We start from the raw sequence: 72089 nt of genomic DNA, 5'->3' as shown, positions 1-72089 counted from the left end.
ATTTGACACTTCCAATTATGCTCCCAATGACCCAAAGGATCTCTATTCCGATCAAAACAGGAAGGTGACAGGCAAGATGAAGGATGAAGCAGGTGGAAACATCATACTTGAATTCTGTGGACTAAAAAGTAAAATGTATTCCTTCTTGATGAAAACGGATAAGGAACTTATTGAGAAAAAGACAGCCAAAGGTATTAAAAAAACAGTGATCAAGAAATTTCTCAGACATAAGATGTTTAAAGAGTGTCTTTTTGACAAAACAGCTGTGTCATGTTCTTTTCATCTCATTCGCTCTTTCAATAACGTCTTGTACACACAGAAACAAAACAAAGTGGCTCTGACCTCCATAGACAACAAGCGTTATGTACTAGAGGATGGCATTCATAGTGTACCTTATGGTTATTCATCAACTGAATAGTTACAACATCTGCAAGAAAATCTTCAAAACAAAGTGGCTTTGACCTCTATAGACAACAAGCGTTATGTGCTAGAGGATGGCATTCATAGTGTACCTTATGGTTATTCATCAACTGAATAGTTACAACATCTGCACGAAATATGGAATTTTACAAGTCCAAACAGGTAAGCTATATGATTATTATGAAATTTTTTTTTTTTTTAATTGAAATTTAGAATCGTATTGAAATTTAGAATGTATAGTCATGTCATTATGTTTGTATTTTATAATACTAGACGTGTTTGATTTATTTATTTTCTATTTATTTTACAGGATGAGCAAACCAGCCTACATGTGTACAAGCTGCGATGGTTTTCTACCTGTTGACGCAAATGGTGAAGACCGATCGGGTCTCTTTACCTGCGTCTACTGTGGTACCAAATTAAAATATACGTATCATAGGTTCCTGAACCCTACTGGCAAATGTGTGGTCAGGAAGGCAAAACTGAACACAGCTCATGCCTGCACTTGTCGGAAGATTCATCATAATGACTACCAGAAGTCAAACTTGCTCTGGCTGAATGTATCCTATGTTTCACTGCAAGAGCAAAACATGAACACTATGAGAGGCTACTTCAAGACTACAAAGTGAACACTATGTGTGACTGCTTCAAGACTACAAAGTGAACACTATGTGTGACTACTTCAAGACCACAAGGAGAACAAACGTAACAATCACAATTGTGCTCACATTGTTTATTGTCACAAACTATACATAGAGTGTGTGGTTTCAATAAAACGATTCTAGTGTTCCTGATGACCTGAACCCAGGAACACCTTTGGCTGCTTTACGTTTAACAAATAAAACATTTCTATGTATCTGTGTTTTGTCTTTCTTTTTTTCTTCCAATACGTTTCATGAAATGTTTGGGCAAATGTAAACGCTTTAATAGTTTAAGAAACTGTTTATAGCCCACTGGTGAACGCCTACTTCGCGGTGACAGGATAAAAAAACGAATCAAGTTGACAATGTTTGAGTTTTGCAGCACATTATTTTTGTTTCCTACAAGTTGTAAATGCTCATCTACACGTAATTGTCCTTTTTTAATGTTGTTTTTCACAAATAACCACATTGACATCAATTTCCCAATGGTTTTGGTAGAAGTAATGTCCTTGATTAACTGGTCGGGAACTTGAAACAGGAGTTCAGTCTTCTTGTTGCATACAGGATTATCAGCGGGTTGTTCCGAGTTAGCTATCCCTTGTGAATCACCATCAACTATCTCATTCACTTTCTGTGGCTGAGCTGTCTGATGAGCTGCCTGATGAGCTGCCTGATGAGCTGTCTGTTCTTCTTCTTGTTTGGACATCAATCTCTGATAATTCTCTCTCGTCAGAAGAATCATGGGCTTGCTCATTTTGTACTGAGGACAAGTAGGCTTGGTAGTTCCTTATGCAAATAGGTAAAATTGAATGGCAGGCAGCGATGTGCTCACGTTTCCTGTGTCTGCTCACACTCTTACTGGCCAAGATTCGAATGACAGACTTATGACGAGACAGACGGTTTTTTATCACCTTCTGTTAGTGGTATCTTTCCAACAAGGATATTATACACTAGTGTAATCACTGACTTAAACTGTTCAGATGAAGCATGCGTCAGCATAGCTTTTCTCTGTGCAGAATTAGCTTGTTCTAACATCATAAGAAAAGCCCAATGCTTTTGCAGCAGACCACTCATGTTGATGTTGTAGGGTAGCTGTTCCACGTTCAAAGACAGCTGACTGTAGAGTGAGTGAAGTGAAGTGAAGTGAACTGACTGTTATATAGATGGTTGTCAGGTTTGAAAAACTATGGTGATTAATATATTCAAAGTTGTATGTGTTCTAACCTTCCTTGTTGGTTTTGGGTTCAGACACCATGTGGATATAAGCACAATGTGGAGATAGTCTAAAATGCTCTGCTAATGGATCATCTTCGGCTATCCATGAATGTACTCTCAGTGCGCATTGGAAACAGTAGACTTTGTCAGATTGACCCGTATAGATAAATCCTGCTTCTGCCATGAGCTTTGGGGGTTGCTTCATTTGTACAGGCCAACTGTTGAAAGACTTCAGTCTGTCACTAAACTTTTGCCCAAACGTAATATTATTGCATGGTATTTCAATACAGTCTGCCACGAGGTTATCAAATGGTCCACACACATCCATGGCTCTGTTCAATATGAAAGTGAAAAGGATGAGACGTGGTTGTATATTACCTTAGTTATGTCAAAACGCTCTCGTGTCTCTATATCCGTGACAGATACACTGTGCACACCTCATCAGAGAATATACCTGTACGCAAACGTCCATACTGTTCATCCCGCATAGGTGAGGTATCCATGACCAGATAACCGTATTTCTTTCTACTTACAGCATCTTGAAAAGATTCGGTGAAATATTTAGCCTGTCCTGGAAATATTTGCGATGCTAAAATTTTATACTCATGTGCCGAACGAGGGTTAGACAATAACACAAAATAATGTGTGTTCAGTGACATAGTTCTGTTACATTCTCCCTTTGGATACGCTGATTGTAGGATGTTGATAACAGAAATTCCTAGATGGTGGGATAATGTGGTATATAGGTGTAAAAACAGCTGACTTTTGCACACTTGTTGCATGAAGTCATCTACTACCAGCAGACAATGTTTATCTGATTCTAGAGAATATGAATTTAACTCCTGTTCTGTGGGGAGGACATCTTGAAAACGAATATTGGGAATGATTGTCTTGAGCTCACTATAGACATCTTGCCACACAGCATAGCAGTAAATAATCAATTTGGGTGCAGGATCAAACATGATATTGGCTTGTCTTAACAGACGTGAAACCCAAAAGGTTTTACCACTTGATGATCCGCCTATCACGGATATGGTTGTAGGCGTTTTAAAAGGTAACAGACAAGCACTTTCATCCATGATGTATCTTGGTCTGCTGTTCAGTATGAAACTGAACTTACTCACAAGCATGGAGGGTATTTATACATAACAAAACATCATTTTGAACTAAATCTATTTTTATTTTTTATTTTTTATACACATGGTAAAACATTGTACATCATTGTCAATTAAAAACAAGAAGGGGTACAGTATTTGAAATAGTTGCATATATACTGAGATACAAAAGTATCATTCCATAGGAAGTTCCTTATGTCAAACTGATGAACAATACGATGAAAACTCCAGTGAGGTTTCAATGTACATAACAGATAATACAAACAATAGAACCCACACACATTTGAATCTAAAGATTGTATCCGTTTACTGTTGTGCAAGTATGATTGAACATAGGATTTTAGGTAACTATCAAATACAGCATCAATGGGTTCTGATAGGCTGTCAAACAATTCTGCTCTCTTTCCTTTGAAATACATAGCAACCCAGTGACGTCCTTTCTTTTTGACTACAGTCTGTATTTACAATAAGTCCAACCCCTCTTCTTATCATAGAAGATGTGAGTACAGGCAAAGTATCTTTAGCATACACTCCCAGGACATGACTCTGTAAGACAGGATCACACTGAATGGTACACTTCAATTCAGAAGCTTTCATGTTTACTTGATGTACACATTCCCGCGCTTTATCAATTTCTATGATGGAATTTCTTTCACTCATGATAACACAACTCAATGTCTTAGTCAAAGCAGATTTGAATTCAATTTCAAGTCTCACATTTCCTGATTTCACAAGATTGAGGTAATCAGTATCTACTTCATCCAGTTGGTAAACAAAAAGAGCGCTGCCAAGCAAAAAGTCGTTTCTTGAAATACCATTTCCCTGGTTTTGACACCAAAGTTTCTTGCTATCAAACAGGTTGAGATAGGTGTCTACATCGTCTACACTTGTAGCTCTTCCTGGGACACTGACACCATTCACATACAGGTTGATCGTTTTAATCATGCTCGATTGAAAATTGAAAGGATTCCCATCATATTTCCCATTAAAGCTGCTACTATCTACAAAGCCTATGATATAACGATTAGCAATGGGATTGGAGACATTGTCAATGGTATGTGTTAACTGAGAGACAGGAATGCTAGTGACCTTCACCTCAGATTTGATGAAAGGATAGAGAGCATTAGAGTTGTTCTCAAACAAGGTATTGTGAGCTATAATCAGGGCTGGGTTGACATTCAGTCTGCAGACTTTGAGATAAGCATCCAATAGTGTTATAGTGAATTTTTTGTTGGCAACACCACTCATGAGACAGAAGGTAGGAGAGGATCTGTACAATTTCATAGTCATAGGTACACCATTAATCATGTATCTATCCATCTCAAACACATCTTCAAATAAGTTTCCAGACATAGTCATCTCTTGACTCAATGCAATGAACTGTCCTCGTCTCATCAAGCCTGTGTTGCTTCCCGTTTCTGTATCTGTTGATTCTATATCACTGTTCGATTCTCCTACATCTTTGTAGAACAACTGAGAGGTTAACTGTGTAGTCTTTGCATCAGCTCCAAAATTCAGTAAGGCTTTCATCATGCTCTTGTAAGCATAATGATTGTTTGTGGAAGAGACCAGCGTGTCATTCAAATAAACGGATAGTTGACTAAAAAGCGACTGAAGAAACAGGTTGACTGGGGCGACATGTTCTTTGGGAAGCAAGGTGCTCCCATCATTGTGAGTGACCTTGAGTTTCACGTGCAATCTTGTCCTCTTCAAATCAAGGTAGTCACTACCTGTGTTAGAAATACTGAATTCCAAAGGCGCCTCGTCGTTGATTTGACTCACTGGACGTACATTTTCATAGTAATGTTGTTGAATACATGTCTGAAATGGGGGGTAGTGTGAATAAATTTAAAGACTCGGGAACAATCTCTTGAAAATTTTTACTGGTGAGCAGCGACATGGTGTTAACTAAAGATATCCTTTTCTTTCACTGGAGTGTACTTGAGCACACGAGCTGTCTTGGAGGGGATGTTGCTTGTTGGACGTATCCTCTTGGTTGTGACCACCTGTTCACCTGCAGCTCTTTTTAATGATTTCTGTCTCTTCTCTTTAGCATCTGCTCTTTCCACCACACTTTGAGGTTCAGAAGTCACCTGCAGTTTGACTTGAACTTCTTTTGATGCTTCCTCAGGTTGATGAGATGTAATGAGCTTAGGTCGCGGGTTTCCATTCACCAATTGAGAACTACCTGTCATGTGTTTCTTGAAAAAAAATTCTGCCATTTGTTGTAATCGGGCACATACAGAGGTAAAGACTCCATATTAACCAGCAAAAGGGTAACGTCTGAAGTGAAGTGTTAGGTGAGTCTCTTCTTTCAAGAATGATAGTGGAGTTCCATCACTTGCTTTTATACTAATTTCAATGTCTGGAGATTCTTTCACCATCACATGGATATTGTATTCATTAGCAAATTTAAAGTTAGGCCCCTCCCTCAGGTCTAAACGTCTCAACAATGGTAATTGAGTGTGTCCTACCAATGAACTATCACATAAGTTACACAACACATCTACATAAGGGTCATTCATATGAGTGAGATCTACCTTTCCAAAGTTTAATTCTGTCAAGCTGACTATCCAGAAGCCATCAAACATCAATCTTTGATTCAGTTTCACACGAAAATGGTATGGGGTGTTCCCTTTGAAGTAATCTTTCTTTGAGTCTGTACACTTCAGAAACACATATTTCTCCATTACAAATTTTTCAATTGACTTTCCTCCACATAAGAATCAAAGGATTTGGGCCAACCTAACCATCGAACCAAAGCATAAGTCTTTCCATTCATACGTTTCTTCTTTAAGATCTTTTCCACCTGCCACTCAATATCCTCTCCTTTATTGACCTTCTGCAATTCACCAGTATAAAAAGTACCTTTGATCATTTCATCATGAAAATCTTTGAGTTTGTACAGTGGAATTTCCTGTCTTTTAAAACGATGAGCTATTTTGAACAGTTCTTGTGTCCACTTCAAGTCAAGTTCTGTGTTGAAAGGTCTCTTCAGATATGGAATGCGAACAAGATCTCCTACTTTATATCTGAATTTCTTCCTAGGGTGCAGACTTTTGAGATGTTTCAACAAAGGTTTGACATACAGATGCTGCCAAACTTTCAATTCATTGTCCTTACTCACTTGTGCAGGTGATAAATTCGGTAGGGAGGAATGCAATGTATGATTGTAGTTGTGCACTAGTTTAGGTAAAACATCGATGTAATGTTTGGTATTGTTGTGAGTCATGTAACGCGTAATCAGTGATTTTAGCGTTCTGTTGAAGCGTTCTACGTAATTACTTTTAATGTTTTCATTCCGTGTAATGGTGTGAGTGATGTTTTTCTTTTTTCAAATATGACTCAAAGCCTGCTCGAAATTCTGATCCAGCATCTGTGCGAACCTTCTTTGGTTGTCTAGTTTTCAGTATTTCTTTGAAGGCTTTCAACACCGATTCAGGTTTCTTGTTTTCTAAAGGTAGCACAAAAGCATATCTGCTCAAGATATCAATAGCCACCAGCAAATATCTGATACCATCATTCTCTTTGCTATAACGAGAGAGGTCGGCCAGATCCACATCAAACATTTCATTCATAAAATTCACCCTTACTTTTAACCTTTTAAATCTATGCTTGACTGGTCTATGTAAACTATAGGCATCTTGATTCTTCACAAATCGTTTCACATTCCTCAACCTGATATGATGTTGTCTGTTTTTCTTCAATTCATCACGTAGTTTTGTTGGACCAAAATAAGCTCCAGGATTTTCAGCATTGAAATAATACTTTTCTATGGCTTTTTCTTGCTTTAACATGCTGCTCTTCTTTTCCGAACTCATGTTGCACTGTGGAAACTGTGACTGACTAAGCAATATATAACATGAAACAGCATGGGTTTATTCATTTTATTTGAACATTCACTAAAGTTTGTTACGATGCATAATGATAACCGCCATGTTACAGAGCATGATGAAAGCACTTCTGTATTTACACTGATAGGATATGACCTTCAAAGTCCTGCGATACCATGTCTTTCATCATGCCGCCTTCATCATAGTAGCACATACAGTTCATGAGATCCATACAACACACATGACACTGAATTTGTCCACTATTACAACTGATGTAACGCAACTTATTGTTGTGACGACATACACTGCAACTTTTCTGAAGAGGAGTAAGTTTCTCTTCCTGATAGAGATCTTCCATGATTCCACTGGATGAATCAACAGCTGTTATGTCTGTGGTTTGTTTCTCTTGCTGTTCTATGTCCTCCATGAGATGAGTGTAATCCAACCACCAGTCGTCTATAGTAGGTTCTGTGGTAGGTGTTATGGGTCGGGTTGTGAGGGATGGAGTTGACACTGCTTCAGTATCTTCTCCCAGGTTCCTGAAAATGACAAATAAGATTGAGAATGTAGAACTGCAAACACAGTAACATGTACGTAAATGAAAAGCTATTCCAAATGATAAACTATTTGCTTACTTTGGTTGTATAGGAGGAGTGGATTTCTTCTTTGAGACTTCTGCTTCTGGCCACTTTTCTGTTCCTTCACTTTCCTTGGCTTCTTAGCTTTAGCAACACGCTTGTTGGGTGACTGACGTTTTCTGTTACTTGAATTACTATCCTGAGTGGTGGCAGAGATTTTGAATAATCCAACATCAAGCTCATGAGAGCTGGCGATAGCGAGGGGAATTTCTGTTCTAGAGTCTTCATTCTCTCTGAACATCTCTGTGTATGTGGTTTTATACAACTCACTTGTTCGCATCATCGTTTCGTGCAAATGAAGCTGAGTGTTAAGAATATCCTTCATTTCTTGAAACGTACTCGAGAGCAGCTGGTCTGTTGAAAAGTCCACATGTTGAAGGTGAAACATCTTCTGTGCCATATGAATTGCAAGCAGAGGTGTGTTTCTGAAACTTGTTCACTGATAATGACGATGAAACTGATTTGAAATGTCTAATACTAAAAGGTATATGGTGGGATTGTGTAGAGCATGTAAGCACTGATTGGATGTAGAGTGGTACACATGCAGTTTGGTTGGTTAATACTCTACATCAGTGGAATATTTTATTCTAACTGAGGAATGTTCGTTCGCCAGGGTTGAAATGATTTTCAGAGAGCTATGGAATGTTTAATGTATTCTGTGGAATGCTTTATTCTACTCGTGGAATGTTTGTTCACCCGTGACATCAATAGATTGAATGCTTAAGAAGCTTTAATGCCCTGTGGAATGCTTATTCATGTCTTCTGGAATGTTATTGTATTCTATTGAATGCTTTGACTCTCCTCTGAATGTTTATTCGTTACAACGTCAATAGATTGAATGCTTTGAGTATGAATACTCTGGAATGTCTATTGTTGTGCTCAGGAATGCTATTGTGCTCATAGGGAGGTGTGCTCAGGAATGCTATTGTGCTCTGGAATGCATTGTGCTCATAGGGAGGATTAATCCTCAATCGATTGAGGATTACTGCTCTGGAATGCTATTGTTATGCTCTGGAATGCTATTGTTATGCTCTGGAATGCTTTTGTTCTCTTAGGAATGCTATTGTCTGTGCTGAACGGATTACTTTTATACTACTAGTGAACTTAGTTGTTTAAACCACTGTTAGCACGGCACTATTCCAGCAATATCACGGCGAGGGACACCAGAAATGGGCTTCACACGTTGTACCCATGTGGGGAGTCAAACCCGGAGGCGATGGGGTAGCCTAGTGGTTAAAGCGTTCGCTCGTCACGCTGTAGACCTGGGTTCGATTCCCTACATGGGTACTATGTATGAAGCCCATTTCTGGTGTCCCCCACCGTGATATTGGTGGAATATTGCTAAAAGCGTCGTAAAACTAAACTCACTCACTTACTTCGGCGTGACGAGCGAGCGGTTCAGTCACTAGTCTACACCACCGCCCCTAATGAAATACCAACTCAAGGGCACATCACATATATGACTAGGTCACCAGGTCTAGTGACAACTGTACTGTCAGCAGGGCATCGTTGGACAAAGAATCGCCGTCGTCCAAACGGGTCAACAGCTTCAGCGCCAGTGACCACCGAAACATCAAGTTGTGTGGCAACATCATCTATGGGAATGTGAACATCAACATCACGCCAGGCTCACTACGACAGGGGCGGTGGGGTAGCCTAGTGGTTAAAGCGTTCGCTCGTCACGCCGAAGGCCCGGGTTCGATTCCCCACATGGGTAAAATGTTTGAAGCCCATTTCCGGTGTCCCCCGCCGTGATACAGCTGGAATATTGCTAAAAGCGGCGTAAAATCAAACTCACTCACTCACTCACTACGACAGCGTTGTCAAAGTCAAAGTTTCCAAACTCCAAATAACACACTTTTGTACCATTATCCGTTCGTCGAAGTAATTTACTGACCTCATCATGTCTTGTCTCTTTTCTTTCGTCATGTATTTTGACAAATGTATCATGGCGTGACACGACATTCTGCATATCTCAGTAAGTGAGTGAGTGAGTTTAGTTATACGCCGCACTCAGCAATATTCCAGCTATATTGTGGTTGTCTATAGTGTGAGTGTGTTTAGTTTTACGCCGCACCCAGCAATATTACCCCTATATGGCGGCGGTCTGTAAATAATCGAGTCTGGACCAGACAATCCAGTGATCAACATCATGAGCATTGATTTACGCAATTGGGATACATGACATGTGTCAACCAAGTCAGCGAACCTGACCACCCGATCCCGTTAGTCACCTCTTACGACAAGCACGGGTTACTGAAGATCAATTCTAACCCGGATCTTCATGGGTCTCAGTAGGTTCAGAGTGTAAATGGAGACTGACATTAAAGTTACGCTCATGTAGTGAAGAGAATTCATTTCATAGTGTTAGTGGGATATTTGACATATTTCCGGAAACCGCTTACAGCATGCTCATATCAGTTCGACCATGTCTATTCTCTCAACAATTTTAGAAATACAGGCAGCTTCTGAAGTTCCTCGTGAACATACGTTTTGATTCTTAAACCTTCATGATATAATGAGAGCAGGGATTGCTTTAATTGTTAGCGTTAACAGTTCAGCTTGATTTAATAAAATCTACATGAACCCATCTTAAAAACTTCAGCGTTTCATCCTCATGTGTACAGCTTGTACTGACTTGTTGTGGAACAAAATATCTCTCACCTCAAATGTTGCTGGAATATTGCTTGTCATAGAGGAAAAGTTGGCCTTTGGAAAGTTGGTAAATCAGTGGAAGTGAATTGACTATTTAGCCGTCATGAAATGGTCGATGTACCCTTCCCGTTCACCTTCTTCAAGTGCTTTAAGGTCTAAATATGAAACAGACGAGGCGATTCCACTAGTCCTTTATATTCACAACAGAAAAGGACCACCCCAATTTTCAATATAAAAGTATTTAATAGTTCATATTATAATCCATATAATACTAGTATATTGAATATTGGGGTGGTCCTTAACTTTTTTTGCTGAGTATATATCTAAAGGAGAAAGCCAAAGGAGACTGACTTTTTAGCTGCAATATTGCTATACTTGTTGGGGGAGGTGGGGTAGCCTAATGGTTAAAGCGTTGGCTCTTCATGCCGAAGACCCGGGTTCGATTCCCCACATGGGCACAATGCGTGAAGCCCATTTCTGGTGTCCCCCGCCGTGATGTTGCTGGAATATTGCTAAAAGCGGCGTAAAACCAAACTCAGTCAGTCAGTGCTATACTTGTTGTGTTGGAATTGTGCCATAACTAAAATTACTTGCACTTAATACCAATTCAAATACACTATGCACTGTATGAAAGTTGGCTATTCACACAAGTCAAATTTCAATCTAAAGCGTGTAATAGCCCTTCATCTTCGTTCCCATTGTTCGCAAATGCCACACGTCCATCTATTGTAAACTCTATTAAATTTATTATTGTATTGTGCATTGGGTTATTAAGAGCCATGTATAGTAATTGATTATATCGAACATATTTGAAGGTAGCACATACAGTAAATACTGATTATCATAAGCACATATGTTACACATAACTCCATGTGACAAGGTAGGTATGAACAACACATAAAGTCAATGAAGCATTTAAACCAATATGCATTAGAGTAATATTTATAATAATCATATATTATTCTATATTTACCATGTTTTTAAAAACAAGTGAATATGTTTGATCATGTTAATCGGGAGAATGTGTTTATGCCACATATTACATAATTGTGTTCATGCTTATAGTGGCGTCACGTTCGTTTGTTCATTCTGATGCATTTATGTGTGGCATATTAATCTAAATATATTTTGTGTCAGTTTTAAGTGGTGTTTGTTGCCAGTCGTGTATCGATAGAGCCATCTATTTATCGGTAGTTTATATAACGGGATTTACGGATCATGCTAAGATTTTATTACCTGTATATTTCAGAACACGATGGTTCGGCAAATGCTGTTGATGCTATTCCTTCTGAGTGTGGTACACTCCTTGGGTAGGTATATGAGCTGTGTACGTCTTTTGCGATAGATAAACAACAACAATTCTGATTAATTCTAACTTATTTTATTTAAATGTAATTCTAGTACATTTTATGTCGTTCCTTCTCTGTGAGTGAATGTCTGAACTTTTGTGAGTATTTCATCGGCGACATTTCAGCGATGTGACAGAATCCAGTTAAACGAGGAAACTCCTTCCATAACAAAAAGAAACCTCCATTGTGCGAGTCCGATTATTTGGTGTACATGTATTCAGGAATCAGTATCAAACAGTGATGGCACCAAATGTTCGCGAAAATGTGAGACTGTTTTGCCTAAACGCTGGCACCTCTCATAAACACATGACAAGGCAAGTCAACTCGGAACATATGTTGGGCGCGGAGAGTCCTTTGATGGGTGACCGTGTTTGGCAGCTTGACTCCTGAGAGTTTCTAGGACTTCAGTCCTGCCCCACAATGAAGTACATGTGATACATGTGGTCTCACCTTAGGCAAGTGAGTTTGTTCCGACTTGCCTCTGTTCACCCAGCAGAAAATGAGTACCCGGTGGGATAAGTCATGAGGCTATAACCTTCTAGCGCCTAACAAGCTTGGGTTATCTGGGGTAACAATGTGCTGTGCTATTCATTGTTAGGGCTATAAGCATACCTATTGTACTGTCGGAAATAGAAAAAAAACTGTTTTTAGGCTGTTACTATGTATCCCGAAAATTTACACAATTGCAAATAGCATATGTCGAAATAACCCACTTCGGCCTAACTGGGCGTTCAGTGGGATGCGTAATACGATATCCAGAAAAGCATGTTTACTCGTAAAATCGGGCAAAACTAAGAAAAAACCCGAATAGCTGCTGAAAACAAAAGATCACACTATAGATGGCAATTAGGTCGCTCAGCCAGGTATGACGACGGACCGTCGACTCACCTGGCATGAAATGCACGTGCTGCCTACAGGCACAAGGGGTCATCTCAAAGATATTTTGTGCTTTCTCATGTGTGTTGACTAACGTGTCTTTCTTTCATATAGTTTCATATAGTTTATGTTGAGATATGTAAAAGAGTATGATACCCGAAGTCCATAGAAACGCATCGTAGTATATGGGTGGCATGACCACCCGAAGATCGACAGGACTGGATATTATTTGTAAATTGTTATGACGTGTCGTGTACCTCCCCAGTATAATTGCCCTAAATGATTATCTTATCTTAGCTGATATCTCTATCCCCAAGCCCGACCCCATGTTTTGTTTTTTGAGACGACCCCTCCTATCTGTTTCTTTTTATAGTGACAGTGAGACTGCATGGTAGCTACATCCTTAATAGTTTCGGCATAAAAGTTATTATTTTTTACGTCAGCTATCGTTTATAATGAATCTACGTCTAATTTCAAATTGGGCATTTTTAAAAGTGTCCTTTGTAATACAATATCGTCGCACACTAATTTGCATAAAGCCATGGTCTGTTCCAAATAAGTCTTTTTGGACTTAGAAAAAAACCGCATTGCTCATTTCTGCACTAATTTCCCCTCAGTAAAGTCCTTTTCTCCGTTTCCTATCTCTCTACCACTGAGACTGTCGTTAGGCCGAACTTAGATTAACAGATATTTCACACTTTCACATATCAACTACATAAATTGTAGAGATAAATGAGAAAATACAGTTTTTTTCTATTTCCGACAGTACTTATAGTGTGGAGTTTGGCGCTTTTTGAATTATTATTTTGCTGTCTCGTAGTTGACCATGCATTTTTATGCCAAAGTTAACGATAACATATACACATACATTTATGTTTCCTGACATCAACTCGATACCTGTGGCGACGCTGACGGTGAATTTTAAGTCTATAGTATAACGGGGTGGAACAGGGTAGTCCTGTGGTCTATGCGTTTGATCTTCACGCCTAATCACTAGGTTCCATTCCCACATGATATAGTGTATGAAGCTTATATCTGCTGTTCTTGGGGTTAATTGGAAAATCGTTAGAATAGTTAAACGTACATTCACCTACGTATAGAATGTATGCATAAAATGCTGTGGCCAACTTGGATTTTTGTATGAGTCTGATCTTTTTGTATTTGTTTCGCAGATCGACCTTGTAAAACCGAATGTAGCTCCGGTACATGTCTTGATATTGGTCCATTCGACATCTGTGGTAAGTGTCACACTGCTCCTGGGTACGTGTATGAGCGCCCGTTTTATCTACACTTTGAACATGCATGCGTGGTTGCACAGAAACGCCATTAGGGAAATAACTGAAATCATATTATAAGCTGTTATAACTACAGACTTCAACATTGGATTTGGCCATACGTCACTAACGTTATCCAAACGTTACTACGTTGAATGTAGACGTCGAATATCTGGAAAATACGGCCGAAACACCCGTATCAAATACATCCCCCATTGGATCAGCATCTCTTGTTTGTTGTAATGTACCCACTATCAAACAAAGATGTATAAATGTACTTTCTTTTGCGTAGAAGTATATGATGACCTGTACCAGGTTAGTGTTTTGCTAACGAAACTAACTGATTAGTAAACTCATTGGACAAGGGTTTGGGCGCCAAACAGCAATTTCTAATGACAAATAGCCGACAACGTCACAAGGCACGGGCCAGTTACGTTGTGACCTTAATTCTCTAACAATAGAGAATATACGCTTAGAGTGAACGGAGCGGTAGGGTAGTCTAGTGGTTAAAGTGTTTGCTCATTACTCCGAAAACCGGGGTTCGATTCCCCACATGGGTACAATATGTGGAGCTCGTTGCTGGAATATTGCTAAAAGCGGCGTAAATATATTCAAAAACTTTGTTAAGTTGGATGAAGAATGACCAGCCTCATGGCCACGGATGGGTTCGTGCAAGCAACGTGACGTTATTCGCTTTTTAGAGTTTCGTTCCTTGTGCGTGCAGGATCCTGTGATCGTGTGGTCGAATCCCGGATTCAACCTGTTGATTCTTGGTTTGTCGGCACCGTGCCTATACTCGCGGCCTTCACGAAATCAGTTAGTTACCTGTTTGGTACTGTTAAAGAGATAAAGGCTGGGTGACATTATTGGCATCGATATGTAACGGCTGCACCACACGGTTTGTCGGCACCGTGCCTATACTCGAGGCCGTCACGAAATCAATTAGTTACCTGTTTGGTACTGTTAAATAGATAAAGGCTGGGTGACATTATGGGCATCGGTATGTAACGGCTGCACCACACGTAAATGTTGAGATTTGTTTGTTTGAACGTAATATATATTCAGAAGGTCGTCTCTGTTGTGCATTCTATATTGGGGCATGGGTGGGCCAGTTGTCCGCTATGCAGTGTCACGTTCAATGGTAGTGCCAGAAACCTGTGGTCGTGGTTCGAATCCCGATTCGAAAGATTATATTTCTTCTCTTTTGTTGCACCATACCCCTACTCGTTAGTTCCACTCACGCACTCACTCACTCAGTGAAAGAGTTAACTCATATGTTCCCTCACTCCATTGCAGTGGCGAGTCTGCCTGGGGCTGGAAATAATGGTGGACCCCAACCTGTTACAGAGACCGAAGACCCGGAATAACCCATTTCATTGCCTGGTGTACTGAAATAAACCTCATTAAGAGATGAGGCCAACTTTGTTGTTCTTTCACAGTTTCGTGATGTTAAGAATGTTTGTACCGTATTTCCTCTAATAAGCGCCCGGGCGCTTATTTTATTCAATGGACTTCCTGACCCGGCGCTTATTGGAGACCCGGCGCTTATTGGAGACCTGGCGCTTATTGGAGACCTGGCGCTTATTGGAGACCAGGCGCTTATTGGAGACCCGGCGCTTATTGGAGACCCGGCGCTTATTGGAGACCAGGCGCTTATTGGAGACCTGGCGCTTATTGGAGACCAGGCGCTTATTGGAAACCTGGCGCTTATTGGAGACCCGGCGCTTATTGGAGACCTGGCGCTTATTGGAGACCAGGCGCTAATTGGAGACCTGGCGCTAATTGGAGACCTGGCGCTTATTGGAGACCCGGCGCTTATTGTAGACCTGGCGCTTATTGGAGACCAGGCGCTTATTGGAGACCAGGCGCTTATTGGAGACCAGGCGCTTATTACATAATATCCATCAACCCGTGCCATGTCGAGGACAGGAAGTTATGACTAAATTGACCATTCCTAAATAAATCTATTTTGAGATCAAGGGAGAATACATTTATAACAAAAACGTAATCGGCACTGACACACTGACACCATTGTCAAGCAAAAAACGACAATAGAGAAGTGGACATTCATGGCACTGATTCTCACATCCTTTGACGCTAAAGCTTATAGTGATTGCGTACAAAATATTGCTATTTTGGGGACGTGTTTCTTGTATATTTATTAAACCAAAGTAGATTGAACGAAGTAGTGAAATAGATGTCCAAGTAAGCCACATCGATCTATATTAATGCACAATTACGACAGACTGAGCTCAAGTATACAAATTGAGTCTCTAAATTATATAATTCAAAAGACACATTCCAAAAATATCGATATAGTCTCCTTGAAATAGACCAATCATCTTAATTAAATTAAGTGTATGCTTGTTACATGAAAGAAAATGTGACAAGCGTATTGAACGTATCCAGTTGACATTGTGTAACAGCTGACGAAGCATATTAATGCCATTGTGAATGTATCAGGGAAAATTAAAATGGTACTAAACGTTAGCATGCCTTCGATAACTATTCCCCATACGGGCACAATGTGTGAAGCCCTTTTCTGGTGTCCCCGTCGTAATATTCCCCATATGGGCACAATGTGTGAAGCCCTTTCTGTTGTCCCCCGTCGTAATATTGCATGAATATTGCTAAAAGCGGCGTTAAACTATACTTACTCACTCACTCACTCGATAACTATTGTTGTTATTTCGAAGATGCTGCAGAAATGATTATAGACTGTTTTACTTGATATGACCCTTGTATGTGATCATTATTTACTTTGAAGTAAAGTACTGCTCCAAAGGTTTCTCCTGTCCACTGTTCATATGTGAAAAGACACTTGCATGACACAAGACATTAGAAGAATAATGCATTGTACTGTGTACAATATGGATAATTGAACCCGGGCTGTCTTCTTGACGAAAACACAAGACTACTGTGGTTGTCACGCATTTCAGATTGTATAAGGAAGTGATAGGGTGGTCGAGTGGTTACAGCATTACCTCGTCACGCAGAAAGTTCGGGTTGGATTTCCTTTTTATTAAAAGTCATTGCTTTAAACACGCTTTTTATCTTCCGACATAATATGATTTGGATAATGTTACAAGTGACATACATCTGTCCTCACTCACTAAGATCCGATGAGGGGCGGTGGGGTAGCCTAAGGGTTAAAGCGTTAGCTCGTCACACCGAAGACCCGGGTTCGATTCCCCACATGGGTACAATGTGTGAAGCCCATTTCTGGTGTCCCCCGCCATGATATTGCTGAAATATCTAAAAAAAATAAAATCACTCACTGTGATGAAACAATCAGCTGAACGATATCAGTGCTGAACAATCTGCCCTCACTCATCGAAACATGTTCCGTATGCTCATCGTCATAAATGACGCATCGTCACATCGGATATGGACATCGGATTCTCTCGGAAACTTCCGTGAAGCTTAAAAGTTTTATTGTTTTGCCGATAAACGTCCAACACGAGCCTGTCGTCTAATAGCTACTTAAGCCTCCCCATTAAACACGTCATAAAACCGACAATGTGCGTAGGTGTTGGAGTGATTAGCAACAATAAATGGTAATTGATTATAAGAGCCATGTGGCTGTAGTTTGCATGTTCAGCGGAATATATGGGCCACACAGGACTGAATGGTTGCTGGGGTAAGGCTGTATTTGTTTGGCTCTCACGATGTTGAATATTAACGTTAAAGGAAATTTAATTAATTATTTAATTTTAAACCGATTTTATCACATGATCAGGATTTTCATATTAGGATGAGAATGTTATTACAAACTGTAACCGTCCTCTCACATTTATTTTCACAAACGCTGGTTTACATATTGATTTTTTTTTTACAAAAAGAAAGACCACAAGAAAATCGTACATTTTACAATTTTACAAGCACTAGCTTTCTTGATTTCTTACAATATACTTACAGGTTTTGATGAACAGATGTTTCAACTGACATTTGAGAACTGTTCAGCATTTTATGTACATAATCATCATTATAACAATAGTGTGTACACAGGCTTGTCGGGGCGGTGGGGTAGCCTACTGGTTATTTTGTTCGCTCGTCACGACGATGATCCGGGTTCGATTCCCCACATGAGTACAATGTGTGAAGCCCATTTCTGCTGTCCCCCGCCGTGATATTGCTGGAATCTTTCTAAGAGTGGCGTAAACTCACTCACTCAGTCACACAGGCTTGTCTGTGGCTGATTAAAACATGTCGTTGAACATTACATTTCGGGATGCATAATTACCTCTACCAAATTGAAATTCATAGAAAAAAATCAATGAAACATGTTGCTTTTCATCTTCGCCAGTCAGGGGAGGTAACTGGCCGCACTGGAAAGTGGAATTGATCAATTAACTCCCTTGTCTCGAGAAGATGTTGTTTTCAGGCGCAGTTAGGGACATTATGCTAAACAGAAGAACATTTGCATACAAAAGGATCGTGTTTTCAGTTTTGATACATAAATGAATTATTTGGTGTTGCTAGGAAACATTACATGTCGTTTAGAGCTTGGCGTTGTGATTTCAGTGGGTCATGACCCGGAAGTTGTTGATTCTCCTACTGTGTGTCACCTTGGCAACATGCGATACAAGTGAGTAGGGGAGGATCGATACCAATGGTCATAGTGTAAACTTCATCAGAGAAGACCGCCTCGGTGATCTAAGAATGAAGTACTAGTACAATTCCATCGATTTCCCGGTTTGTGTTTAACGATAAATGTGCACCGACATGCCAAAAGAATATTGTTAGACATATAAATATATATAACTAAATACAGCCAAAGTATTAAAGTAATTGGACAGGCAAACTCTAACGCTATCCACTCACTGTCTGCACGAGGAACCGTCTACTCAGTGAACACGTAGGATGACTGGTCAAGGCGTTTTAGTACGTCATGGTCAAGGTCAACGTTATAGACGTTATTGGCTCGAAACAAATGAATGTATGTAACGGCGTGCGTGCGTGCGTGCGTGCGTGCGTGCATGCGTATGTATGTATGCATGCTTCTGTGTTTGTGAAATTGTCTATTTACTCTGTCTATTACTCGTGTCTTCTGATATCATAACAACTATATGTTTCAGGGAAATGTAAAAAAGAGTGTAAAAACGGCCAGAAATGTACACGGATTGGTTCCCTTGAGTTGTGTGGTGAGTTCTATTTTGTACTTATCTGTTGAGGTTCATAGAGTGTATTTAGAAGCGATGGTAGCGCTTGTACGAATCGTAACGACAAACATTCGGATCCATAAAGCCATGAAATGAAATCAGTGTGGGAAAGGATAACAACATATCATTTGCTTGATAACGTTGTTAGGATCAACACCGAAAAGCTGCATCTATTGCGATAAAGAAGTTGTATATCCATGAAATGTGTTCCTCTTCAATATATGGATGAACAACGTCTTTGTTACAGTGTGAGCGACATTTCAGTATGGTTCCAACACCGTTGTCAGCAAGCAAGTGATATACAGAATAGTGAATGAGTTTAGTTTTACGCCGCACTCAGCAATATTCCAGCTATATGGCGGCGGTCTGTAAATAATCGAGTCTGGACCAGACAATCTAGTGATCAACAGCATAAGCATCGACCTGCGCAAAATGGAGAACCGATGACATGTGTCAACCAAGTAAGCGAGCTTGACCACCCGATCCCGGATAAACAGAATAAGGATAGAGAGGCATATATACAAGTGCGAGAGGATGTTTATACATTACTATGGGGATAGGACTGCAATAGCCATTTAGCATAAATTTATTAACAACACATAGCCTGAGATAGATATATAAATAGATAGAAGCGTTAACACATGACAGTCCACAGTATAAACAAAACGATAGTGAAGCCAGTGGTAAAAACAAAGGGAGTAGCACTGGTGGGGATCTTGATGGGTTGTAGTATGCAGGAAACATGTAATAGCCTTGGTCACGGTTGATTGGTGGTTGGGGTCTTTCTATGTAGATAGCTTCTTGGAGTTTCCTGATTTTAAAGTCTTTGGCCGTTAGGGTTTTGACTCTGTCCCACTGGATGCTGTGGTCGGGGTTGTCTTGGAAGTGGTCTGATCGGGATGATTTAGAGTCAAGCTTAAATACCGAAGTCTGATGCTCTTTGATTCGGTTTGTCAGCGGTCTAGATGTTTCACCTTCATAATCCTGTCCACAATTGCATGGGGCGTGGTAGACTGGTTGCCATGGTTGTTGTTTCTGGCTTGCAGGTGGTTTGCCAGTTGCTTTGATCGTGTTTAGGATGATGTTTTCCCTCTTGAATAATTCATCTATATTTACCTGGGTTTTTTGCAAGAGTCTCTGGACTTTGTGGCTGGCGATTCCGTAGTAGGTGAGGCTGATGATAAAGGGCGCAGTTTGTTGACGGGTGGATTTTTCGGGGTTTTGTTGTTAAAGCTCTGTATGGTTTGTTGCATAAGCTGTTCGGGGTAGTTGTTGTACTGTGTGAAGACTTGTCTCAGGTGATGGAGTTCAGTGGTAAGGTGTTGCTTGGTGGAGCAGATGTTGTGGGTTAATGGTACTGGGGTGGAGATGGTTCCTCTCTTGACTGGAGGTGGGTGGTTGGAGCCGTAGTGAAGGTACTGGTCTGTGTGTTGGTTTGCGATATACTGAGGTCCTAGCTTGTTGCTGGTGTGCATCAGTACCAGTACATCAATGAAGGGCAGTTGCTTACTTGACTGTTGGGCTCCTCTTCCATGGTGAAAGGGATGGAAGAAGATTCCAGCTACGAATTGCCCTTCCTTGACTGACTGACTGAGTTTGGTTTTACGCCGCTTTTAGCAATATTCCAGCAATATCACGGCGGGGGACACCAGAAATGGGCTTCACACATTGTACCCATCCGGGGATTCGAACCCGGGTCTTCGGCGTGACGAGCCAACGCCTTAACCACTAGGCTACCCCACCGCCCCCCCTTCCTTGATGTACTGGTACTGAAGGACAAACATCTCTTCCCACATGTATAATTGGTCCATATAGGGTTTGCATTTTGCATCATTAAACCACCTGTAGCTAGCTATATTTAGTACGTACCTGCTTGTATCAGTTGTATACTCACAATGAGTTACATGCAGCCAGAAGTAGCATTGTGGTAGCGATGTTTGTTGTGAAACACAGCCCATTTGATATCGCTGTGATACCAGCCACTTTGAATAATTAGAGTCCTCTTTCAATTCCACGACCGCCTCCGTGGTATAGTGGAGCGTCCGCCCGGAGAGCGGAAGGTCGCGGGTTCGATCCCCGACCGCGTCATACCAAAAGACGTTAAAATATGGTACTTGTTGGTCCCTGCCTGGCGCTCGGCATTAATGGGTACAACAAGGACTGGTCGGCTCGGAGTCAATATAATGTGTCTTAGTGGGGTATTCATGCTTCACTGCGACATGGTATCTCATTGGGCTAGCACTATAAAACCAGTCTGGGCTAGTACAAGCAGCCGCACATACACACACACGCGCGTGCACGTCGTCATATGAGCGAAATATTCTCAAGCACGACGTTAAATCCAATTTCACCTCACCTCACATTTCAATTCCACTGTGATGAGATGGGGCGTTGGAGTAGTTTGGTGGTTGAAACGTCCGCCTTCATGCTGAAGACCCGAGTTCGATTCTCCACATGGTAACAATGTCTGAGGCCCGTTTTCCCTCCTGATATTGCTGGAATATTACCAAAAGCGGCTTAAAATCATACCCACTCACACCCTTTCTGCGTGAATGGTTAAGGCCTCTGAGTTCCGGGATGCCGAAAGTGTTACCATGGTGAATTGTCTTTCTTAAGACCAGTCAATAAACGGGGCCTGTTATGCTGCACTTTTGGAGTAATTCTAGCATGAAAAAAAGAGAAAGAGTCACGGGGAACTAGGAAAAGGTGTAATATTCTTCTAGGACAATGTCCCAGCGCACAACGTAAGGTGTTGCGGTGGATATTATTCAGGTAAGAAACTTTTAACACCCTTAGCATCCAATGAATTCTAATGATCTCAGACCGGATCTCGCGATGTCCATTTGCTGCCAAACATGAAGCATATGCTCCAACTGGATCCTATACCAAAGTTGATGCCATGGTAACTCTGGATACATTTTGGGACTGACAAGAGAAATACTTCAGCAACACCGGAATACAATCCATCCAGCATCCTAGACGAAAGTGTGTCCATTCGGAAGGGATTATGATGAAAAATAATATTTGAATAAATTTTTTTTATTCCTCCAAAGGGCGACACGCGACATAGCGATAATTTTCAAGGTCAAAATTTGTCGCGTTGTCGCACCATGTAAGATGTGTAAAAACAGCCTAAAAATTTACTAAAACGCGACACGCGACAATGCGACAACGCGACAATGTCCCTTCTCGGATTCCATAGTTTCCACATGAAGCTCATCTCTCCACTCTCGTTAATATAGACACCCCGTTATCCCGGAAACCTCGTCTTCAGGGGGTACTGTTTGTTTATGACTGTCTCACATTGTTTTTGTGGATGTTAGGCCAAATGTGATAAACGAACATATGTGACATCAGAAATATGGTGTATACAGTTATGGTTTCAAGTTTTAAATCAATCTAAATAAGTCCAAAGGTGACAGTATAGGTAAAAGAGGAACTAAACTGTTTCGAGTCAAAAGATAACCATACCGCCTGTGTTTACTAGCACACTGCAGCGACAGGAGTATGACTGAAAGTTGCAGGAAAAATGACGAATATTTTCACGTAAATATTTTTCAGGTGTAGACTTATTCGTCAGCGTCTTTGGCAACCTTGGAGGACCCCCGCCACCACCACCACCACCGCCACCAACGCCCCCACAAGGATGAACGCCAAGAAGGTCTCCTGTACACCTCAGAGAACATATCTTAAATAAAATTTGGAACAATTAACTTTACCTCTCCTCCTTCCTCTCCTCCTGAGGCCGGTCGGGCAGCCAATTGGTTAAAGCGTTAGCTCGTCACACTGAAGACCCGGGTTCGATTCCCCGTATTGGTACAATGTGTGAAGTCCATTTCTAGTGTCCCCCCGCCGTGATATTGCTGGAATATTGCTAAAAGCGGCGTAAAGCTAAGCTAAGTCAGTCAGTCGATACAATGCGTGAAGTCCATTTGTGGTGTCCCCCGCCGTGATATTGCTGGATAATGTCCTTTTGTTAAAGTGGAGTTTTACAAGGAGTTCATACCAACTGCTAGATAAAGTCCATGCATGTAAATCACAAACGTTTTCGTAAATATTACCAACCCGAAAACAGTTAACAAAACACTGCAAACATAAGGTCCACGGGTGAATATTGTACATTGTATTCATACAACTATGCTTTTAGAGGCCGTTTGGGTCTGACCTAGGTTCATGTATTAATTACAACAATGAATCATATTCCATTCGAATACCCTTCTCAGAACCGCCTCCGTGGTGTAGTGGTTAGAGCGTCCGCCCGGAGAGAGGAAGGTCGCGGGTTCGATCCCCGACCGCGTCATACCAAAAGACGTTAAAATATGGTACTTGTTGGTCCCTGCCTGGCGCTCGGCATTAATGGGTACAACAAGGACTGGTCGGCTCGGAGTCAGTATAATGTGTCTGAGTGGGGTATTCATGCTTCACTGCGGCATGGTATCTCATTGGGCTAACACTATAAAACCATCTGTGTTGTTCTTTCACAGTTTCGTGATGTTAAAAATGTTTGTACCGTATTTCCTCTAATAAGAGCCCGGGCGCTTAATTTATCAATGGACTTCCTGACCCGGCTCTTATTGGAGACCAGGCGCTTATTGGAGACCTGGCGCTTATTGGAGACCCGGCACATATTGGAGACCCGGCGCTTATTGGAGACCTGGCGCTTATTGGAGACCAGGCGCTTATTACATAATATCCATCAACCCGTGCCATGTCGAGGACAGGAAGTTATGACTAAATTGACCATTCCTAAATAAATCTATTTTGAGATCAAGGGAGAATACATTTATAACAAAAACGTAATCGGCGCTGACACACTGACACCATTGTCAAGCAAAAAACAACAATAGAGAAGTGGACATTCATGGCACTGATTCTCACATCCTTTGACGCTAAAGCTTATAGTGATTGCGTACAAAATATTGCTATTTTGGGGACGTGTTTCTTGTATATTTATTAAACTAAAGTAGATTGAACGAAGTAGTGAAATAGATGTCCAAGTAAGCCACATCGATCTATATTAATGCACAATTACGACAGACTGAGCTCAAGTATACAAATTGAGTCTCTAAATTATATAATTCAAAAGACACATTCCAAAAATATCGATATAGTCTCCTTGAAATAGACCAATCATCTTAATTAAATTAAGTGTATGCTTGTTACATGAAAGAAAATGTGACAAGCGTATTGAACGTATCCAGTTGACAATGTGTAACAGCTGACGAAGCATATTAATGCCATTGTGAATGTATCAGGGAAAATTAAAATGGTACTAAACGTTAGCATGCCTTCGATAACTATTCCCCATATGGGCACAATGTGTGAAGCCCATTTCTGGTGTCCCCCGTCGTAATATTGCTGGAATATTGCTAAAAGCGGCGTTAAACTATACTCACTCACTCACTCGATAACTATTGTTGTTATTTCGAAGATGCTGCAGAAATGATTATAGACTGTTTTACTTGATATGACCCTTGTATGTGATCATTATTTACTTTGAAGTAAAGTACTGCTGCAAAGGTTTCTCCTGTCCACTGTTCATATGTGAAAAGACACTTGCATGACACAAGACATTAGAAGAATAATGCATTGTACTGTGTACAATATGGATATTTGAACCCGGGCTGTCTTCTTGACGAAAACACAAGACTACTGTGGTTGTCACGCATTTCAGATTGTATAAGGAAGTGATAGGGTGGTCGAGTGGTTACAGCATTACCTCGTTACGCAGAAAGTTCGGGTTGGATTTCCTTTTTTATTAAAAGTCATTGCTTTAAACACGCTTTTTATCTTCTGACATAATATGATTTGGATAATGTTACAAGTGACATACATCTGTCCTCACTCACTAAGATCCGATGAGGGGCGGTGGGGTAGCCTAAGGGTTAAAGCGTTAGCTCGTCACACCGAAGACCCGGGTTCGATTCCCCACATGGGTACAATGTGTGAAGCCCATTTCTGGTGTCCCCCGCCATGATATTGCTGAAATATCTAAAAAAAATAAAATCACTCACTGTGATGAAACAATCAGCTGAACGATATCAGTGCTGAACAATCTGCCCTCACTCATCGAAACATGTTCCGTATGCTCATCGTCATAAATGACGCATCGTCACATCGGATATGGACATCGGATTCTCTCGGAAACTTCCGTGAAGCTTCAAAGTTTTATTGTTTTGCCGATAAACGTCCAACACGAGCTTGTCGTCTAATAGCTACTTAAGCCTCCCCATTAAACACGTCATAAAACCGACAATGTGCGTAGGTGTTGGAGTGATTAGCAACAATAAATGGTAATTGATTATAAGAGCCATGTGGCTGTAGTTTGCATGTTCAGCGGAATATATGGGCCACACAGGACTGAATGGTTGCTGGGGTAAGGCTGTATTTGTTTGGCTCTCACGATATTGAATATTAACGTTAAAGGAAATTTAATTAATTATTTAATTTTAAACCGATTTTATCACATGATCAGGATTTTCATATTAGGATGAGAATGTTATTACAAACTGTAACCGTCCTCTCACATTTATTTTCACAAACGCTGGTTTACATATTGATTTTTTTTTTACAAAAAGAAAGACCACAAGAAAATCGTACATTTTACAATTTTACAAGCACTAGCTTTCTTGATTTCTTACAATATACTTACAGGTTTTGATGAACAGATGTTTCAACTGACATTTGAGAACTGTTCAGCATTTTATGTACATAATTATCATTATAACAATAGTGTGTACACAGGCTTGTCGGGGCGGTGGGGTAGCCTACTGGTTATTTTGTTCGCTCGTCACGACGATGATCCGGGTTCGATTCCCCACATGAGTACAATGTGTGAAGCCCATTTCTGCTGTCCCCGCCGTGATATTGCTGGAATCTTTCTAAGAGTGGCGTAAACTCACTCACTCAGTCACACAGGCTTGTCTGTGGCTGATTAAAACATGTCGTTGAACATTACATTTCGGGATACATAATTACCTCTACAAAAATGAATGAAACATGTTGCTTTTCATCTTCCCGAGTCAGAGGAGGTAACTGGCCGCACTGGAAAGTGGAATTGATCAATTAACTCCCTTGTCTCGAGAAGATGTTGTTTTCAGGCGCAGTTAGGGACATTATGCTAAACAGAAAAACATTTGCATACAAAAGGATCGTGTTTTCAGTTTTGATACATAAATGAATTATTTGGTGTTGCTAGGAAACATTACATGTCGCTTAGAGCTTGGCGTTGTGATTTCAGTGGGTCATGACCCGGAAGTTGTTGATTCTCCTACTGTGTGTCACCTTGGCAACATGCGATACAAGTGAGTAGGGGAGGATCGATACCAATGGTCATAGTGTAAACTTCATCAGAGAAGACCGCCTCGGTGATCTAAGAATGAAGTACTAGTACAATTCCATCGATTTCCCGGTTTGTGTTTAACGATAAATGTGCACCGACATGCCAAAAGAATATTGTTAGACATATAAATATATATAACTAAATACAGCCAAAGTATTAAAGTAATTGGACAGGCAAACTCTAACGCTTTCCACTCACTGTCTGCACGAGGAACCGTCTACTCAGTGAACACGTAGGATGACTGGTCAAGGCGTTTTAGTACGTCATGGTCAAGGTGGACGTTATAGACGTTATTGTCTCGAAACAAATGAATGTATGTAACGGCGTGCGTGCGTGCGTGCGTGCGTGTGTATGTATGTATGCATGCTTCTGTGTTTGTGAAATTGTCTATTTACTCTGTCTATTACTCGTGTCTTCTGATATCATAACAACTATATGTTTCAGGGAAATGTAAAAAAGAGTGTAAAAACGGCCAGAAATGTACACGGATTGGTTCCCTTGAGTTGTGTGGTGAGTTCTATTTTGTACTTATCTGTTGAGGTTCATAGAGTGTATTTAGAATCGTAACGACAAACATTCGGATCCATAAAGCCATGAAATGAAATCAGTGTGGGAAAGGATAACAACATATCATTTGCTTGATAACGTTGTTAGGATCAACACCGAAAAGCTGTATCTATTGCAATAAAGAAGTTGTCTATCCATGAAATGTGTTCCTCTTCAATATATGGATGAACAACGTCTTTGTTACAGTGTGAGCGACATTTCAGTATGGTTCCAACACCGTTGTCAGCAAGCAAGTGATATACAGAATAGTGAATGAGTTTAGTTTTACGCCGCACTCAGCAATATTCCAGCTATATGGCGGCGGTCTGTAAATAATCGAGTCTGGACCAGACAATCTAGTGATCAACAGCATAAGCATCGACCTGCGCAAAATGGAGAACCGATGACATGTGTCAACCAAGTAAGCGAGCTTGACCACCCGATCCCGGATAAACGGAATAAGGATAGAGAGGCATATATACAAGTGCGAGGGGATGTTTGTACATTACTATGGGGATAGGACTGCAATAGCCATTTAGCATAAATTTATTAACAACACATAGCCTGAGATAGATATATAAATGGATAGAAGCGTTAACACATGACAGTCCACAGTATAAACAAAACGATAGTGAAGCCAGTGGTAAAAACAAAGGGAGTAGCACTGATGGGGATCTTGATGGGTTGTAGTATGCAGGAAACATGTAATAGCCTTGGTCACGGTTGATTGGTGGTTGGGGTCTTTCTATGTAGATAGCTTCTTGGAGTTTCCTGATTTTAAAGTCTTTGGCCGTTAGGGTTTTGACTCTGTCCCACTGGATGCTGTGGTCGGGGTTGTCTTGGAAGTGGTCTGATCGGGATGATTTAGAGTCAAGCTTAAATACCGAAGTCTGATGCTCTTTGATTCGGTTTGTCAGCGGTCTAGATGTTTCACCTTCATAATCCTGTCCACAATTGCATGGGGTAGTTGTTGTACTGTGTGAAGACTTGTTTCAGGTGAGGGAGTTCAGTGGTAAGGTGTTGCTTGGTGGAGCAGATGTTGTGGGTTCGTGGTACTGGGGTGGAGATGGTTCCTCTCTTGACTAGAGGTGGGTGGTTGGAGCCGTAGTGAAGGTACTGGTCTGTGTGTTGGTTTGCGATACACTGAGGTCCTTTAGCTTGTTGCTGTTGTGCATCAGTACCAGTACATCAATGAAGGGCAGTTGCTTAATTGACTGTTTGGCTCCTCTTCCATGGTGAAAGGGATGGAAGAAGATTCCAGCTACGAATTGCCCTTCCTTGACTGACTGACCGACTGAATTTGGGTTTACGCCGCTTTTAGCAATATTCCAGCAATATCACGGCGGGGGACAGCAGAAATGGGCTTCACACATTGTACCCATGTGGGGATTCGAACCCGGGGCTTCGGCGTGACGAGCCAACGCTTTAACCACTAGGCTACCCCACCGCCCCCCTTCCTTGATGTACTGGTACTGAAGGACAAACATCTCTTCCCACATGTATAATTGGTCCATATAGGGTTTGCATTTTGCATCGTTAAACCACCTGTAGCTAGCTATATTCAGCAGGTACCTGTTTGTATCAGTTGTATAGTCACAATGAGTTACATGCAGCCAGAGGTAGCATTGTGGTAGCGATGTTTGTTGTGAAACACAGCCCGTTTGATATCGCTGTGATACCAGCCACTTTGAATAGTTAGAGTCCTCTTTCAATTCCACGACCGCCTCCGTGGTGTAGTGGTTAGAGCGTCCGCCCGGAGAGCGGAAGGTCGCGGGTTCGATCCCCGACCGCGTCATACCAAAAGACGTTAAAATATGGTACTTGTTGGTCCCTGCCTGGCGCTCGGCATTAATGGGTGCAACAAGGACTGGTCGGCTTGGAGTCAGTATAATGTGTCTGAGTGGGGTATTCATGCTTCACTGCGGCATGGTATCTCAGTGGGCTAGCACTATAAAACCAGTCTGGGCTAGTACAAGCAGCCGCACATACACACACACGCGCATGCACGTCGTCATATGAGCGAAATATTATCAAGCACGACGTTAAATCCAATTTTACCTCACCTCACATTTCAATTCCACTGTGATGAGATGGGGCGTTGGAGTAGTTTGGTGGTTGAAACGTCCGCCTTCATGCTGAAGACCCGAGTTCGATTCTCCACATGAGTACAATGTCCGAGGCCCATTTCCCGCCTGATATTGCTGGAATATTACAAAAAGCGGTTTACAATCATACCTCCTCACACCCTTTCTGGCGTGAAAGGTTAAGGCCTCTGAGTTCCGGGATGCCGAAAGTGTTACCATGGTGAATTGTCTTCCTTAAGACCAGTCAATAAACGGGGCCTGTTATGCTGCACTTTTGGAGTAATTCCAGCATGAAAATAAGAGATAGAGTCACGGGGAACTAGGAAAAGGTGTAATATTCTTCTAGGACAATGTCCCAGCGCACAACGTAAGGTGTTGCGGTGGATATTATTCACGTAAGAAACTTTTAACACCCTTAGCATCCACTGAATTCTAATGATCTCAGACTGGATCTCGCGATTTCCATTTGTTGCCAAACATGAAGCATGCTCCAACTGGAACCGATGCCAAAGTTGATGCCATGGTAACTCTGGATACATTTTAGGACTGACAAGAGAAATACTTCAACAACACTGGAATACAATCCATCCAGCATCCTAGACGAAAGTGTGTCCATGCGGAAGGGATTACGATGAAAAATACAACATGTAAACACATAAATGTTTTCAAGTCAGGTGTTCCTATGTGAAGCTCACAACTGTTTCCTATGGAATCCTGGAAGGGACATTGTCGCGTTGTCGCATTGTCGCGTTGTCGCCCTTTTCAAACACAAGCAAAATGAGGCAAAATTAACCAAAACGCGACAATGCGACAACGCGACATTTCGTCCATTTGTCTCAATGTCGCGATGTCGCATGTCGCGTTTTGAATAAGAAATTTTTTATTCCTCCAAAGGGCGACACGCGACATACCGACAATTTTCAAGGTCAAAATATGTCGCATTGTCGCACCATGTAAGATGTGTAAAAGCAGCCGAAAAAATTATCTAAAACGCGACACGCGACAATGCGACAACGCGACAATGTCCCTTCTCGGATTCCATAGTTTCCACATGAAGCTCATATCTCCACTCTCGTTAATATAGACACCCCGTTACTCCGGAAACCTCGTCTTCAGGGGGTACTGTTTGTTTATGACTGTGTCACATTGTTTTTGTGGATGTTAGGCCAAATGTGATAAACGAACATATGTGACATCAGAAATATGGTGTATACAGTTATGGTTTCAAGTTTTAAATCAATCTAAATAAGTCCAAAGGTGACAGTATAGGTAAAAGAGGAACTAAACTGTTTCGAGTCAAAAGATAACCATACCGCCTGTGTTTACTAGCACACTGCAGCGACAGGAGTATGACTGAAAGTGGCAGGAAAAATGACGAATATTTTCACGTAAATGTTTTTCAGGTGCGGGCGTTTTCTTTGTCTTTGGCAACCTTGGAGGACCCCCGCCACCACCACCGCCACCACCGCCACCGTCACCGCCCCCACAAGGATGAACGCCAAGAAGGTCTCCTGTACACCTCAGAGAACATATCTTAAATAAAATTTGGAACAATTAACTTTCCTCTCCTCCTTCCTCTCCTCCTGAGGCCGGTCGGGCAGCCAATTGGTTAAAGCGTTAGCTCGTCACACTGAAGACCCGGGTTCGATTCCCCGTATTGGTACATTGTGTGAAGCCCATTTCTAGTGTCCCCCGCCGTGATATTGCTGGAATATTGCTAAAAGCGGCGTAAAACTAAACTCACTCAACCACTCCTTTTGGGACGGTTGGGCTGCCATGTGGTTCAAGTGTTCGCTCGTCACGCTGAAGACCCGGGTTCGATACAATGCAGGGGAGGTGGGGCAGCCAATTGGTTAAAGCGTTCGCTCGTCACACTGAAGACCCGGGTTCGATTCCCCGTATTGGTACAATGTGTGAAGTCCATTTCTAGTGTCCCCCGCCGTGATATTGCTGGAATATTGCTAAAAGCGGCGTAAAGCTAAGCTAAGTCAGTCAGTCGATACAATGCGTGAAGTCCATTTGTGGTGTCCCCCGCCGTGATATTGCTGGATAATGTCCTTTTGTTAAAATGGAGTTTTACAAGGAGTTCATACCAAGTGCTAGATAAAGTCCATGCATGTAAATCAAAAACGTTTTCGTAAATATTACCAACCCGAAAACAGTTAACAAAACACTGCAAACATAAGGTCCACGGGTGAATATTGTACATTGTATTCATACAACTATGCTTTTGGAGGCCGTTTGGGTCTGACCTAGGTTCATGTATTAATTACAACAAGGAATCATATTCCATTCGAATACCCTTCTCAGAACCGCCTCCGTGGTGTAGTGGTTAGAGCGTCCACCCGGAGAGCGGAAGGTCGCGGGTTCGATCCCCGACCGCGTCATACCAAAAGACGTTAAAATATGGTACTTGTTGGTCCCTGTCTGGCGCTCGGCATTAATGGGTACAACAAGGACTGGTCGGCTCGGAGTCAGTATAATGTGTCTGAGTGGGGTATTCATGCTTCACTGCGGCATGGTATCTCATTGGGCTAGCACTATAAAACCAGCTTAAGTCTGGGCTAGTACAAGCATCCGCACATACACATACATTCGTCATATGAGCGAAATATTCCCAAGCACGACGTTAAACCCAATTTCACCTCACCTCACCCTTCTCAGCTTTCGCTTTTCGCCTTTGAATTGGCCTTCGGTAACCTATGCTTGTCTTTAACGGTGACCGACGATATTGGGTGGCATGGTTCGCTTACTTGGTTGCTGCTTGTCAGTGTATTCTGTTTGCGTAGATACTCATGATATCGATCACTAGATTATTAGTGCGCTTCACAAACAAACATCACTTGCTTGATAACGGTGTTAGCATCTACACCGAAACGTCGCATCTGTTGCAATAAAGAAGTTGTCAATCCATAATGTTTGTTCCCCTCTAAACTTACTCCAGTTTCAAGGTGTTTATCCATGCTTAGACCGCCTCCGTGGTGTAGTGGTTAGAGCGTCCGCACGGAGAGCGGAAGGTCGCGGGTTCGATCCCCGACAGCGTCATACCAAAAGACGTTAAAATATGGTACTTGTTGGTCCCTGTCTGGCGCTCGGCATTAATGGGTACAACAAGGACTGGTCGGCTCGGAGTCAGTATAATGTGTCTGAGCGGGGTATTCACGCTTAACTGCGGCATGGTATCTCAGTGAGCAAGCACTATAAAACCAGCTTAGGTTTGGGCTAGTACAAGCAGCCACACATACACATGCATGCATGTCGTCCTATGAGCGCAATATTCTTAAGTACGGGTCGGGTGGTCAGACTCGCTGACTTGGTTGACACATGTCATCGTAGATCGATGCTCATGCTGTTGATCACTGGATGGTCTGGTCCAGACTCGATTATTTACAGACAGTCGTCTGTACAGTATCACTTTTACTACTATTTCTATTTCTGCTACAACAACAACAACTACTACTACTACTACTACTACTACTACTACTACTACTACTACTACTACTACTACTACTACTACTATTTTCTTAAATGTTGCAATTGTTCCTCTTTTTCCCATATTTCTGCTCTGTTCTTCTCTGTCCATCTTGTAGAATGAATGTAAATAATACTATGTAAATACTACGGAGAGGGTGTTCTAAGTTGTATAACTTGTACCCAATCCTTTTCTCATGAATAAAATATGTTTAAAACAAAAAACAAAACTACTACTACTGCTGCTGCTGCTGCTGCTGCTGCTGCTGCTGCTGTGGATATGCGTTATAATAAACTAGTCTGCGGTCTGATAAGTGATTCTCCATATAAATAATACATATCTATTTTCGTAAACATCTTAAACATAAAATCAAACTTTTTATATAATAAAGAGAATCGAACTATTGTCACAATTGTCACAGGGCTGCCATTTACGATAAGAATATATCCTTGTCAAAACTGCTGATCTCGATGTATATCTCTACATTTTAATCGCTAAATGTAAATTTCCATTTGAGTTTTCATACAAATAAACAGCAAACAAGATAAAATTACGCAAAATCACTGTATGTTCTTATTGAAACGTTTTTTGCGGTGTAAATTTCAAGAGCACGTATGCATGTGAAACAAATCCAGCGACGTTTCAATGTTTATCCTTTAGTATGAAAAGATACGGTTATTTATAGCGCAATCGAATAGCACACGTGCCAGTTTTAAGCGCGCAAAGGAGCCAGGGTGAGAACAAAGAACACTCGCGTTGTCGCTACGTCCTATAAATAGCTCAAGTCACACTAAGCGATAAAACCAACCTCGCAGTCCCAGCACGTAGCGTCTCAGGCCTATCCCGGAAGACGGTGTGTTGTGATGACTCACGTGTGTTGTCCACGCGGAAATACCAACCGTAACAGACAAACACAAGACTAAGAATTCATCAACATGTTCACCGAAGGTAATTTAACAACAGAAGTCATACAGATTACAGATAAAGATTACCAACATATAGCCAAACTCAACTCGTTGATCCGACAGGGCGATCTGTGCGCCGTGAAGCGGTATGTTCAAACAAAACACATGTATCCCCCAGCTTACTATCGGCGGTTTTGTTACTCCTCCGTGAAGCGCCAGGACTATTTTCCCGTGGGGGTCGCAGCCCAGTGTGGGGACCCTGAAATGGTGAAATGTTTGATCTATTTAGGGTTCAGCTTAGACGAAACGAACTATGAAACAGAACTATGTAATTTCGTCTTCCCCATTCATATAGCGTGTTTGGGGGGACATGTGAGCGTTGTCAAGTGCCTTGTTGAACAGTATGGCGTGGACGGTGTTGATTGGAAGGCGACTGGGATATCTCCGATATCGTACGCTGTTAATCAGGGGAGATTAGACATTATTAAGTACTTTATAGGTCATGGAGTGTCCGTTGATATCACTATTGGGAAACAAGAATTATCTCTGCTGTCAGTTGTTGTTGACAAGAAACAGCGTGATATTGTCCAGTACTTAGTAACTCAAAGTGTGGATGTTAATTCATGTGACAAAAACGGCACAACCCCACTACACATTGCCGCAAGTCACGGATGTCTTGAAATAGCGCGAGATCTCATAGACGCTGGGGCAGACGTGAATTCAACAGACGAGAGAGAACAGACTCCTTTTTTCGTGGCAGTTTATAACCGGAATGTTGACATGGCCAAGTTTTTACATTCTCGTGGAGCTGATCCCGAAAGTCCAGATGTGAGGGAATGGACGCCGTTACACCAGGCCGTGAGACACGGTTTCTACGACGTAGTACGCTTCCTCGTTGTCGAACTCAACGTGGACATGTTGCCCATGAATAGCGTCTACCATACAGCATTTATTTTGGGGCTCTATGCAAGGAATGTGAACATTACGGACCTGTTCATCAACGCAGGGTACGACCCGACATTTGAATTGGAGATGTATGACGAAGACGATGCCGACGACGGCGACGACCACGACTACGACCACCTGTACGATCTGCCACTAAGAGCTCCGGAGGCTGCGTGGCAGCTTAAGATGGACCAACTAAAGACCTTTGTGTGTACACCTCGGAGTCTGAAGGAACTGGCTTGTTTTGAGGTACGGGACTGCTTAGGGCAGCGGGTTCAGGCCGGTGTAGACTTTCTTCCATTGCCTCTGAAACTGAAAAACTTTGTGGAGCTTCGACATGTACCTTGTTATCACTGCAAAACCGGCAAAAGAAGGAAATGGTAGGATTAAAGCAGTGTATAAATTAGGCCCGACCGACCGCCCGAGATTTCTTACGGACGGTCTAAACCTACAGCTGGCCAGCCCGATGGTCTAGTAAAAATGTTCCATACAACAGTAAATTCACCATATGTTGGTGTCAGGACTGGTAAAATCCATTTGGGGCTGGTAACATTTTAAAGTTACCAACTCTGATGTCTGGCTAGGGTTTTTGCTTATTTCATACACTGATTAAAGGTGTGTGTTCTGAATATTGCCCACATAAAATATACATCCTGATCAGTGTCCTGTGTCTGTGTCTGTTGATATATATCAAAGTGAACGAATCTGGTACTTCCTGTATTTTGCACTGCGCATCATCGGAAGTCAATTACTAAACTATCGATTGTCACACATACGCATCGATATTTTTCCTTTCTACCATCGATTAATTGCTATCGGAGATTCAACAATTGCAATCCATCGATAGTTCGATGCATCGTTACAGCCCTAATCTTTACAACAATAACTTGACAGACTGTGACTTCTTGGCGCAATAATTTTCTAAAATGTTCATTTGACGTAAGAGATTGATGCTCTTAGCTAGCGCAGAGTCGGAGAACATGGCAGGGGACTCTGCTTAAAGTACAAGCAATACTTTAATCCGCGACATAACAGATTATCATTTTTACATGTCGTGTTCATACAAAAAAATGTGATTGGTTTATATACCATAACAGGTATAGCCCGATGCGATGCCAAAGAGCAACAAAGCATGCTTGTAATGTTATTATACCAGAGGCGAAAACAAGATTCAACTTACTCGTAAATGAGTTAAAATGATTTTGCCCTCAGATGGTTTCCAAACATGTACTTATTTCTTTGAACCGAATAAAGGCCTAAGAGAAATCAATGAAGCCTGCACGTAATTTACCTCCCCTTTTAGAGACATATTTTACAGTTAATGCTTGTAAACTGGAAACATTATGGAATATCCATCTCGAAACCCTCCCTGTTTTTATTGTCATTGCTTCCTATTGCATCAGACCAAAACGTCATTCTGCTAGTAACAGTCAGGATATATACTTTACAAATAGAGTGAGTGAGTGAGTGAGTTTGGTTTTACGCCACTTTTAGCAATATTCCAGCAATATCACGGCGGGGGACATTTTACAAATAGAACCCCATACAGTTTCTCCTCGATAGTTATCAGCATTAATATTATATTAACTCGTGAAGGCCCGGGTTAGAATTGGTCTTCAGCAACACATGCTTGTCGTAAGAGGGATAAGAGGGTCAGACTCGCTGACTTGTTAACGCATGTCGTTTTGAAATCGCTTAGATCGATGCTCATGATATCAATCCCTGGTTCGGTTACTCGATTGTTTACAGAACGCCGCCATATAGCTGGAATAATGCTGAGTGCCGCGTTAAGCTACAAACAACACATTATTTGCCATAGTTGCGTTTGTCCATCAGTCATATAGGGGACTGAACAATAACGGGATGAAGGGGCAATAAGTATCCCAGAAACGTCGTGTTGTAACCACTTAAAATGTTGCGAATCCATACCATACGTTGTTATAATACAAGTAAATATGAAACAAGGCTGCATTGAAACATTTCACTAAGTACATAATCAGTTCATGCTGCTTCATTACAATTACACATACGAGTATTCCGTTGTATTTTCCCTCTACTACTGGGGCGGTGGGCTGGCCTCGTTAGGATGAGAAAGCCACAATAACTCGGTGCGCCTTGTGGCAGCAAGAGTTGTATACTCCCCAGGGAGTTGAGACTGATAATACGATGTGCCGTTGAGATTGACTTCCAATGATCGAGGGGGAAAATAACAGCGCCTTGAGCATGCACTAGTGTGTGGATATGTGCGCTATATAAATATCCTATAATAAAAAGTGTTGGCTCATCACGCCTAAGACCTTGGTTCGATTCTCCACATGGGTACAATGTGTGAAGCCGCCATGATATTGCGGGAATATTGCTAAAAGCGGTGTAAATCCAAACTCACTCACCCACTCTCTACTGCGATGTAGCCTAGTGGTTAAAGGGTTTACTCCCAAAAGTTAGACGTCCCAAAAGTCAGACAAATAAATCAGGCGTGACTGTGATTACAACCTTGTCTTACCCACTGATATAATGAACCTGCCCCATACACCAACGAGATGGTTTTCACGTTTGTACAGAAATACTTTGATCAGAATATTAATGTTGACTGGGTTCTCCAAATGTGTTTTCACAATGTTCACTTTGATCAAAACAAGATTATAGATTTTGCATGCTTGTTTTTACAATGTTCACTTTGATCAAAACATGATTATACATTTTTTTATGTTGTTGAGTTTCCATTCACCTAAAGGAGTGACTTCCTTCCTAGCATTGTTTTTCCAGCATCAACAATATAAAATATAGAGAGAGATAAGTACAGGATGTAGGGTTAACATTCAATTATAACTGGCAAATAATAGGAAAACATTATCCACTCTACCAAATTCAACACTATCTACACAAAATCAACCTTCATCCAAACGGCAAATGTATCACTTGCCAAATTCCTGAAACAATAGCCCACACTATCTTTAACTGCTCAAAATATAATAAACAAAGAACCCCATTTACCAATGCTTTAAAACAGTACCTCAATAATGCTAACTCTTCTGATCTCAACATTCTAACAAACCCCAAATTAATTAAAACAATCACTAAATATCGTATTCATACAAAATTATATCAAACAATCTAGAAACAAAAACAATAATACAATAATTCCACTTTTTACCACTTAATTGTTATACATATGTATATATGTTCTTTTTACTTTAACTCATTTTTTAACATTTTATTATGTTCATCATTATTCACCTAATAATTACGTTTTTAAACATAGGTTGGTTGTAAAGTAACATATAACAAAAATACAATCAAATTGTTTTGTTTCATGTCAAATAAAGTCATTGTCATGATCCAGCTTCTCTTTGTGTTTGGATTAGTATATTTGGAGTAGTACATTAATTAACGAAGGTAACAGTGTAGTGAACCTCAGTGCAACCAACCATAACCTTTGTTGCTTTAACGCGTCTAACTTTTGGGACGTCTAACTTTTGGGAGGTCACCGGTTAAAGCGTTGCGTCGTCACGCCGAAGACCCGGGTTCGATTCCCCAGCTTGACACTGTTGACATATTCATTGCCCCTAGCAGTACTGACTGACTGAGTTTTAGTTTTACGCCGCTTTTAGCAATATTCCAGCAATATCACGGCGGGGGACACCAGAAATGGGCTTCACACATTGTACCCATGTGGGGAATCGAACCCGGGTCTTCGGCGTGACGAGCTAACGCTTTAACCACTAGGCTACCCCACCGCCCCGCGGCTGTGTTGAGCATGCAGTGGACTAACATATGAAACCGGAGGAAGGAATTATTAGCATACGTATATCTGAGACTAAAGTTACCCAAAAATAACGTCTGACGCCTTTCGCGACCTTGGTAACCGTGTCTCCATCAATAATTGAGGAACACATAAATACACGTACTTAACAATATTATTTATTTAAGTACAAAAAAGTCCTTGATTTGTATTTGTGCACTCGATGAATCTTATTCGATTTCATCTCCTATTGACTCGACCATGCCCGTCAGTCCGGCAAGGTCAAGGGATGCAGATTGTATGTGTGCACCCGTCATATATACTTACCAGAACATTGTCACCACGAGAGCAGGTGCTCGAATAGTACTCGGGAGTCGTGCGTTCTTAAAACTGAGGAGAACGATGTCGGAAAACGTGTTTGATAAAACATATTCTATTGTCCTCGCCATCATTGATTTTTCTTAGCGAAGCACTCAAACATAGAAATATTTGTATTCTACAATAGAACGCAGTACGAAGAGAACCCCAGAGGGCGTATACTCAACTAACGCAGTACTTAAGAAGAATATTTGAAGTGCTGATTCTTTATTGACGCTTCCACTGCATAAAACAAGGACCGTATCTGAGATTCAAGTGGTGTTCGTGAAGGAAATCGGACAGCTCAGCGTGCCATGAATGACAGTCTCCCTCCAATTGTTATACCAATTCTGCAACAATTCCACGTGGTGTCATGACAAAATACCAGTCCGAGTTATCGCGTAACGTCCTTGCAGCCAACAACGCTACGTGTTGACGTAGCGCGCACCATCCACTGACGTCCCCATAGAATACCTCCAGGTTGTCACGGACAGCAACCACGACCTCAAGCCACCAAATAAGAGTGTGAGTGAGTGAGTTGAGTTTTACGCCGCTTTTAACAATATTCCAGCAATATCACGGCGGGGGACACCAGAAATGGGCTTCACACATTGTACTCATGTGGGGAATTGAACCCGGGTTTTTGACGTGACGAGCGAACGCTTTAACCACAAGGCTACCCCGCCGCCCCCCAGCCAATAAGAACTGATACAGGCACTCCTGGAAGAATGGCGACATATCCCACGTGACGTTATCAGACAAATGACGTTTTCTGTGCACAGGCAAACTGTAGCGCAAATAGGGTTGCGCAACAAAGAGAACTTACCAGTCTTATTATATGCGAGCGAAGCGAGCAAAGGTTGACAGCGTACTTCCCTCGCTTAGGTTCGTAAAATATTTTTAATATCAAAATGAAATATCGCCACCATCAAAGGTAGACGCCCATTTCCTCACAGGGTTGTGCTCTCAGATTTCCAACCTCACATTAAATACTTACTATCGTAAATATATTAAATTCAACATTATAAGCGCCACTCGTGGCATGTCAAACCGTTCTTCGCCTCCATTACCCCAGTCGCTTCCGGTTCTGTGTTCACACTGTGTTCTGTGTGCCGGATAGTATGTGCGTGTCATGTATCGAGGAGTGATCATTTAAGGTAATGTTACGTGCCGAACTATGTTTTCTGAGCTGACCTTTATTTGGCCGTCAGTTTAATCTAGATTGGAAAATAAATACTTTTTGAAATAATAGATAAATATATATGACTTCGATTCGTTTATTACACTAAGTCAAAAATGTATTCACGTATATCTAAAAAATTGTTCAATAAAATACTATCAAAGCCAAACTATCGAAACTTCAAACTTTATGCAGATACTATAAGATTTTCAGTGATACTAAATTATGTTAATGAATCCTATTGTAAACCTCCTTATGATTTGGTAGGGACTGTCTCCATACATACAAGGGGGACAGGAGGTATCAGAGATATTGTCTAGTCTGAATGTAAACTAAGAAGGACGTAATAATGGAACTAGGAACAAAAGACCAAAATATCATGATCAACTATCGAATTAAATGTTGACCAAACGCGGATGGAAAATGTATTTTATATTTTAGGGCAAACTGAAAGCACAAAACATAAGATTTAATAACAACAAAGCAAATGACACATTAGGAGACGATCAATTATGAATGGATGAATATTGCTTCAAGCTCTATCAGTAAATCTGCATCCCTTCATAACCAATTATCGACAAGAAATGTCTAATCAGAAAACACTCGAATCTAATCGATGTGAACGCAGGACCAATAAACCAAACCTGAGTGTATATATCCTATGTGCCTCTGACTACTTGATATTATGCGTGTGTGCGTTCGTGGGCTCGTACGTGCGTTAGTGTGTCTTAGAATCGGATATTCATCCGTATGAAGGAGTCGCAGTATTCTGTAATTAAGGATCATCCGATTTTTTCTTAATACTACAGTTCAAGTCATATCCTTAACTTCTTTTGAGTAGTGTATGATCAGTCTACCGACGTCAAGGCCATACTGTAGACAGCTGAGCCACAAGTGTGGTTACTTCTATCTGGGATCCATCATCTACCCACGTAGCTGGGTCAGAGACCCCACCGGTCTTCATGGGCAGGTGGAGGTTCACTTCCGGGCAGCCTGAACCATACCACCAGGCGGCGCCACTGCTGACACACCCACTAGGGTCAGGGCGATCCAGAGTTGAGAAGTTGAAGCCATTTACACCGTTGTTACTTCCATATGTAAATCCATCATCGGCTGGGTATCCATGTTGAACGTAAGTGTTATATTTGAACTTGTAACCTTGACCTTCGCTGCCAAGGCGAAAGTCCGAGTAGAGGGCGTGACCCCCGAAACCACCGGGTGCTGTGATGTACATGTCTAACATGTAGGTGTTCTGGCTGGTAAGCTGGTGGATGTGCTCCAAGCCGAGCCAATACGAACACGTCACATCTCCCACAAAGTGTTTCAGTTCCGCCCACGTCCTGTTGAAGTCGACTTCGGGACAACCGCCTCCCATCCGTTTTTCGATGTAGGTGAAGCCGCCCCAGGCGAGGTAGCACGACACTGTGAAGGGGGATGGGGAAGTCAAGGGCTGAATGACAAGGGGGGTGATGTCACTGGCAACTCGCTCTCCCATCAAATAGGCCTCGGAACAATCTGAAAAGAGGAATAACGTCATAACGTGTATATACAAGCAACGGAGACATTCATTTATGGAATTCAGTCAGTGAGCAATCAGACAGCTGCTTCAGAATCGTATAACATGTCAGCGACCCAGCTCTATGAAACCGGTAGTAGTCTGAACTACTGCAAGCATCCATGCACTAACACAAGCTTAATACATATTAATCAACGCGACGTTAAACTACCTTGCATGTTATTCTTATCGGCGGCGGTGGGGTAGCCTAGTTGTTGAAGCGTTCGCTCCTCACGTCGAAGACCTGCGTTCGATTCCCCACAATTATAAAATTGCTGAGGCCCATTTTTGGTGTCTCAGACGTGATATTCCTGGAATTGCTAAAAGTGGCGTAATACCATCCTCAATCGTTAATCAATGTATGTGGTTCTGAGACCCAACATCTTGAAACATGCATATATTAAATTTATCAGTCTCAATATCTTCTATGGACTATGACCGCCTCCGTGGTGTAGTGGTTAGAGCGTCCGCCCGGAGAGCGAAAAGTCGCGGGTTCGATGCCCGACCGCGTCATACCAAAAGACGTTAAAATATGGTACTTGTTGGTCCCTGCCTGGCGCTTGGCATTAATGGGTGTAACAAGGACTGGTCGGCTCGGAGTCAGTATAATGTGTCTGAGTGGGGTATTCATGTTTCACTGCGGCGTGGTATCTCAGTGGGTTGGCACTATAAAACCAGCTTCAGTCTGGGCTAGTACAAGCAGCCGCACATACACATACACACGCCTGCACGTCGTCATATGAGCGAAATATTCTCCAGCACGACGTAAACCCAATTTCACCTCACCTCACCTCACTATGGACTATGGTAAGTACAAATGAAACCTTTCAGTCTTAGAATGTATAACGATAACGTATAGAGACCGTTCTGTTACCTACCGTAATAACGGCGCTCACAAACATGCCCCGTGAACCCAAACACACAAATACATGTGGCAGTATTCACCAAGTATGTTCCGCCATTCTGACACGGGTTCTCTGGAACCTGACAAATAATGAAAACAATCAGACAATTAATAACAAAATGTAGTTAAGCTACTAACGTGCAATATGTACAACCTTGAGAAATAAGACGACTGGATGTGTACTTCAAATATAACATACTTAATTCAACGATAAGAATAGAGAAACATTTTTTATGGATAGACAATTTCCATATTGCAATAGATGCGACGTTTCACAGTTGATGCTGACACCGTTATCAAGCACGTGATGATGATAAAAATGGTTCCTCTTCATCATAACAGCTTCTAAATGCCATTTAAAGAAGTTTAGTGAATAGAAACAAAATTCAGTTTGTATTTGTGATCAGTAAGTTGTCAATTTCTCGAAAACACAAATTTTTCAGTTACATGTTTTTAAAAGTTAAATGTTTCGTTTCTTTCATAGAGGCCTGTGACCGCATTCCTGGTATCCTCAGTTTGATCATGGACTATATATATATATATATATATTTTAAAGGTTAAATGTTTCGTTTCTTTCATAAAAGGCTTGTGACCGCATTCCTGCTATCCTCAGTTTGATCATGGACTATATATATATATATATATATATATATATATATATATATATATATATTAAAAGTTAAATGTTTCGTTTCTTTCATAAAGGCTTGTGACCGCATTCCTGCTATCCTCAGTTTGATCATGGACTATATATATATATATATATATATTTTAAAAGTTAAATGTTTCGTTTCTTTCATAAAGGCTTGTGACCGCATTCCTGCTATCCTCAGTTTGATCATGGACTATATATATATATATATATATTTTAAAAGTTAAATGTTTCGTTTCTTTCATAAAGGCCTGTGACCGCATTCCTGCTATCCTCAGTTTGATCATGGACTATATATATATATATATATATTTTAAAAGTTAAATGTTTCGTTTCTTTCATAAAGGCCTGTGACCGCATTCCTGCTATCCTCAGTTTGATCATGGACTATATATATATATATATATATATATTTTAAAAGTTAAATGTTTCGTTTCTTTCATAAAGGCCTGTGACCGCATTCCTGCTATCCTCAGTTTGATCATGGACTATACATATATATATATATATATATTTTAAAAGTTAAATGTTTCGTTTCTTTCATAAAGGCCTGTGACCGCATTCTTGCTATCCTCAGTTTGATCATGGACTATACATATATATATATATATATATTTTTAAAAGTTAAATGTTTCGTTTCTTTCATAAAGGCTTGTGACCGCATTCCTGGTATCCTCAGTTTGATCATGGACTATATATATATATATATATATATATTTTAAAAGTTAAATGTTTCGTTTCTTTCATAAAGGCCTGTGACCGCATTCCTGCTATCCTCAGTTTGATCATGGACTATACATATATATATATATATATATTCAAGTCTTGTACATTCTACGTCAAAGACAAAAGAGTAGGTTTAAGCTCTATTACAGAGGGTAATCATCCAATACAGCTGTGACATAACTAATGTAAAACAAATTCTTGACTTCAATTCACCTTTTCCCTATAGGAACATCCGGGTTCTGCCTGAAGATGACCACATGACTGACCGGAAGTGGATGCCAGTAATTCACATTGTAATTTTGCATGACCAGGAAGCAGACAAATGTTTGCTCCACTGCACCATGCGTGTTGTGCACATCGCCTCAGACAGTCTATCGTCGATGCTGCCGTCGTCGCGACATTCACGTTTGTCACAAACTTGTAGTCCCTGCTGCAGCTCCCCAACGATTGGAATGACACATTGTCCGACAAAACCGAATGGAAAATAATAAACACCCAAACTCCGACCTTACGTCCCAACATGATGACGAGAAAATGAAGCTCACGAAGACGGTTGCCAACGATGCCGCCCAAGAACTAGATGATGAATCACTACTTCAATGCTTCAGTTAAACCACTCCCAGAAAGCCATTACGATTCACCTTGTGTCTGCTGTGGTTTACTTTGTCGAAAACTTCGAATACGAATTGTGCCGGAAAAGGCTCGTACTAACAAAACACTTGAAGACCATACTTACTGCGACAAAGGTCGATGTGAATGGTGAATAGTAAATCTATGCTTAGTGCAAGACATATTAAAAGCAAATAAATGCATTATTGATCGAGTGTACCTTCAGGGTCTGTATTTTCATGATCATGTGTTATTCAGTCTCAAACGATACAGATTGGTTTGGAACGAAACAAAAGAGGAAGATTTGTATAAATTATATAATTTATACATTTTAAGAAAATGTGAATTTTTAACGTTAACACTTGTACAAAAGTGCTTTTTCCCTGAATTATTTGAAGTTGATTAATATTCTAAAATTGTTATCGTTTATGCGATGGAGACGAAGATCATAAATTAGCACATGGGGTCATTTTATGCTGCATATCGGGAGTGAGTGAGTTTAGTTTTACGTCGCACTTAGCAATATTCCAGCTATACGGCGGCGGTCTGTAAATGATCGAGTCTGGACCAGACAATCCAGTGATCAACAGCATGATCATCGATCTGCGCAATTGGGAACCAATGACATGTGTCTGCTGGATATCGAATAGTATTGAATACACATAAGTCATTAGACCATATCGGACTTTTCACTACCGTTAGACAAAGATCTAAGAACATCTAGGTCACGCAAGAATGACCTCTAGCGAACTTCAGCCCACCAATGAAAGACTATCAAACATTCCACATTAGCCATTCAGAAAACACACCTTTCGAGTTATTTGGCGCTAGTTTTAACCAGACTACCACTGAAATACATCTTGACAAAGTTCTCTATTCAGAATTTGATAAACTTTACAAAATAAATTCTGAAATAATGTTAAGTAGATAGTCGAGATTGTTTGGTAGTACTCCCCGCGGGCGATCAATCTCAACACCGTTCAAATGTTTACCCCAACGAAGCGAGGTTTTACGAAACTGCCGTTCGGAACATCCGTACCTATGGAATACTGTACATATTCGCGATCTCGCATTCTCGCGATCTCCACCTTTGGAAACAAGGTCAAAATGCTAAAAGTGCGAGAATGCGAGATCGCGAGAACGCGAGATTTGGCCAAAATCTCGCGTTCTCGCGATCTCGCATTCTCGCACTTTTGGCATTTTTAGCTTGTTTCCAAAGGTCGAGATCGCGAGAATGCGAGATCGCGAGAATGTCCCTTACAGTATTCCATACGTACCAGGTTGCACGATAAACTTCAGGGTTTTCTTGCCTGACAAGCAGCGCTATGATTGGTCGTATGAAAGGTCGTTTTGACATGGCCCGTAATTCAGATGTATTTGTCGCTGTGGCGAGAACACATGTCACTTAAATGAGATTGATTTGTGCATATCCTTTGTATGAGTATAAAATAGCTTAATGCAAGCATGAAAGAATGTTTAAATGTTATATTGACCAAGTTTACCTTATAGATCAAAGCAATAAAGGGACTTCAAAACGCTCATTTCATAAAATACAATGTACTGTTACCACAATGCCCATCTACATTTCAAAGAATTTTAGATGTTATTAAATCCTTCTCATATCTAATGATTTCACGTATTGATGCTGGAGCTTTATCTAATACACATGAAAGAAAACTGTAAACGGTTTTGCTAATAACTCAAAATTATGGTTGTTTTTATCGTAATTAAAGGTGAGGTGAGGTGAAATTGGGTTTAACGTCGTGCTGGAGAATATTTCGCTCATATGACGACGCGCATGCGTGTGTGTGTATGTGCGGCTGCTTGTACTAGCCCAGACTTAAGCTGGTTTTATAGTGCTAGCCCACTGAGATACCATGCCGCAGTGAATCATGAATACCCCACTCAGACACATTATACTGACTCCGAGCCGACCAGTCCTTGATGTATCCATTAATGCCGAGCGCCAGGCAGGGACCAACAAGTACCATATTTTAACATCTTTTGGTATGACGCGGCCGGGGATCGAACCCGCGACTTTCTGCTCTCCGGGCGGACGCTCTAACCACTACATCACGGAGGCGGTCCGTAATTAAAGGTGCACATGAATGTACGCGCATGGCTAGAATGTCACAACGTGGATATATCTGAACGATATGCAAAGTAGTTGTAGTTATACTAGCAGTAGAAATTGGGTTTAGTAGTGGTAGCAGTTGTAGTAGAAGTCGAAAGAGGTTTAGCTGTGGAAACGGTAACAACAACAGCAATAGTAGGAGTATTAGTAGTATTTAGTAGAAGTAGCAGCAGTAGTAGTATTTGGTATTAGTAGTAGCGGCAGCGTCAACAGGAGGAGAAGTTAGTGAGTGAGTCTAGTTTTACGCCGCACTTAGCAATATTCCAGCAATTTCGCGGCAGGGGACCCAAGAAATGGGCTTCACACATTGTACCCATGTGGGGAATCGAACCCGGGTCTTTGAACAAACGCTTTAACCACTGGGCTATCCCACCGCCCCAGCAGCAGCAGCAGCAGCAGCAGTAGTAGTAGCAGCAGCAGCAGCAGCAGTAGTAGCAGCAGTAGTAGAAGTAGTAGTAGCAGTAGTAGATTCATCCTCATCTTCAGTGAGTGTGATCACTGGTACAATAGAAAATAGAACAACTGTGTACTGAATGTAGGCTGTTATATGGAGCAGTACGTTTGCTGTACTAACACAGGGCATTTGCCTCCTTGACGAACTGCAGAGTATGCCTAAGATTGGATGTGGTTAGTTTCAAACTTAGTATAAGAATAGTTCTCTTGTCAACCGGAAGCAGTCGAGGAGAATTCATTGACCCTTTCACTATGAAAAACAGGACTGTTTAGACAACACAATCTGTTCTGTCCACTTTCGGTTCTTTGTCATGGGAGCGGTGGAGTAGCTTGGTGGTGAAAGCGTCCGCCTGTCACGCCGAAGACCCGGGTTCGATTCCCCACATGGGTACAATGTGAGAAGCCCATTTCTGGTGATATTGCTGGGATATTCCTAAAAGCGGCGTAAAACCATACTCACTCACTCTTTGCCATGACAACGCGGTCCCAAATTTGGTAACCTTGATAAGGTGAGATATGAATATATTTGTAAAACAGGATATGGATAAATATTTTGATTTATTTCAATTTAACAAAGAGCAAGTCAAAGGGCGTTTTAGGTCCATAACGCCGATGTAGTACCGAGCCTATCGCAGAAGGTTCATCAAAGCCTATTTCCCCAGGCAATACAACAACTAAAATTAAACATATTTCAGTCGGCATCGTTTGTCCCGCCTTGCCGTCTCTTTAATGTACCTTTTGAACCATTAGCTGCCCTTGTTGAGCACCATCATCTCGACATTACGAACAATCTGACAAAGGCTTCAATACTTCAAAGGGCAAAGGGAGATAAGTCTGTTGTCCTTTATGCTTCTTTGATAAACATATTGTACGAGGCGGCAAGATCAAAGATATATTGATATACTTGGCGCAGGTAAATAACAGATGTTGCAGGATTGTCGTTACACTCTCTGTACCGCTGCGACGACGCTGAGATATGTCGTCGGGGATTCTAATCGAGGTCCGCCATACCCGTGTTAGAGGCTTTTCTTTCACCAGGGCCTAGATTTTCGAAGCTCTCTTAGCGCTAAGATAGTCGTAAGTGCCATAAATTAACATAGACTTACGACTATCTTATCTCTAAGAGATCTTCGAAAATCGAGGCCCTGGTACTTAAAAAACGCCAAAGACCTTCACATCGGGCTTGATCTTAACAAAAATCTGACACCCTAAGGCATAACATATGTTCAAAGACACGTTTAACAAACCTTACTTGGGTCAATCATGAATCCATACAGTAGGATATTGTTGGAATTGATTTTTTGAAAAAAGGATTGTCTGATTAGAAAGCCATGGTTGGTATTTTGGCGCCAGTGATACACCCTCTGGCACGGGCATAATGCCACAGAATATAGTGTTTGCAGTGAGTGATCTTTAAACCAACTCAAGTCTTTACGCATATTTCATCACTAATCAATCGAAGAAGGTACTTGCTGGTAGATTTTATTGACCAGTAGCAATATAAATCATGCTGAACCTTGTGGTGGTGTGTGGTCCTGTACAAATCAGTTGAAGTTAAACGAAGTTGCGCAATAGGACGGAACCCAGTCAGCAGGAAACGAGACTGTTGTGTCATCAATGTTTTGACTTGTCAGTTCTGCCCCGAAACGAAGCGCAGAGGATATATGTGGTATCACTTTAAACATGTAAGTTGTTTAAAATTGCCTCAGTTCACCCAGCCAAAAATGGGTACTCGGTGGGATAATTGGTCATGTGACTATCAGTGTGCGAACTAATTTCCAAATTATGCTAGGTAGTCGTACTAGCTATATCTGAAAGTTACTAGCCCACAAAATAATCACGAGCCCGAAATTTGAATGTAGAAACTAAGCAAAAGATTAAAAAATGAGAATAAGATATTGTCGGCATGACACGGGTTTCATCATTAAGCTGCTAACATGCTAAACTTTTTTATCAGGCCATAAAAGTGTATTATAACTTAACTAGTCGGAGAGAGTGATATATTTACAAAATGATCCCATGAAAATTCACAAGCCAGTCGGGCCAGCAACTGGAGATTTACTGGCCCGACTGGATTTTTACTAACCATGGGCTTGCTGGCCAGTGGCTATTTCGCACACAGGTGACTATGAACCTTCTAGCGCCTCACAGGCATCTTGGGTTATCCGGGGTAATAATAATCAGATGGTGGATGGCAAAAAGAATGAAACTCGCAGATACCAAGACAAGGATTTCTCCAGCGAGCAACTAGATAGATGGATACTAGGCGCTATATATACTCATGCCAATAATGGTTGTCAGCCCCTTCAATTTTTTAATTTGAGAGGGGTGTGGGGTGGGGGTGTGAGGTTTGTGGGGGTTGGGGTGGGAGGGGGTGACAACCATTATTAGCATGAGTATACATGAATTATTATTTTATTATTATTATTACAAACGTCAAGGCTGCGCTCCATATCTTGAATACGTTGAACATCTCGGTATTCACCAACATTTCCACCTCTTTCCAAACTTGTAGCAGGAACCATAGTTATGATAAACGTCCCGCCCCTCAGTGGCATAATTCTATTGTTTTTTATTGAGATGATCTTTTCCTCAGGATAACCTTATATCTAACTAGATTCTACAGAATAATAACCTTATGTTGATATTGATATGTGATATTGTTGGAATATTGTTAAAAGCGGCGTAAATCCATACTCACTCACTCACTCACACATCAGGACAATAAATTCATGAATAACGTTATGGAACTGAGATAAAGATAGATTGAGCTAGAGAGAGTTGGCATTCGCGGCCATATGAATATAAACAGTAAGAAAAGACTATGCGTACAAACGTATCTCATTGACGGAGACCCCATTATGTTCCTGCAAGGATCTATGGTCAGTTTTCTTGGCTCACTACAATGAAACAGCTATCGGTCACGGTTGGTATCGGCTCGCTTTAAACTCCAGGCTGTCAACACGCCTTCACACATTCCAAAGGGTCTTTGTGCGACGTCGGTATGGTGTTGACGCAACCAACAACATCTGTTGGTCCATGCGTGTATAAAGTCTCTCTCCCTCACTTTGATATTTAGTGATTGGCAAGACTACTCAGATTCGTAAGTACACAGAACAATATGTTTTGATTACTAAGACATTACAACCCGTGAAGGTCCGGGTTAGAATATTGATTTTCAGTAACCCATGCTTGTCGTAAGAGACGACTAACTGGATCGGGTGGTCAGGTTCGCTGACTTGGTTCACAATTCCATCGTATCCCAATTGCGCAGATCGATGCTCGTGCTGTTGATCACTGGATTGTCTTGTCCAGACTCGATTATTTACAGATCGCCGCCATATAACTGGAATATTGCTGAGTGCGGTGTAAAACTACACTCACTCACTCACTCACTTTACGGATGTGATCGCTTTATACAAATATAGCACTGATTGTTTTTCTTGCTTGCAACCAATTGGCTTACATCCATTATTCATTGTGGCAGTGAAGACTGCGTCAACACAGGAATATTATCGTTCTTACTCCCATAAGAAAGATACTTCACACTGGAATTCACTAAACCCAACATCCAACACATCACCCAACCCATTACTCAACCCATCAAACAACACATCACTCAACACATCACTCAACACATCACTCAACACATCACTCAACACATCACGCAACCCATCACTCAAACACATCACTCAACACATCACTAAACCCATCACTCATCAACACATCACCCAACCCATCACCCAACACATCACCCAACCCATAACACATCATCATCACCAACCATCACCTATCAACACATCAAACCATCATCACCCAACAACATCACCCAACACATCACCTAACACATCACACAACACATCACACAACACATCAGCCAACACATCACCACAACACATCACACAACACATCACTCAACACATCACCCAACCACATCACTCAACACATCACCCAACCCATCACCAACCCATCATCAACACATCACCCAACTCAACATCACTCAACACATCACAACACATCACCCAACACATCACCCATCACTCATCACATCACCCAACACATCAACACATCACTCCAACCCATCACTCAACACATCACCCAATCACATCACCCAACACATCACACAACACATTACACAACACATCACCCAAATCACATCACATCATACACATCACATCAACACATCACCCAACATCATCCAACACATCACCTCACATCATCATCATCACCCAACCACATCACTCAACACATCACCCAACCATCACATCACCCAACCCATCACTCATCACCATCACTCATCACATCACCCAACATCATCATACATCACATCATCAACACATCACTCAACATCATCATCACACAACACATCACCCATCACCACATCATCACCCTCAACACATCACTCAACACATCACTCAACCCATCACCCCAACCCATCACTCATCATCACATCAACCATCACCCACCCAACCATCATCAACCATCAACACATCACCCAACCCACATCACCCATCACCATCATCACATCACATAACCCATCACCCAACACATCACCCAACCATCATCACCCAACCCATCACTCCAATCACATCATCACCCATCACAACCCATCACCCATCACCCAACCACATCACTCAACACATCACCCAACACATCACTCCAACACATCACCCATCACATCATCACATCACAACCCATCACCTAACCCATCACATCACATCACCCACATCACATCACCCATCACATCACCCAACCCATCACACACATCACCCAACCCATCAACACCATCACTCAACCCATCACCTCAACATCATCACTCCAACCCATCACAACCTATCACATTCACCTTTACCACATAACCCATCACCCAACCCATCACCCAACACATCACCCAACACATCACTATTATCACATCACCTCAATCAACACATCACCCAACCCATCATTCAACACATCACCCAACATCACATCACTCAACCACATCACTCATCACATCACCCAAACATCAGACAACACATCACATCACCCAACCCATCACCCAACACATCACCCAACATATCACCCAACACATCACATCATCACATCACCCAACCCATCACATCACCCAATCCCATCACACAACACATCACATCACCCAACACATCACCCAACATCACTCAATCACATCACCCAACCCATCACTCATCACATCAACCAACCCATCACCCATCACATCACCCAACCATCACATCCATCACATCACCCATCACATCACACCCAACACATCACCCAACACATCACTCATCACATCACCCAATCACATCACCCAACACACATCACTCATCACATCAACCCAACACATCACTCATCACATCACCCAACACATCACCAAACCCATCACCCATCACATCAGCCCACACATCACTCATCATCACTCATCACATCACCCAACACATCACACAAACTATCAACCCATCACTCTCAACACATCACCCATCCCATCACATCCCGAACCCATCACATCAACCAACCCATCACTCATCACATCACCCAACCCATCACTCATCACATCACCCAACACATCACCAAACACATCACCCAACACATCCCCTAGCCCATCACTCATCACATCAACCAACCCAACGCATCAACCATCCCATCACTCATCACATCAACCAACCCATCACTCAGCACATCACCCAACCCATCACCCAACCCATCATCAAACCCATCACTCAGCACATCGCCCAACACATCACTAAACCCATCACTCATCACATCACCCAACCCAGCACATCAACCAACCCATCACTCATCACATCACCCATCACATCACCCAACTCATCACTCATCACATCAACCAACCCATCACTCATTAAATCACCCATCATATCACCCAACCCATCACTCATCACATCAATCAACCTATCACTCATCACATCACCCAACCCATCACTCAATATCACCACATCAAACCCATCACCCAACCCATCACTCAACCTATCATCACATCAACACATCACCCAACCCATCACCCAACCCATCACCCAACCCATCACTCATCACATCACTCCAACACATCACATCAACCCATCACTCATCACATCACATCCAACCCATCACTCAACACATCACCCAACCCATCATCATCAACCCATCACATCAACCAACACATCATCACAACCCATCACATCACCCAACATCCCATCACTCATCACATCACATCCAACCCATCACTTCAACACATCATCCAACACATCACATCACCCAACCTATCACTCATCACATCAACCAACCTATCACATCATCCAACCCATCACTCATCACATCAACCAACCCATCAATCATCACACCTCCCATCACATCACCCAACACATCACTCAGCGCATCTCCCAACCCATCACTCATCACACCTCACATCACATCACCCAACCCATCACTCATCACATCAACCAACCCAATCATCATCATCATCACATCAACCAATCATCAATCATCACATCATCCCAACACATCAACCAACCCATCACTCATCACATCACCCAACCAATCACTAATCACATCATCCAACCCATCACTCATCACATCACTAAACCCATCACTCATCACATCACCCAACACATCACTAAACCCATCACTCATCACATCACCAAACACATCACATCAGCCAACCCATCACTCATCACATCAACCATCACATCACCCAACCCATCATTCATCACATCACCCATCACATCAGCCAACCCATCACTCATCACATTAATCAACCCATCACTCATCACATCACCCAACACATCACCAAACCCAACCCATCACTCAACACATCACCCATCCCATCACCCGACCTATCACATCAACCAACCCATCACTCATCAGATCACCCATCCCATCACTCATCAGATCACCCATCACATCAACCAACCCATCACATCAACCAACCCATCACTCAACACATCACCCATCACATCACCCAACCCATCACTCATCACATCAACCAACCCATCACTCAGCACATCACCCAACCCATCACTCAGCACATCATCCAACCCATCACTCCTCACATCGCCCAACACATCACTAAACACATCACTCATCACATCAACCAACCCATCACTCAACACATCACTTATCACATCACCCAAACCATCACTTATCACATCACCCAGGATGTCACTCTGTACACACAACACGTTACACGTGATACATTGGCGGATACAGGGGCGGGATGTGAGGTGTCAGGGGATTCGACCCACCCACCCCACCCACCCCCACCCCCACCCCTCACCTTTTGAAAATGACTAAAGACCACATTGAAGTTAAAGGTTTTGCATTGGTCAAAGGGGAGGAGGGGAGGAGGGGAGGTAAAGGGTTCGAGCCCCTGACATCTCCCCATCCCCCATCCCACCCCACCACCCCCACCCCCACCCCTTTGAAATTTCCTGGATCCGAAAAATAATCACTGTCAGAATTATTTATTTGATTTCAATTTTAGCTTTGATTTGGAGAACTGATTTCTTTCTTCATTTGGCCATTGTAGACACGGACTGACGATGAGGACCGGGCTGTTGACGGTTGTGTTGCTGTTGACGGCATCAATGGCGTGTTTTCCTTGGCTGGGGGGTAAGTCTAACACATGAGCAGATTGCATTCTTCATATCCATTTTGCTAAATATACATCGTCATTGAGTTTAATTACGTGGTTGCAAATCAGTTTAAGGATTTGGAGGTAAAACCCCAAAAGTAGTAGATCATGAAATATACTGAAGGAAAACATTGAAGGAACACCACTTCATGGCAGTGTTCCTTTATTTATTTTCAGATTTCCTCCCACAGTGCTATCCAAAGCTGGTGATGAAAATGGAAAACATTAAAGGAACACTTGAATTTCATGTGTTCCGTTATTTGTTTCTCCCAGTATATATGTGTTAGGTCATCTGAAGAAGGATTAGGTTTTAAAAAATGAATGCCAGAGGAAGAACAGTTTCAGACCGAAAACCAAACGTCCAAACACTCTCGAAATGTTGCACGTAGACCACATAAAGGGAGCATTTCTGTATATTTTGACACTTCAGTGAGAGAGTCAGTGAGTGAGTTTAGTTTTACGCCGCACTCAGCAATATTCCAGCTATATGGCGGCGGTCTGTAAATAATCCAGTCTGGACAAGACAATCCAATGATCAACAGGGAATTGGGAACCGATAACACGTCAGCGAGTCTGACCAACCGATCATTTTAGTATCCTCTTACACACTTCAGTGAAATATGATCATGGTAATTTGCATATTTGTTTGCCAGACAGTTCTCTCGATATATTTAGGATAAGGTAGGAATCTGAGGGTGATGACACCGTTGAATGCAGAGGATGTACAATGAGAACTAAGTCACTCTTTTCAGCATGGTGACCTAGTTGAACTACACATCTGACATTTCTACACAGCTGTCTGAGCAGTTAATATTGGCTTATAATATTCTGACCTTTCGGGACTTGGTCCTTCAAAAATACCCCAATCTTTCTTAATTCTTAAAAACAACGATAACCTTACAGATGACATATAAAATCATTAGCACAGAAAACTGTAGACAACAATACGAAATAAGTGAGACCATTCTGCTCTATACAAACCCAAGCCCCGCTAACCCTATTATAAAACAATCAAACCAGTGAAGATCCGGCTAAAAATTGGTCTTCAGTAACCCATGCTTGTCGTAAGAGGCGACTAACGGGATCGGGTGGTCAGGCTCGCTGACTTGGTTGACACATGTCATCGGTTCCCAAATTGCGTGGATCGATGATCATACTGTTGTTTACTGGATTGTCTGGTCCAGACTCGATTATGTACAGACCGCCGCCATTTAGCTGGAATATTGCTGAGTGCGGCGTTAAACAACAGACAAACAAAAAACCATAAAACAATCAAAAAACGGCACTCCACTTGTGGTCGGGGAAACATAAACGCCAAGATATCGCTTGTTCAGGGAATTAAATTTCATAGTTATATTTGCAATTTAGTTCTTAATTTTAATTTCTGAAATGTATAATTTCCGTCAATTTTCAGTTGGCGCCGCGACGTGCTCACCACCCTGTGACGAAGGAGTGCCATGCATATTTGGACATTGTTTTGGAGCAGGAGGAGGAAGTGAGGCATATGTGCTTCATGCACTGAACCTATTTAAGAATGGAATCGATCATTACTTGTGCTATTGTTTGGAATTTCTGCTTGACAACGGTACAAGAATCTGTATCGAAACGTCGCACTCACGAAATAATGAAGTTGTTATCCTTTACGTTAGTTGAATACAGTACGTCCCAACTTTTAAAATGCCACTCCAGGAAGTTACTGTTTGTTTGTTTCGTTGTTTCGCCACACTCAGCAATATCCCAGCGGTCTGTAAATAATTGAGTCCGGACCAGACCTTCCGGTGACTGACATCACGGACATCGATCTAGGGATAGACATACATTGATATAGAGCCTGACCACTCAGTCCGGAAACTCGCCTCTTACGGTTGCTGAAGAGCAATTCTAACCCAGATGTTCACGGACGTGTGTCTGCCATTTTGATCACCTGTGCCAGAAATGAATATGACAAGGGTTACATTTTCTAATAATTTTAAATATTTAACCCCATTCTTACTGTTCACTACCTTCCTATGTTTGTAACATCGTTACCGTAGCAGCTTCTACGACCTGCAATAATTCATTCACCATATTGTTATTCGTATAATTAAAATATAATAATAATAATAATAATAATAATAATTAGTCATCTTCTATAGCGCACAGCCTCAAACACCAAGTGATTGCTCGCGCCGCTTAATCAGAATCTGATTCTCATTACCCCGGATAACCCAAGCTGCCTGTTAGGCGCTAGAAGGTTATAGTCACATGACTTTATCGAACCGGGTACCCATTTTCTGCTGGGTGAACAGAGACAATTTGAACAAACTCACTTGCCTAAGGTGAGACCACATGTATCACATGTATCGTTGTGGGGCAGGACTGAAGTCCTAGAAACTCTCAGGAGTCAAGCTGCCAAACACGGTCACCCATCCAAGGATTGTCCGAGCTCGACGTTGCTTAACTTCAACTGATATATTAACTTCAATATGAACGTGTATATTTATGTTCCAGATCAGTCTAATTCTTGCTGCAACAATGGGGATGGTCCGCCGGGAAAGCGTTAACCAGCATTCCTTCCATAAGCAGTACAAGCAACAGCAGCAACGACAACAACAACACAACGTTGATCCGGAAGTCCAGTTGATCTGCCCTGATTATTATCTGTGTCAGGAATAAATGTGTTCAACATACTCAGTCCTTTGTTGTTTTTCGGGAATGGCAGCTCAACTCAGAGTCAGTTTGATGTAATGCTGAGAGTAGTGCCGACACGAAGGTGCGGTGTGTTCATACTTTTTATGACTGCAGAAAGCTTTTGTCACAAGGCGAGGGGCGGAGAGGTAGCCTAGTGGGCAAAGAGTTGGCCGATCCGTGTTCAAATCCCCTAAGGGGTTGAATTAGGGCTTTCATTTCTGGTATTACTTGGTCTGATATTGCTGGAATGTTGCGTAAAACTACACCCATTTACTCAAAATATTCTCATCACCATCAAAGAAACCATTGTATGAAATTGTTAGATTTGGAACTCAGATGAGAATAAATGTGGAAGATAAATGCAGTTTCCATATAAGCAAATCTCTGCTAAAAGGACTTTATTGCGTGATTCCGACCATGTTGGAATTATACTCGAACAGTGATGAAAAGGTGAGCGTATCCCGCCATACTGTTCACACCAGGCACCAAGACATGCAAAGAAAAGTCCGTTGTTCACGTGAAACATACGACACAAGTCAAACTAGGAAATTGCATCCGACGCTGATGGGTCAGTTTGAGAATCGTCTTTGGAAATTTAACTTGGGACGACAAAATGTGTCACTGATAATCACTGCCACTTAATGCGACCATAGCCCTGTACTTATAGTCACTACTTTATGTAGGTTGATCCTAACAAGGAAAACTACCTCTGCCAGTGAGGAACGGTGGGTAGCCTTGTTTTTAAATCGGTCGCTCGTCACGCCAAAGAACCGGGTTCGAATCCCACATGGGTACAATGTGTGAAGCCCATTTGTGGAGTCCCCACCATGATATTGCTGAAAGCGATGTAAACCACACTCACCCATTCACTCATTCACTCACTCTCTAATGAGTTCGTGTGTCTGTGATTTAGTGAGTCATTCAGGCAGTCGGAGATGAATGCATATCACCTTGATGCTGGAAGCGAGTCCAAACTGATGAGCAACACTTGTTGAAATAATCACAACTCGTGATGAACACCCCAAGTGCGGCTACTGTGCTAGCAATCAAAGGACAGTAGCAAACTAGCAATACTAGGCCTGCGGCTGTGCTATGTATGTAACCTATGCCGTAAGATATTGAATGTTCTGTTCCATTCTGCCTCCATGATGGATGACCCGTGAAGATCCGGGTTGACACATGTCATCGTATCCCAATGTGTGTGCTTATGCTGTTGATCACTGGGTTGTCTGGTCCAGACTTGGTTATTTACAGACCGCCGCAATATGGCTGGAAAATTGTTGAGTGCGGCGTTAAACAAGCCAACCAGCCAATCATGATTGATAAGCCTTGATTGACGCACGATGCTCAATCAGGTTTAAAACCTTTTAGTCCGAGCAAATACCACCTAGTGAGAAAGAGGTAATATTCTTGACTCATGAGTCGTTAATCCACAAATTCGTTTAATGCGGAAACTCGTATATTCGGACGTTTTGAATGGACACGGGCTGTATCAACAATATTTTTATCACACCGCCCACGTCCCAACTCTTTATACATCATCATTTCATGAAAGTATTTGCCAACGACTACATCAATACCAATTCCAAAACACATTTCTGTGGTCTGGATCACTGTTCTGTCAGACATTTTCCACAGTTCTATGGTCGATTTCCCTCATGTGACCTTGGCATTTGCATAACCTAGACCTTGACGGCAAGATGAAACCAGTCTGTATCACTCCCCTACCCAGAGTTCCATGCGGCAAGCCAGCATAGTACCTCTGCCACAGGCCAGAAAAATGTGACGATTCGTCACATCTTGCACCGTCCATTCAATATAATGTACAGATTTCTTTTACTCTTTTATTTTTGACGAGTCTACACATCTAACTAAACATCTGTAATAGAATGAATTAGTTTCACTGAGAAAATACCCAAAAACATGTAACACTATTTCGATTTACGTAGCGATCCTTTGTTTACATAGGTTGTACGGCACCACGTGCTGTCATCGAAGCTGATGGAGAGCAAACGATGCAGCCAGTTTGATATCTAAATATGTACTGTCATAGACCTAACTGTCGCAGTTGTGGAAGAATATATATGTAACAATCTAAAACATTATGAAGAAAGCGCCGAAAAGCTTTCGTGAGTCCAGTCTTTTCTTATTATGAATATGCGCGTTTGATTACAAACAAGAGAAAAGTCCGGTCACGTGATATGCAAATTAGCCTGTGGCAGTGTGAGTCTGTATGTGCCCTTGTTCGCCGGACCTCCTGGCTGTAAGTTAACGAAGAAACGCGAGTTTAGCTGGGTCCTTGAAAGGTGTTGTTTCCACTGACGTCAGTGCGACATGTGTAGATAACAAGCAATCCATTACGTCATCATAAACGCAGTCACATAAGGCTAACACAACGGACAAACTAGCACATTTTAATAGTGTTTTTGTTAGAACCCTCTTCTAATTCTCTGGCTGTGTGGATCTATGAACAGTTCTGTCAGCATAGCTCAATGTAATAATACGTCGTGCGCGGTTGGCATTGACTTGTATTAGTTTCGGGGATGTCAATACTTCGCCCAAGGCCTTTTCATAAAGTTCTTTGTACGATGTGGAAATGGTATTGATATTTACTAATGTATTTTTAAGAAACATCTGTTGGTTCCTGTATAATATATGTGCATGCATAAAGCCTCGCTGTCTGACTTTGATCATTCTTGACTGGCCAGGCATCGCTTCTCCTCCGTAAGTACTTAGTTCCGAACCAAATCCTCTCCCCAATAACACAGCACAAAGGTGACCATATTCACTTTGTATTGGTTGGTGGTTGTTGTGTCTGGGTTGGGATGAATTGGTTTTAGAGTAGTATGCCTCGTTCAAGATTAGTCCACTTATATGTCAACGTAGATGTTGTATACATGTGTGTGTGTGTGTGTGTGTGTGCGTGCGAGCGAGAGTGGCTGTTTTGTTTGTTTGTTTGTTTGTTTGTGTGTGTGTGTGTGTGTGTGTGTGTGTCAGAGAGGATATGTGTATAAGTGAGCGAGTGAATTAGTCTGCGCGTGTGTGTGTAAGAGTGTACATAGGAGCGTGTAGGCAACAGAGAGTGTGTGTGTGTGTGTGTGTGTCAGAGAGAGGATATGTGTATAAGTGAGCGAGTGAATGAGCCTGCGCGTGTGTAAGAGTGTACATAGGAGTGTGTAGGTAAGAGAAAGTGTGTGTGCGTATGTGTGTGTGTGAGTGTGTGTGTGATATACAACCAACACATGACCCAAACCATTACCCAAAACATCATGCAACCCATCTAACAGCACCAAATTATGCACTTCGTCATAAGTATCCCACCTCCCACTTTTTTCACTAACCAAAACTGGATCTACAACCTCATGAAAATGGTGTTTAGAAAAGCACATTAAACTGTTTAGATGGCCTCGTGGGTGCGTTCAGTCAGAAAATTGACAACACAAGACCGAATTTGAGCACTAATTGAAGGTTTAATTGTGGCAAACTAAAGTCCACTAAAATCACCATAAAATAAGGTGAAATAAGTATGGCTGCCGGGGTCGTTACATCAGACACACAACACAGTTCACATTTCATTAATGTTGAACACACTAGTAAGGTCCACAACGACAGGCTAACTCAGTATCTGGTGTAACCGCCTCGCATTTGGATATTATTTTCTACACGCCGTCTCACGCTGGTCACCAGACGTCTGATTCTCTGCTGGTGGATCTGCTGCCACTCATCATGCAATGCATGGGTCAATTCCTGAAGGGTCTGAACTACTCTCACCTTACGTCTCAAAATGTCCCACAAGTGTTCAATAGGATTCATGTCTGTACTTCTTGCTGACCATGGTAGTGTCTCAATGGTGGTGGGTTGGACATGCCGAACAACAGCTCGAGCACGATGTGGTCTGGCATTATTGTCGATGAAGACTGGACGTGTGACGAGAGCATGGTTATCGAAATGAGACACAACAACACCGTCCAGGATCAGGTTCTGGTACCTCTGTCCATTCAGTGTCCCGGGAACTGTGATGAGGTCTACTTTACGGTGCTGATTTGTGAGGAGTGGACGTCTGATTGGACGTCTTGCTCTCAATCCCGCAGAATTTAGGCGTCGTCTGATGGTTCTAATGGGCACTCTGTTGTATGGATGCCATCCATGTCGCAGCTGTGTACAAGTAGACATTGGGTTTCGTCTGGCATGGCGTACGAGAGCACGATCTTCCCTGTCATTGGGTTTTCTGGAACATCCAGACCTCGGTGCATCCTTCACTTCACAGGTAGCAGTATGCTTACGTATCAGCCTGCTGATGACAGTGTGATTAATGTTCAGTTGTGCTGTTCAGTTGTGCTGGGCTATGTGCATACTGCATTTATAGCAAACCGACCACCGGAACATGCATGCGTGCACATGCAGCTCGGAACAGGGTGTGTTTGTGATATCATGTTCACAGATGGTGTCGTATATTACATATGTACGTGTAGTGTAAAAAAAAACGAAAACTATATTTCTACTCTGACTTTCAAATGGGTGGTGCGATATTTTTTGACGAGGTGTATATATCATCCTTCACATCACACAGTACATTCCCAAACACATCACCCAACACATCATGCATCAAGTCACTAAGCCAATCACTCACCACATATATACAATTATAAATATAATTTCTAACTTGTCTTACACGGGTACTTTGTTTAGAACAACGGGTATCTTTCACAGAAACCGACTGACGATGAAGGATATCTTGGTGGTGATGCTGCTGCTGGTGCTCATGACGTCAGTGGGGTTGTCTTTGGCTCAAAGTTGTAAGTATGATGAACTTCTACGACAAAGACAACGACTACGACCACCACTGTTTGTACTATTACCACTACTGCTGCTGCTATCACTACTAAAATCACCAATACTACTCACTACAATTAATACTAATACTTATATTACCACCACGATCACTATACGTACTACTACTACTACTACTACTGCTACAACTGTTACTACTACTACTTCAGCGTCTACTACAATAACTGCTGGTAGAACTGTTTTTACTAATAGGGCCTGTAAGTCTCGCGAGGCGATACTTCCGGTACTAGGCTGGTTCCCAGTTCCCTTTGCGCGCTCCAACTTGCGATATACTAGACGTGGCCCAACCTACTTCCGGTATTAAATTTCCGGTGACAAACGTGTATTCAAGAACCAGTTCTGGTTCCAAATTGCGCGACCGCCAAATATGACTTCACTAGACCGGACCAAGTGTACAACCATGCTTGGCTGTCACAGCTGTTGACAGTCGTAATAGTTGGCTATTTGGGGGATGGTTAGATCGGAAATGTGTTATACCTGCAAGGATTATTGGTTCGATATGAAACGTTGTTTGTCACCGGAAGTACTATGGTCTCGCGAAGTGCCGTCACCTACTTAAGGGCCCTATACTGCTATTGTTAATAATCATGTGTTACTAATAATGCTGCTGGTGCAACTACTACTACAGGTTACTACTATAACTACTGCTATCACTATTATTACTACGTCTTCTACTACTATCATCTATACTACTAATACTCTAAGTATTACAGTGTGTCAATGGCGTGTGTGAAGGAGGTAGGAATAAGTATTACCACCTGTAAATACTGCAAGTACAAATACTCCTAATGTTTAGTAATATTGCTAAAACAAAGTGTTAAAAATGCACCTACTTCTGTTGTTTTAGAACTGTATCTGTGTCATTTTCTTTTGAAGCGGGATGTTCACCGGCTTGTGATGAAGGACAGCAGTGTGTTAATGGCGTGTGTGAAGGAGGTAAGAATAAATATTACCACTGCTGCCAATTATCTTGCTACCATTGTAAGAACTGCCATTTCTACACCTGTAAATACTGAAAGTACAAATACTCCTAATGTTTAGTAATATTGCTAAAACAAAGTGTTAAAAATATACCTACTTCTGTTGTTTTAGAACTGTAACTGTGTCCTTTTCTTTTGAAGAGGGATGTTCACCGGCTTGTGATGAAGGACAGCAGTGTGTTAATGGCGTGTGTGAAGGAAATAACCAGATTGAGTTTAATATCCGACAATAATAACAAAATATCAAATATTTTATAAATTATTTATGTACACAGTGACACTTCCCGCTAACTATACTGGAAAAGCACATTAGTCAAGGAATATATCCTAATGTGATGATGGTAAATGTTGACCAAAGGGTCAAAATGAAAGTTGACGTCATCATTTAATACTGACTGACTGAGTTTGGTTTTACGCCGCTTTTAGCAATATACCAGCAACATCACGGCGGGGGACACCAGAAATTGGCTTCACACATTGTGCCCATGTTGGGATTCGAACTCAGGTCTTCAGCGTGACGAGCCAACGCTTTAACCATTAGGCTACCCCACCGCCAATAATCATTTAATAATGATGTAATATATACTCAACCCAAAGCATTATGTACCACCCCAGTATTCAATATCTAAGTATTATATGGATAATAATACGAACCATCAAATACTTTGATATTGAAAAATTTGGTTGGTCCTTAAGTTTTTTTGTTGAGTATATATCAATTATATATCATTAAGAAATGCATGCGTATGTAACCACATTAAACCCTTGACACTTCAGGTTGTTAGATTGAATCCCACAATGGAAGTAATGTGTAGTGTGATGGATATAGATGTATTCTACTGCAAGGTAACAATAGAGATGAGGAAAATTGGCCGGCGGATTTATTGTATTAGAATTAATACATGGCGTTCCCTAACACCTAACTGATAAAACTGGTGGAACAGAAGAAGTCATTAACGAGTGTGACCTGCTATGGTGGTCGTGACGCCACCACACAACGTCTAGTGATGAGGAGGAGAACCTGTCCGAGGACTCTATCCGGAAGTCAAGGTCTGGGGTCGATTTATCTGCTGTCGCGCTAATCCTCCTCAGCTCATATCCAAGTTGAGACCCGTGAAGATACGGGTTAGACTGGGTATTCAGTAGCCCATACTTGTCGTAAGAGGTCAAGCTTGCTGACGTCATCGTATCCTTGCGTGACGTCATCACTGGATTATCTGGTCCACACTCGATTATTTACAGACCGCCGCCATATAGTAGGATTATTGCTGTGTGCGGCGTTAAACAACAAACCAACCATTCAAAGTGTCTGGGAATGGGAAGGCTAGTTCATGACATCAAGACCAGCTTTACGTAAGATGTATAGGTCATAGCGTTGAAATGTCAGACCATGACCATAAAGCGGGGTCAATCTTTACTGTGTGGCAGTAAGATTCTCCTGAACGATAATCCATTGAGTTCGACTGTTATAAATTAGCACACAATGCCCACCATACCTTACGCTGGCCCCTCCAAATTGGTAAATTTGACTTTCATCACTGCGCGTGACGTTCCACACTCCTGCGCCACATCCGTACGATGCCATCCACAAAGAACAGTGTGAATCGCGGCTCATTACTGAAGACAATCCTGTTCCACTACCTGCGCTTGAATCTGGCATGTCTTCGGACAAATCGTAAACGTTGAGCACGACGTGAAAGCGTCAGGGCCTGTGTATGGTCATCTAGCTCGGATCTCGGTCTATGATGACACCGTGAACAACTTCTGCAAGTGGATGTTACTCTCACAGATGTTGTGGGTAATATTTTTTTTATTATTTTTTTTATTTGCTGTTGAAAACATGAACTCAAAAACTGTACAAAAGTATGAGATATCTTGGTACACAAGCTGTGATGGGTTCGAGATACCCAGGATCACCTCAATGAACACACTGTGCAAAGAAGGACCTTCAAGGATAGTCAAATGCCCTGTAGCATGGTAAAATTGATAATGTTTACCAGGTATCATATTTGCAAAATGTCACCATTACTGAGGAGGCCTTGTTTAGGCAATCTTCCTATGTCCTGTTGAGTGTGATAGGAGCCTCTGCCCTTTGTACACAATGTGGTATAAGGTCTTATAGCAAGATCAACCTGCAGCAAAAACATCTACCAAGCAACACATAGTAAATAACACTTGGTATGCTCATCTAGCATTCAGTGGATGAAATAACATGGTGCTTAATGAACAAAAATCAGTACATGACAACCTGTATCCACTTCGTCAATTACATACAATTTATCCCAACTCAGCATTGTGTAATCTAAGAACAGATGCATTAATACCCACAGAAACTGAGATTCCTTACAACTATATTAAACACGACTTTTAAAAGAAAGTAATGCTCAAAAAAAGGTTCCATTTAAGTACAACAATATGAGTTAGTATACACTGGACAGTCTTAATTTGTGTCTTCATTCTTCATAGTTTAAATATGTTCACTGACAGTTGCATGGTAACCATGGTAGCATGATATATATATATATATATATATATATATATATATATATATATTATATTTATTTTAATAAATAGGTATGAAATTTTTTTTTTAAATAAATAAAGATAAGAAATAAGTAAATAAAAATATATAAAAAGGGTAATCTTGGTGTGACGTCAGAGGCGGCGGCACACGACTTGTGCGGTCTTCAATGACGCCTATCTACTGCACAAGGGTCTCACAACTGCAGCCCAGGGATCGTGCGTTCAACCTACCCATAGTACGCTCACGTTGTTCATTTGTGCTTTTTGTCGGTGTATTTACACTCCAATGCACGTGCTATTTCTAGGGCGATCATTTGCCTCGCCGTGTTATGGTTCACACTTGTTTCGACGTCTGTCGCGAAGGCCATGTTGAAACTGCTCACATGCCACTGCCATCTGTATGGTACAACAAGACTCTACAAAGAATACCCTCTTTCACAATTATGACCAATAATATGGATGTCAAGTTTATAATTGTGTTGAGTATATATGTATCTGTACTTCCCCTGCTCTTTCGCTTCATCACCCTACTTTCTACCGTCAATCAATTTCCGACAGATGGGGAAACGTTGTGTGCACAATACATCTGAAGTATCGAATACCACTGGTAAGATCTGTTGTAACATATATAATATATTTTTATGGATTAAACTTCTTTGTAATTTCTCTCACGACGTTTCGAGACCATTCCAGGTCCCTTCATCAGGTGAAGACCTGGAATGGTCTCGAAACGTCGAGAGAGAAATTACAAAGAAGTTTAATCCATAAAAATATCTTGGACATCAATGTACAACTTCTAAATGCCACTGAAAGACATATATAATATATATAATATGGTCAAATTCTGGGTTTTCCTGCCATCCAAATGCAGAAACCTGGCGAATACGTCGGAGTAAATCCCTAAACCATATTTTTAAATTCTTCAATTTCAACAAAACCAGGAAAGGTTCTTCATCTGTCCCCGTTATCACAGGCCCTATTAAATTCAATATTCATATAAACAATGGCCAATATGGCAAAAAATGTTAACTATGAGAAAGCCATACATAAACCCTTCAGAAGAGACAAGCGCCATGAGAATAAAGATCCCATTGCGTTAACACAGAACAAATAATGGGAAATAATTGCAAACGGCTCCTAGAGAAACTAATTTATAATACTAAATTTCGAACTCAGTTTTGAGTAACTTCTTATACATTTGAGACAACCTGTCTTCATTCACACACGATGCCAAGCACAGTGTATATTCAAGATAATAATTAAACATGTAACAATTGGTGTAACTCTGGAAACTATTTATGGCAACACTTTTCGAACTCTTGGACCAAGGGCCGTAACTCTGTAAAACTTTAGCTTAAATCATGACCAGTTACATCAGTTCTCCAACTGAAACAGCTTTTGAGAAAATGTGTCCCCACTGAAAAGCGGACGGACGTCGTAAGGAAAGATGTTTTAATATCCCCCGTCCCACTTCGTAAAATGTATCAAAAATTATATTTATTAAACTGTATATTAATATTGTAGGTGATCTGGACAATTGTTGCAACAATGGGGGTGGCCCGGGAAAGCGCTAATCGGCATTGCTTATAAGAAAACTAGTACAGTAACAGTAACAGCAACAGCAACAGCAACAGCAACAGCAACAGCAGCAACAGCAGCAGCGACAGCAACATCACAACCTTGTGAAGACCCAGTCGTTATAGTGTGTCTGTTCTCCCGATCTCTGTGCCATCAATAAATGTAGTAGTAGTACGCCCTCTAGCTTCTTTGTCGTTTGTAGGGAAAGTCAGACCATCATAAAATCAGTTTGATGTTTGCATCTTGAATCTTGAATGAGTGAGTATGGTTTTACGCCGCTTTAAGCAATATCCAGCAATATCACAGCGAGGGACACCAGAAATGGGTTTCACACATTGTCCCCATATGGGGAATCGATCTCGGGTCTTCGGCGTGGCGAGTGAACGCTTTAACCACTACGCTACCCCACCGCCCCTGTTATGGTAACAAGTAGACCGACGTGAGAGTTTTGTATTCCTGTGTACATACGTATTTAGACATGCGTAAAGGTTAGCCCTATCCAATAATGTAACTGAAATATTTCGCCGACGCGGTGGGATAGCCTAGTGGTTAAAGTGTTTGCTCGTCGCGTCGAGGGCTCGGGTTCGATTTCAGCATGGGTACAAAGAGTGAATCTCATTTCGGGATCCCCTGCCGTGATATTGCTATCATATTGTTATGTAACCCTAATCTACATCAAGGAAATCGTTGTTGAAAATTGATAGATTTGACACCCGGGTCTAAACACCTCAAGGAGTCTAACTATAGGCTTACATCAGAGCTTGTGGCCGCACGTGAAGAATCTGCAAATTTAGAGGTTGTGTTGATAATACAATACACTTGATATGGATGTGCAACTTCTGTATCATTTACACACGAAGTTTCTGGGCTAATACTTGACCCTTCATCGGATGAATGACAGTGAATAGTTACTGAGGTATATATAGTATGTACAAGAAGCCACAGAGTTGTTATTACAACAGACTGGTGAGGGGATTAAGTTAGATACATACTGTTTGTACAACATGTTTACATAGAGTGAAGGACCATAGATGGAAGCCAGTAACACTGTACATTGTACATCCCAATCACCTAATCTCTATCACTGTATATCCGTTACTGGCTTCCATCTATGGTCCTTCACTCTATGTAAACATCAACATTGATGCTGATGGGTTTTGTGCAGGTCCTATTCGCTCACGAACCAGACGCTAGTACATTGGCAGAATCCAGAAGTCCTGCTCAAATCGATAAAAACTTATATGGTGGAAAGGGGAGTTACGGTGACGCACCTTAAAGTCTTCATTAAAAACCCGAGAAACGCTATGCCGCAGCACAGATAAATATACACGCTCAAGATAGGCTACTTGTTGAAAACGTTGATTTCTGTCCAGAAAACATTCTTGTGAGGTGAGGTGAGGTGAAATTGGGTTTAACATCGTGCTTGAGAATATTTCGCTCATATGACGACGTGCATTCCTGTCAAGCCGTGGCTGAGCAGGAGAAAGTTTTAGCAACAAATAGAGGAAAGACAGCGAATGAACGATGTTCCCCATGACAACCCTTCTTAGATATGTCTCTCCCAATCATTTCACTTATGTCATGGAACTGTCAAGGTGTAATTGCAAGTGTATGTTACGCTACTCTCTCAAAACCATATCTATATATGTGCCTTCTCCGATCACCAACTTGGTGTTCACAATCTGTCATTCTTGGAAAACAGGCTAAGTAATTCTATGCATTGTCAGTCTAAATTCTGGAAAGAAATTCGACATATCAAAACTAAATGCTCTCAACAAATTCAATTTCCAAACCCGAGTGGCTCATTCATTTCAGGAATGTTTTCGCAAATAATTCAGAAGTAGAAGTGAAAGATGATAATCCACAGAACGTCTCCCACCATCACCAGTTGTATGCCTTCTTACAATTGACCAACCTAGTCAACCAGGTGCAGATCCTCCCATACGTAGACCAGCTTGGAACCTAGCCTTCCAGAACGGCTCTATCAAGGATAGCTGCCAGCTCTATGCTGTGACAGTGTGGATATTTAACACCTTACTGATATAATTACTACGACCCGCACTATGGCTGCGTCGGACTGTGTTCCAGTGAGACATTTCAGACGATATCTAAGACCATACTGGAAGGAACAGGTGAAAGACTGCCACGACCTGATGATATCTTACAAACAGCAATGGATTCTAGATGGTAGACCTAGAGGCATGACTTACACTAGCTTCCGTGACTACAAGAAATCCAAAGATAATTTTCGAGCTGCTATGAAAGAAGGTGGTGCACTTTATGAAACAGAGCACTTCAACAAATTTGATAAACTATATGACATCGACCAGAAAACATGCTGGGCTCTCCTCAACAACAGAGACAAGAAATCGCACATTTCGACCGTAAGTGTATCAGGGAACCATACCACAGATGCCTTGGAAATCTGCCGAGCACGCGCTGACCCCATGAAGACTATATTCAGCAAAGGGTTGATGACCACTTTGACCAGAACTTTAAGGACTATCTAGAAGGCAGAGTTGCTGAACTAAAACATTGTACCTCCAACAAGTTAATCGACGTCAAGAGCCTTCTGACCTCTCAGTCTGAGGTAAGCAATCTTTGCAAATCTCTGACAAACAACAAGGCCTGTGGTTTGATGGAATCTACCATGAACACTTGAAACACGGAGGTTCAACCCATCAATATTATCTTCCTAAACTATTCAACAGAATAATCACCACAGGTTTTATCTCATACCAGTGGAAGAAAGGTATCCTCATCCCAATCTTCAAAGGCGGAGGCAAACCAAAGGCGTCCCCAGATTCATACAAAGGACTGACTCTGGTGCCTGTTATTTCAAAACTCTTCGAACAGGTCATAGCAAAACGGATCCCACAATTTCAAGACTCCACAGACTTCCCTGATCCTCAGCAATGCGGCTTCCAGAAAGGCCTCTCGTCTCTTCATGCATCATTCCTCCTTCAGGAGACAGTCTACCACCACAAGGAAAGGAATGACTCACTGAAAGTGGTGTTCTTGGACAGCAGTAAAGCATTCGACACTGCGTGGCATGATGGTCTACTCTGGAAGCTGAAGGAGATGAACATTCATCCACGCGTGTGGCGCATTTTCTGCATCACATACTCTGAAATGAAAAGCTGTGTTTTAGCCAATAATTCCTACTCATCCTAGTTTAAACTCGACCGTGGAGTGAGACAAGGTAGCGTCCTTTCTGCCAAGCTCTACTTGGTCTATATCAACGAGCTTCTGACAAACCTATCACATCTTGCCGCTCCAACTCAGGCAGATGATATCTCACTGATCAGTCCTATCACAGCTGATCTACAGTCCATGGTAAGAGAGTGTCAGAACTAGTGCCAAAAGACAGTTCACATTCTCTCCCTCAAAAAGTAACGTCTTGGTCTTCAATCCTGCAAGAAACACCAAGTGCAATATCAAACTTTACTTAAGGAAGTTACCTGATGTGGACAACACAAAGCATCTCGGCATTCTTCTCGACTCACACCTCAGCAGTCGTACTCAAACATCAAACGTAAGTTCGAAGATGAAGTCAGCTGCAATGATGTTGATGAAATCAGGCTTACACAACAGTGGGTTGAATCCAATTACCAGCTCCAAACAGTCAGTGTGTGTGCTCAAGGCCTTGTTTGGGTTCGAATTGTGGTCAGGGTTGAAAAAGGGTGATATTAATATCTGTTGAAAGGGCTTAGTATCTCCTACGTAGGACTTAATATCTCCTACGTAGGACTTAATATATCCTTTTTAAGGATGGTTATTAAGTTGAGAAATGTTTGGCTATGCGTTAGATAGTCGAAATGTGAGTCAGTGAATATTCATGGCACTAACGCAGTGTTACTGTACAGTGTTATTGTGTGTGTATTACGTTAGGGTGACGTGGACCCTGTTCTAATTGCAGTTATGCAGGTTTGGGTATGGTAATGTTTAATCTATCATACATACGTCTATTCACACACACAAACACACATACACACAAACACACACACACAGAGGTGGGTGGGATGGTTGGGGTGAGGTTGTGATATGAAACTCGGGTTATAACACGACCTCCGCAAGTTGTTGCTTGTCTTGATGGGGCTAGGTTGGATCGGATGCAACGCTCGTTTGCGGTTTTATTCGTTTACAGGTTGACTTGACTGGGATGGACAAGTGTTGAGTGCGGCGTAAAACAATACGAAATTCAAAAAGGCAAAGAATTGTCATTATAGTTATTTGTATAAATATAAGGGGATACGTACACATAGATTGCCACCTATAGTCTAAGACACGTCTGTACACGCAGATTATGATTCATTTGCAACGACCTTTGAAATATCCAATGCATAATAGTAAAGTGTAACAAAGTGCAACATATAACAGTGAACTAACTGCAACGCGTAATAGTAGAGCAAACTGAACGCAAGGCAGTAAAGTATAACAGTCGGTCCAACACAGTACTTATGTGCAACAATTAGTTGAACACATGACTCTAATAGTGAAGGAAACAGTAGACACTAACAGTAAATTGAAACACATGATAGTAGACTTTAACAGTAAATGAAACACATAACTGTAGACTATAATAGTGAATGAAACGAATGACTGTAGACTCTTACAGTGACTGAAACAGTGAAACAGGAGATTGTGTGCGTGTGCGTTTCAGATTAATCTATATAAACGTTTATCGATCATCTCCTACAGGAAATATTAAGTACTACGTAGGAGATACTAGGTCCTACGTAGGAGATACCAACTTAGGAGATACTAACTCCTACGTAGGAGATATTTGGAGTAAGACCAAAAAGTTTTTCACCGTGGCCCTACTACGCTTCCGTAGAAACTGCATATTGAAGACAAGAACAGGATTTATACCAGATATAGTGCATGTACGTGAAAAAATACAAACTGATGCAGTTTCTTGATAACTTCGTCTCCTCCAGTGTCTCCATGAGTCAAGTCTCCTGGAAGAACATCGTAAAAAACTGTCATGGAATACGAGAAGTCCTCCTGGAACCAACGAATGGCATCAGATCCAGATCTCAGACACTTCAGGACATTACACCCTTTGATAGAGCCACACCC

The 72089-nt window shown here is 41.6% G+C and overlaps 3 protein-coding genes and 4 long non-coding RNA genes across 7 annotated transcripts in view; 6 read left to right on the top strand and 1 right to left on the bottom strand.

Moving 5' to 3' along the window:
- The window catches only part of LOC124260613, a 1697-nt gene extending 421 nt beyond the window's left edge, over window positions 1-1276 (top strand). Inside the window, exons 1-2 of the long non-coding RNA XR_006894134.1 lie at window positions 1-582; window positions 731-1276. The exon at window positions 1-582 is cut by the window's left edge and continues 421 nt beyond it. This is a non-coding gene — a long non-coding RNA (uncharacterized LOC124260613). The remainder of the gene's footprint in view (window positions 583-730) is intronic.
- Window positions 1277-13939: 12663 nt separating this feature from the next.
- LOC124260586 lies at window positions 13940-15428 on the top strand. Its single transcript, XR_006894130.1, has 2 exons — window positions 13940-13980; window positions 15313-15428. It is a non-coding gene; the product is annotated as an uncharacterized LOC124260586 (long non-coding RNA).
- A 10084-nt stretch (window positions 15429-25512) lies between these two features.
- LOC124260553 lies at window positions 25513-27033 on the top strand. Its single transcript, XR_006894121.1, has 3 exons — window positions 25513-25554; window positions 26419-26482; window positions 26965-27033. It is a non-coding gene; the product is annotated as an uncharacterized LOC124260553 (long non-coding RNA).
- Window positions 27034-33557: 6524 nt separating this feature from the next.
- LOC124260592 (ankyrin-1-like) lies at window positions 33558-34856 on the top strand. The gene has a single exon (XM_046694913.1). It carries the CDS (start codon window positions 33558-33560, stop codon window positions 34854-34856), a length of 1299 nt encoding a protein of 432 aa, XP_046550869.1.
- A 5757-nt stretch (window positions 34857-40613) lies between these two features.
- Window positions 40614-41288, bottom strand: LOC124260590 (angiopoietin-4-like). The gene has a single exon (XM_046694912.1). It carries the CDS (start codon window positions 41286-41288, stop codon window positions 40614-40616), a length of 675 nt encoding a protein of 224 aa, XP_046550868.1.
- Window positions 41289-49645: 8357 nt separating this feature from the next.
- Window positions 49646-51938, top strand: LOC124260589 (histidine-rich glycoprotein-like; the record flags this gene model as incomplete). The annotated part of the gene is given in 5 exon segments (XM_046694911.1): window positions 49646-49666; window positions 50319-50666; window positions 51128-51268; window positions 51794-51883; window positions 51885-51938. Coding segments are annotated over 5 exon segments (654 nt in total), but the record flags the coding sequence as incomplete, so codon positions are not given.
- Window positions 51939-61778: 9840 nt separating this feature from the next.
- On the top strand, window positions 61779-67184 carry LOC124260607. The gene is made up of 3 exons (XR_006894131.1): window positions 61779-61871; window positions 62803-62862; window positions 66954-67184. It is a non-coding gene; the product is annotated as an uncharacterized LOC124260607 (long non-coding RNA).
- Window positions 67185-72089: the final 4905 nt, after the last annotated feature.

This window comes from Haliotis rubra, unplaced genomic scaffold (genome assembly GCF_003918875.1).
Source record: "Haliotis rubra isolate DU_JTF1 unplaced genomic scaffold, ASM391887v1 Scf77, whole genome shotgun sequence".
Taxonomy (NCBI): domain Eukaryota; kingdom Metazoa; phylum Mollusca; class Gastropoda; order Lepetellida; family Haliotidae; genus Haliotis; species Haliotis rubra.
This window is presented reverse-complemented; position numbering and strand designations above follow the sequence as displayed.

What these genes read in the sequence shown, in the direction of transcription:
- LOC124260592 (XM_046694913.1), top strand. Translation starts at nt 33,558, where the DNA reads ATGTTCACCGAAGGTAATTTAACAACAGAAGTCATACAGATTACAGAT.
- LOC124260590 (XM_046694912.1), bottom strand. Translation starts at nt 41,288, where the DNA reads ATGACGTTATTCCTCTTTTCAGATTGTTCCGAGGCCTATTTGATGGGA.